At 51.7% G+C, this 69084-nt stretch overlaps 2 protein-coding genes across 5 annotated transcripts; both read left to right on the top strand.

Moving 5' to 3' along the window:
- Nucleotides 1-10638: 10638 nt before the first annotated feature.
- LOC102454623 (uncharacterized) lies at nucleotides 10639-18324 on the top strand. The gene has a single exon (XM_075918233.1). It carries the CDS (start codon nucleotides 15321-15323, stop codon nucleotides 18189-18191), a length of 2871 nt encoding a protein of 956 aa, XP_075774348.1. The 5' UTR covers nucleotides 10639-15320; the 3' UTR covers nucleotides 18192-18324.
- Nucleotides 18325-20691: 2367 nt separating this feature from the next.
- Nucleotides 20692-57795, top strand: LOC142825946 (uncharacterized). 4 transcript variants are annotated; one of them, XR_012900253.1, is made up of 9 exons: nucleotides 29704-29999; nucleotides 40430-40548; nucleotides 40856-41694; nucleotides 42006-42853; nucleotides 43144-44413; nucleotides 44704-48304; nucleotides 52818-52964; nucleotides 53865-56688; nucleotides 56875-57795. XR_012900253.1 is itself a non-coding variant. In XM_075918207.1 (8 exons), the coding sequence occupies exon 1, from the start codon at nucleotides 22946-22948 to the stop codon at nucleotides 23864-23866; it is 921 nt and encodes a 306-aa protein (XP_075774322.1). In that variant the 5' UTR covers nucleotides 20692-22945; the 3' UTR covers nucleotides 23867-29999; nucleotides 40430-40548; nucleotides 40856-41694; nucleotides 42006-42853; nucleotides 43144-44413; nucleotides 44704-48304; nucleotides 52818-52964; nucleotides 53865-57795. The 4 variants fall into 4 exon arrangements, 1 of the variants encoding a protein (XP_075774322.1); XR_012900254.1 differs by having other exon boundaries at nucleotides 29708-29999; nucleotides 43144-43646; nucleotides 44069-44413; nucleotides 53865-57795; XM_075918207.1 differs by having other exon boundaries at nucleotides 20692-29999; nucleotides 53865-57795.
- Nucleotides 57796-69084: the final 11289 nt, after the last annotated feature.

Here is a 69084-nt window from a genome sequence, read left to right as displayed (position 1 = left end):
CATGTGTGTCCTTTCCACACACCTGGGGTGGCCTAGCGCCTAAGCGTTCTCTGTCTCTCTTTCGGTCCCTGTAGACTTGGGGTAGATGAGAGGCTGGCCACCTGGTGGCAGAGACCGAAAGGAGCCACCTGCCCGAGACCCTGCCGGCAGATGGAAACCAGACAGCGATCTATGGAAGAAGAGCAAATGGCAATTGGCTCAAGGTAAGTATCGAAGGAGGGCCACACAGACGTTTGCGAGCGTGGCATGGGTCTCTGAGAAAAGGCCCTCTGGCTCGTGGTGAAAGAACTTGAAAACACGAGCTACAAAAGTCACAGTGTTATACATAAAAGAAGTACTTGGGATCTTTTTCAGAGGGATAAGGCAACATGCCACATTTATTGATCACACATAGAATAATCAATACTTATCATATGCATATGATATGTATATATAATGTCACTCATGCACTTACACACAAACGAGCACACTCTGTCTTGCTGTTCATAGAATCATAGAATCATAGGACTGGAAGGAACCTCAAGAGGTCATCGAGTCCAGCCCCCCACCCTCAAGGCAGGACCAAGCTCCGTCTACACCATCCCTGACAGATGTCTATCTAACCTGTTCTTCAATATCTCTAGAGAGGGAGATTCCACCACCTCCCTTGGCAATTTATTCCAATATTTGACCACCCTGACAGTTAGGAATTTTTTCCTAATGTCCAATCTAAACCTCCCTTGCTGCACTTTAAGCCCATTACTCCTTGTTCTGTCCTCAGAAACCAAGAGGAACAAATTTTCTCCTTCCTTCTTGTGACACCCTTTTAGATATTTGAAAACCGCTATCATGTCCCCCCTTATCTTCTTTTTTCCAAACTAAACAAGCCCAGTTCATGAAGCCTGGCTTCATAGGTCATGTTCTCTAGACCTTTAATCATTCTTGTCGCTCTTCTCTGTACCCTTTCCAATTTCTCCACATCTTTCTTGAAATGTGGCGCCCAGAACTGGACACAGTACTCCATCTGAGGCCTAACTAGTGCAGAGTAGAGCGGCAGAATGACTTCACGAGTTTTGCTTACAACACACCTGTTGATACAACCTAGAATCATATTTGCTTTTTTTGCAACAGCATCACACTGTTGACTCATATTCAACTTGTGGTCCACTATGACCCCTAGATCCCTTTCCGCCATGCTCCTTCCTAGACAGTCGCTTCCCATCTTGTATGTACGGAACTGATTGTTCCTTCCTAAGTGGAGCACTTTGTATTTCTCTTTATTAAACTTCATCCTGTTTACCTCTGACCATTTCTCTAACTTGCTAAGGTCATTTTGAATGATGTCCCTATCCTCCAAAGAAGTTGGAACCCCACCTAGTTTGGTATCATCTGCAAACTTAATAAGTGTACTCTCTATCCCAATATCTACATCATTGATGAAGATATTGAACAGTACGGGTCCCAAAACAGACCCTTGCGGAACTTCACTTGTTATTCCTTTCCAGCAGGATTTAGCACCGTTAACAACAACTCTCTGCTACGGTTATCCAGCCAATTATGCACCCACCTTATAATGGCACTATCTAAGTTATATTTGCCTAGTTTATCAATAAGAATATCATGCGAGACCGTATCAAATGCTTTACTAAAGTCTAGGTATATGACATCCACCGCTTCTCCCTTATCCACAAGGCTCGTTATCCTATCAAAGAAAGCTATCAGATTAGTTTGGCATGACTTGTTCTTCACAAACCCATGCTGGCTATTCCCTATCACTTTATTACCTTCCAAGTGTTTGCATATGATTTCCTTAATTACCTGCTCCATTATCTTCCCCGGGACAGACGTTAAACTGACCGGTCTGTAGTTTCCTGGGTTGTTCTTATTCCCCTTTTTATAGATGGGCACAATATTTGCCCTTTTCCAGTCTTCTGGAATCTCCCGTCTTCCATGATTTTTCAAAGATCATAGCTAAAGGCTCAGATACCTCCTCTATCAACTCCTTGAGTATCCTGGGATGCATTTCATCAGGACCTGGTAACTTGCTGACATCTAACTTTCCTAAGTGATTTTTAACTTGTTCTTTGTGTATCCTATCTTCTAAACTTACCCTCTCTCTGCTTGTATTCACTACGTTAGGCACACCTCCAGACTTCTCGGTGAAGACCGAAACAAAGAAGTCATTGAGCATCTCCGCCATTTCCAAGTTCCCTGTTACTGCTTCTCCCTCCTCACTGAGCAGTGGGCCTACCCTGTCCTTGGTCTTCCTCTTGCTTCTAATGTATTTAAAAAAGGTCTTCTTGTTTCCCTTTATGCCTGTAGCTAGTTTGATCTCATTTTGTGCCTTTGCCTTTCTAATCTTGCCCCTGCATTCCCGTGTTGCTTGCCTATATTCATCCTTTGTTATTTGTCCTAGTTTCCATTTTTTATATGACTCCTTTTTTATTTTGAGATTATGCAAGATCTCCTTGTTAAGCCAAGCTGGTCTTTTGCCGTATTTTCTATCTTTCCTATTTTCCTGTTGTTACCAGCTAGTTGCTCCCCTTAACTTCACTGGCCAGGTGAGTTAGATGGGGGAGGGGTGGAGCCGGGCTTCTGCCGATCCGGATCGATGCTCCAGTGGTGACAAGATGAAACCCGGGGTCCTCTGCAAGACAACTCACTTTTATAGCGGCTTCCCTCTTATGCAAATATATCCCAGATTCAAACTCTGGGTCTGTGTCCGTTGGTCCCTTTGTGGGGGTTGTCTGTTCAGAGAGGGTGTTTTCCAAAGAAGGTGCCTGCTTCTAATCCCCAAGGCCATCAATATGTCTGCTCGTCTTTCTTGAGCCCACTTGAAAGTAGGAATAAGGGATCTTCCGGAAAAGGGTTTATTTTCCGCAAGATCCTGTCTAGACTGGTGCTTTTCTCCGGCAAAACCCCGAGCCAGAAAAAAGCGGCAGCCATGTTCATGCAAATGCCGTGGGGGATATTTAAATCCTCCGCGGCATTTGCAATTCCGAAGTATCTCATTAGCATCCCTTTTATGGAAAAGGGTGCCAATGTAGACACAGCCCTTGGGTCTGGCTTCCACCCCCTCTTCAACTGGCGTAGCTGTCTGGACCTGCTTGGCTCCCAAGTCTTACTCATTCACACCTCATTCATTCAACTGGGCAATTGATTACAGAGTTGGGGAAAGTTCTTATTCTACTCCTAGCAAAAGACATTTTTACCTCTTTAACTATATACTCTGTATTAGAACCTGAATCCATATAACCTCATAACTTAGTTTTCTACAAGTTTTCTACAAAGGGTTCTAATACAAAGTTACAAGGTTATATGGAGAGGCACAATGTCAAGTCATATGAAGTAATATATTTAATACATAGATTTATCTACAACATAAACTGAACAACAATTTTTGTATTTTTAAAAATGTCATTAATCCCCCCCCCCCCCGCCCGCCCGCCGAATCTCCTGGCTGGCGATACTTAATGCGTCTAGGATCCTGGTTGGATGGGAGAGGCTTTGGGTAAACTGCCATTTGGTAAGCAAGGTGGAAATGGCAGTGGTGGCGCTGTGCCGGATGCTTCCTCAGAGTGTGCTACCTTCGCCGGTGAGTTTCTCCCCGGCAAGTCCCGGACAGAGCCCACCTCATGGCAGCCTGGGCCCCAGAGGAAGTGGCGTGGCAGAGGCAGCACGCAGGGTGGGGCCCGCCCAGTGATGCAGGAACCGACAGAGCCAGGTTTGTCGGTGGGTCATCATCGGCTCTTCCACTGCCTCCTTGTCGCCTGTGGGAGCAGGGGGCTGCCAGACCATAACTGGCGCATGTGGCCCTCCAGCATCTCCCTGTTTCCTGGCTGAAGAATTCAGTAGCACAAGCGGTGGAGATGGTCCCCTCCAGCCACATGTAGTGGCCACAGTACAGTGTGGAAATGAGGTCAGATCCCGAGGTCCTTGCTCAAGACAAGGATCCATTTACCTACGAGTGAAAATCCTGCAAGGGCCTCGTGGTCTCACCCACAGTCTTTAAGGAGAGAGCTGGAGAGGATTTAGCATGCTGCCACTGCAGTGCAACAGTGTGGGTTTGCTTTCCTAGGCCTTTGACTAATGAAAATAGGAAACACGTGCCCAGTGCCGGATACAGTGACTATACAGTGATTACTAATGTCATTTCCTTACTTAGCACTGAAATTGGATAGATTCTTGTACCACCATCAGGTAAAGTATGAGAACTCTGTTCAGTTGGGAGTCTGAAGGTGCATGGTCGCAAAAATCCTACTTAAAAAATCACCCCCTATTTATAATGAATAGAGCTAGAGCCACGTCACAAACACCCTAACCCTGCACAGCAAGTAGAGAGAGGGCAGTGGTCTCCAACCTTTTTACACCCAAGATTACTTTTTAAGTCTCAGAACAGGCCAAGATCTACTGCCCCGCCCCTTCCTTAAAGCCCCGCCCTCTCTATTCTCCTGTCAATCACTTGCTATCCCCAGCCCTTATACACTCTGTTAAACAGTTTATTTTTAAATTATGCAATATATAAAAGTAAAATCACGTTTATAGTTACGAAATAAATGGTCAGTTTTTAATGCATGCTGTTTAAATGTCAGATGAAGCATTTACAATTATACATTTTGTTCTCTGCTATTTTGTAAATCTAAAATCAAGTATTGATAATTATATATTCTTCTTCGAGTAGTGTCCCCGTGGGTGCGCCACTCTAGGTGAAGGATCGCCCTGAGCCGCAGATCGGAGCTTTGCAAAGCAGTTTCCCCCCTGTTGAGCCGCGCATGCTCAGAAGGCGTCTCGAGCCCTTCCCGCCTTCTGTAGTGCGCGGCTCAACCCCCTCCCTTTCAGTTCCTCTTCAACCGCCCTCGTCAGCGGACGGAGCGAGTAGGAGCTCCCTCTCAGTCTTTCAGACTGCATTTCTATTAGTTAGCTTACCACGGTTTTCCCCTCTTATATTCCAAATTAGTTTCTTTCCTTGTCTTCTTTTTAAAATAATAACAACAACAAAATTTTTCTTGTATAAAAAGAATGAAATTGACAATATCTCCCTTCGGGGACTGAAACTCGCCTCAGACCGGAGCCCCGGTGAACCGGGGCTCTCTCTCCTCGGCTTTTCAGCTGGAAAAACAAATAAACCACATAAAAAGAAAGAAAGGACTATAACAAACAAACAAAACTCCGAAAACATCAACAGTGCAAGAAAATAAGAATCTCCCGAACTATGTCAGCTTCCTCAGGCTTTAAAAAATGTGAGCAGTGCCGCGAGCCTATGCTGGCTTCTGACGGCCACACAAAATGTATTAGATGCTTGGGGGAAATTCACTCACCCCACAGCTGCATACATTGTGCTTCCCTCACGGCGAGAGCTAGAAAGGATAGAGAGCTCCGCCTGAGGATGATTCTTTTTGAAAAGGCTCTGCAGCCTACAGAGCAGGGGGAACCGCAACATGAAACCCCCCCGCCGTCAAAAAGTACAAAGCAGAGAGCCTCACCGTCGCGCTCTCTCCCGCCTTCTTCCTCCCCAAAGACACAGGGAAAGGGGCAAGGAAGTCTGAGGACCCCTGCTAGCAAAGCAGAGGGAAGATCCTCCCGTTCGGCACCGGGACCGGTGCGCGCTGCCTCCGAGCCGTCCCGAGAACGCGCTAAACACCCGGGGCGGAAAGAAAAGCCAGCGCCACTTCAAACAGCGGTGCCGCTGCAAGCCCCGGCACCGCTTCAAACCCCGGCACCGCAAAAAACCCCGGCTCAGCTTAAAGGGACGGTGCCGCTCAAACCGTCGGTACCGCACCAAAAGAAAACACATACACAGCCAGCACCGGCTGCAACTGTAAATCAGATCTCTACACCGGTGCCGGCAGCAGACAGTGAGAGGCGTCCTCAAGAGTCTGCTACAGAACACTCTAAGACAGCGTCTGACACTCACAGCAGGCAGCAGCATTCATGCCTGCCTCCCACTGACTGCTCACCTGGGAGATCCTTGACAGGGCATTCCCCTCCCAGATCTATGTCTCCAGTGTCCTTGCAAGACGCTCCCTTACAGGGTGATGACCGACATACGACATATTCTTCACGACACACGTCGCCAAGGGGGTCTCGCTCATACTATCATAGGGCTGGACCACAACAAACCCCATGGCATCCTTACTGGTCATACCCACCCCCACCCTACCCACCCCAATGGGGGCCCTGGGATCATTGGGACCTATACAGACGCCGGTCCTCAGCCCATTCCTCACCATCTCGAAGGAACCTGCCTCATCTACAGCCCCTACCTCTGGCAACACACGCAGAGGAGGAGGAGGAGGAACAAAATTTGGACAATGAATCCGATATCCAATCAATAAACATCACACACCTTGACGACCTGAGTGTCCAACAAGACGAGGCAGTTATACCATCAGATACAGTAACGATTGACGACCTCAAACAGTTTCAAGAATTATTTAAACGAGTAGCGACAAGTCAGCATGTCTCCCTCCAAGAAGTGCAAAGGAAACAACATCACTTGTTAAAGAACCTGCATCCTACATTGCACAGTAAGATTGCCCTGCCAATTGACGAGGCAATCAGGGAAACATCTGAGGATCTGTGGAAGACACCCGCATCCATACAGCCGACTAATAAAAAGATTGACAGAAAATATTTCGTTCCACCAAAAGACAATGATTTCCTGTTTACACATCCACAAGCCAACTCCTTAGTTGTTGAATCAGCACAGCAAAGAGCAAAGTTGCCACAATACAAAAATGGCAATATGGACAAGGACCATAAAAAGCTAGACTTCTTCGGCAAGAAGATATACTCCTCTTCTACACTACAACTAAGAATATCAAATTATTCTGCCCTCTTAGCGAATCATGACTTCGATAATTACTCGAAGGTGGGAGAACTGATACCACATCTCCCTGAATCCAAAAGATCTATCTTGAAAGCGATAGTCCATGAAGGCCATACGATCGCTCGCACCGCTCTCCAAACCGCAATGGACGTCGTTGACACCGTAGCCAGGACTACAGCTATGGCGGTAGTCATGCGCAGAACTTCCTGGCTACAGTCATCTGGAGTTCCCCGAGATCTTCAGCCCAAAGTAGAAGATTTACCATTCGATAAGCAAAAATTATTTGCAGCTTCTACAGATGAAATGCTACACAACAGTAAGAATTCGAAAACCACTCTTTGTACATTAGGCATGTACACACCACCTTTCAAACGCAGGCGATACACTCCATATAACACATACAATCGCTACAGGTATGGACAATACAACCGACCACAGAGACCGTATGAAGACACTAGGCCAAGACAACGACCTCAGAGGAGGCACCCTAATCAGGGCCCCCACCAACTGCTCAGTCCTCTAAGCAACAAATTTGAAGATGTGGTCGAAGGTCTGCAATACCTCCCTCACGATCTAGCAACAACGCAACAGGGCCATCTTTTTACCCACCGTTTACGGCCGTTCCTCCCACAATGGGAATCTATAACATCGGATCGATGGGTTCTAGACATAATTCGAGTCGGCTACACCATCCCATTTACCACTACCCCACATACCCTTCACCCTACCCCGTCCCTTTTCAGGGACCCCTCTCACGAAACTCTACTAAGACAAGAGATAGATCGACTCCTCTTAATCGGAGCCATAGAAAGAATACCAGTAGAGTTTCACGGGAAAGGTTTTTACTCAAACTATTTTCTGATAGAGAAAAAACGGGGGGCTGGAGGCCCATATTAGACCTCCGCAAACTGAACAAGTTTCTCAGGAAACAACGTTTCAAAATGGTCACACTTACAACAATCATTCCTGCGCTAGATCAAGGGGACTGGTTCGCAGCCCTCGACCTGCAAGATGCGTACTTCCATGTAACTATCCATCCTGCCCACAGACGCTATCTACGCTTTACGCTCGGCCCAGATCATTTTCAGTACAATGTTCTCCCCTTTGGCCTCTCGTCAGCTCCGAGAGTATTTTCAAAGGTACTAGCAGTCGTCGCTGCGTACCTCAGAAGACAAAAGGTCATTATATTCCCCTACCTAGACGACTGCCTTTTAAAGGGCTCGACACAGGAGGAAGCCGCCTCCATGATAGATATGACCACATCCCTCCTCAATCGCCTAGGTCTTCTAGTCAACAAAAGCAAATCAACGCTTCACCCAGTTCAAGATATAGAATTCATCGGGGCACGCCTGGATTCAATCACAGCTCGAGCATACCTACCTCGACAACGTTTCAGAACTATACAAGAAATTATAAGGGCGATGTTTACAACACCTACCACTACAGTACTTACTTGTCTCCGACTAATGGGACACATGGCTTCCACCACCTATGTAGTCCGCCACGCTCGTCTGCATTTTCGATGCTTCCAACTCTGGATAGCAACTGTGTACATACCTTCACAACACTCCCTCAACAAGACAGTGACTATTCCACCAAACGTTCTTGCATCCTTACAATGGTGGACGGTACCGAACAACCTCCTGGCAGGCGTTCCATTCCAATAAATCGAACCCACTATACAGATTACCACGGATGCTTCCCTCCTTGGCTGGAGAGCACATATGAACGATCAGGGGGTTCAGGGAAGGTGGTCCCCATCCGAGGCACGACTACACATCAACCTCCTCGAACTGCGGGCAGTAAGGAATGCCTGTGCACACTTCGCCCCCAACATTGCCAATCAGACAGTCCGTATCCTAACGGACAACATCTGCACAATGTTCTACATAAACAGGCAGGGCGGAGCCCGCTCCCACTCCCTCTGCGCAGAAGCTATCCGCCTGTGGAACTCCTGCATTCGCAACCATGTCACCCTCATAGCATCCTACCTGCCTGGGGTGAACAACACCAGAGCAGATTCACTCAGTCGCAACTTCACCTCAGATCACGAGTGGGAGTTACACACGGAGGTCTCAAACTCAATCTTCCACCGATGGGGATGGCCATCTATAGACCTTTTTGCGTCTACCCAGAACGCCAAATGCCCCCAGTTCTGCTCACGCGCAGGACTTGGCAGACATTCCCTGGGGGATGCCTTTCTAATCAAATGGATGGCCCCCCTACACTATGCCTTCCCCCCCATACCACTCATCCCAAGAATCCTACGCAAGATCTGCAGAGACGGAGCCCTAGTCATTCTGATAGCCCCGTCATGGCCCCGACAAACCTGGTACCTGCACAAGCTAGCAGTTCTCCCTCCTTATCGACTACCAAACCGTGTAGACCTGATATCTCAGAGCAATGGCACAATACTACACCCACAGCTCCATACCCTACACCTTCAGGCTTGGCTGCTCTCTGGTTCTCGGAGATAGAGAATCACTGTTCCCAGCAAGTGAAGGACATCCTCCTCCACAGTAGGAAACAGTCCACTCGAAAAACTTACCTGCAAAAATGGACACGATTCTCTCACTGGTGCCAGCGAACCAAAGTAGAGCCCCGTGTCGCCCCACTGAATACGATCCTGGACTACATTCTAGACCTTAAAGTATCAGGACTGTCAATATCTTCCTTAAGAGTCCATCTTTCCGCAATAGCAGCGTTCCATACCTTGATTGACGGCTTCTCCATCTTTGCCCATCCGATCACTAAAAGATTCCTTAAAGGGCTCCACAACATATACCCGCCCTACAAGGCCCCACCTCCTTTGTGGGACCTAAATCTTGTTCTCCACCACCTCACCAGACCTCCTTTCGAGCCTCTGGCTACAGTGCCACTCCCCTTTCTCTTTATGAAAGTCTGCTTCTTATTAGCTATTATGTCTGTCAGACGGGTGAGTGAACTCGGGGCACTAATGTCAGAACCCCCCTACACTGTTTTTACGAAGGACAGGGTCATACTTAGACCTCACCCAACATTCCTGCCAAAGGTCTGTACGGAATTCCATGTCAACGAGCCAATTGTACTACCTACCTTTTTCCCAAAACCGCATGCCTCACAGAAGGACGCCACCCTGCATACTCTGGACATTTGAAGGGCTCTCGCCTTCTTCCTGGAGAGAACAAAACCATTTCGTAAATCCGAAAGGCTTTTTATATCCATCGCTGAGCGTTCCAAAGGAACACCTCTATCATCACAACGAATCTCAAGATGGATTTCGTCATGCATAATCAAGTGCCACACCCTGGGCAATAAGCCATTACAGGGCCCAGCACGAGCACATTCCACTCGAGCCACGGCTGCATCCACAGCCTTTTTGAACAATGTCCCCTTAAGGGATATTTACCGAGCAGCAACGTGGTCTTCAGACCATACCTTTGCCAGACATTATGCTATCCTACCACAACTTAAACGTGACTCAGCAGTTGCTACGGCGGTGCTCTCTACCACCGCTAAACGTTGACTCCGGCTCCCTCCAGCCATATATTGAATACTGCTTTGTAGTCACCTAGAGTGGAGCACCCACGGGGACACTACTCGAAGAAGAAAAGGGAGTTACTCACCTCGTGCAGTAACGAGTGTTCTTTGAGATGTGTGTCCCCGTGGGTGCTCCACGACCCTCCCTTCCCTCTGCACGGAGTCTAAATTACTCGGGCGGAGACGAGGAACTGAAAGGGAGGGGGTTGAGCCGCGCGCTACAGAAGGCGGGAAGGGCTCGAGACGCCTTCTGAGCATGCACGGCTCAACAGGGGGGAAACTGCTTTGCAAAGCTCCGATCTGCGGCTCAGGGCGATCCTTCACCTAGAGTGGAGCACCCACGGGGACACACATCTCGAAGAACACTTGTTACTGCATAAGGTGAGTAACTCCCTTTTTTGTCTTTCAATAACAAAGTCTCAGTGTGACACCCGTGACTGAACAGTATGTGCCAGTGTCTTGAAGTCTGGGTTTTAGTCTGAGATTGCTAGTCGTATACAGTCCATCAGATGGGCATCTGTGATCCTGTGCTCAGCCTGGGAAGCTTGCTCCAGCACAGCTGGAGCTAGACGCAGCCTCCCTGGTCTGAGTGCAGGGCAGCCGGGCTGGAGGGAAGAGAAGTGGCTGCCCGGCCAGCTGGCCATGGTGCTCAGCCAGGGTGCACCAAGCTCCACGTGGGCAGGCTCAGAGGAGAAGCCGCCAATTAACTGGAGCGCGGGGCAGCCGCTTTCAGCTGAAAGCCACAGTCAGCTTGCTGGGGTGCTTCAGCCCTCCAGGCCTCCCAGCTCCCACCATTCCTCGCAGCTACTCACCTGTGTTGTTGCTCGGTGAGTAGCTGCTCCACAAATGAGGAAATCTAATGTAAATGTACTGCGCAGGCGCGCAGTTCAGAGAGGGCTCAAGAGCTACTCTTAGAGCCCCTGAGATCTCCAATCTCCAGGACCGGATGACATTCATCCAAGGGTTCTAAAAGAACTCAAATGGGAAATTGCTATTTGTGACGTAGTGGGGGTACCTGGCTGGTTTCTATGCTGCTGGCTCTGGGGTAACCCCCACTGGCTGCCGTGGGTACCACGACCCAGCAAAACAGGATGAGTCACTATGCAAACCAGTGGCCAGCCCCCCCCATGGAGAGGAACAAAGGAAGGTGGAATGCTGCCCTGGCTGGGGGGCAGGGCTGGAAGAGGGTTAGTGAGTTCCTGGCTGGAAGGCAAGGGGAGAAGGAACTGGGGAGGGGGCTGGGATTCCCCCATCTCAAGGGGAGCACTGAGGCCTCTTAGCCCCCAGTTCCTGTAACCAGATTACATCTGTGCTGCGCTGTGCTGGAGGAGCAATAAAACACCCTCAATTCCACTGGCTGGTGCAGTCTGTTTGTGCCATTTCGGGGTGCAGGAGATGGGGAACTCCCAACGCGCCGTCACACTATTAAACTATTATCTGTGGTTTGTAACCTATCTTTTAAATCGGCTTCCGTACCTAATGACTGGAAGGTAGCCAACGTGACACCAGTATTTAAAAAGGGCTCTCGAGGCGATCCTGGCAATTACAGAGCGGTAAGTCTAACTTCAGTAGTGGGCAAATTAGTTGAAACAATAGTAAAGAATAAAATTGTGAGGCATGTAGAAGAACATAATTTGTTGGACAAAAGTCAGCATGGTTTCTGTAAAGGGAAATCATGTCTTATTAATCTATTAGAGTTCTCTGAAGGGGTTAACAAACATGCAGACAAGGGGGATCCAGTAGTAGTTCTTCGAGTAGTGTCCCCGTGGGTGCTCCACTGTAGGTGAAGGGTCGCCCTGAGCCTCAGATCGGAGCTTTGTATAGCAGTTTCCCCTGTTGAGCTACGCATGCCCAGGAGGCATCTCGAGCCCTTCCCGCCTTCTGAGGTTCCTCACAAGGTTCCTCACCAAAGGCTCTTGTGTAAATTCCATGGCCATGGGAGAAGAGGGAAGGTCCTTTCTTGGATTGAGAACTGGTTAAAAGGCAGGAAACAAAGGGTAGGAAGAAATGGTAAATTTTCAGAATGGCGAGGGGTAACTAGTGGTGTCCCCCAAGGGTCAGTCCTGGGACCAATCCTTTTCAACTTATTCATAAATGATCTGGAGAAAGGGGTAAGCAGTGAGGTAGTAAAGTTTGCAGATGATACCAAACTGTTTAGGATAGTCAAGAGAGAAGCAGACTGTGAGAGACTCCAAAAAGATCTCACCAAACTGAGTGATTGGGCAACAAAATGGCAAATGAAATTTAATGTGGATAAGTGTAAAGTAATGCACATTGGGGAAAAATAACCCCAACTATACGTACAGTATGACAGGGGCTACTTTGGCTATGACAAATCAGGAAAGAGATCTTGGAGTTATTGTGGACAGTTCTCTGAAAACTTCCACACGGTGTACAGCGGTGGTCAAAAAGGCAAATAGGATGCTAGGAATTATTAGGAAAGGGATAGAAAATAAGACCCAGAATATCTTACTGCCCTTGTATAAAACTATGGTACGCCCACATCTTGAATACTGTGTACAGATGTGGTCTCCTTACCTCAAAAAAGATATTTTGGCCTTGGAAAGGGTTCAGAAAAGGGCAACTAAAATGATTAGGGGTTTGGAACGGGTCCCATATGAAGAGAGGTTAAAGCGACTGGGACTTTTCAGTTTAGAGGAGACTGAGGGGGGATATGATAGAGGTCTATAAAATCATGAGTGGTGTGGAGAGGGCTGATAAAGAAAAGTTATTTATTAGTTTCCATAATAGAAGAGCTAGAGGACACCAAATGATATTAACAGGTAGCAGGTTTAAAACTAATAAAAGAAAGTTCTTCATGTAGCGCGTAGTCAACCTGTGGAACTCCTTGCCAGAGAGGCTGTGAAGGCTAGGACTATAATGGAGTTTAAAGAGAAGCTAGATAATTTCATGGCGATCAGGTCTATAAAAGGCTATTTATTAGTCAGGGGATAGAAATGGTGTCCCAGGCCTATGTTCATCAGAGGCTGGAGAAGGATGGCAGGAGACAAATCGCTTGATCATTGTCTTCGGTCCACCCTCTCTGAGGCACCTGGTGCTGGCCACTGTCGGCAGACAGGATACTGGGCTAGATGGACCTTTGGTCTGACCCAGTATGGCCGTTCTTATGTTGATGGTATCATGAGTCCATGAAAGCTCATGATCCTATCTACATGTTTTGTTAGTCTATAAAGTGCTACCAGACCATTTGTTGTTGTTTTTTTTCTTTTATTTCCAGATGCTATGAACTAGCATCCCGTGGCTACCTGTCACCTCTTCAGTCATTTCAGCATTTTACTGTTTAAGACGGTATTATCTAGGGTTATTTTTAGTTACTACTTATGCTTAAGGCTTTTTACGCCTTGTGTCTTTATTTGGCTCGAGTACTGTCTTACAGGCTCATTGCATTATTGCCTTAATTTATATCTAAGCATCACCTAGCAAATACTTAGTCCTGCAGGCACCAGTGCTAAGGGGGACTGTACTTACAGTACTAACTGTAGTCTCTAATCCAGTGTTCTTCTTCGAGTGGCCCCGTGGGTGCTCCACTCTGGGTGTCGGGTCCCGTCCCGGCGCCGCGGCTCGGAGACTTTTCGTAGCCGTGTCCCGCCGGCTCACGCATGCGTGGTTCAGCAGGGTAGCGTTCGCGCCTTTGATCAGCCGCGCGCGAGCCGGCAACCGTCAGTTCCTCTCAACCGCCTCAGGTCGCGGTCGGAGCTCCCTGATTTCTCTTCACTGATGGTTTCTTTAGATAGTTATCCACTGTAAATAGTTAGAGTCAGTTAAAGTTAGTGTTAGTCGTGTTCCTTTTCTTGTTCTCTCTGTAAAAAAAAAAAAAAAAAAAAAAAGGAAGAAGAAACTTCTCTCTCAAGACTTCGGGGAAAGCCGCCTCAGTGCTGGTGAAATTGACTAACTGGGGGATTACACAGGCATCCCTTACTTTTGGTGGCAATGCCTGGCTCAACTGGGTTCAAAAAATGTTTAAAGTGCCGTGAAGCCATGCCAACGGCTGACGGCCATGACACTTGTATCAGGTGCCTGGGGGAAACTCATGTCCCTGACAAGTGCACTCATTGTAGAAAATTAACTTCAAGAGCCCGGAGGGAGCGGGAGATGAAAGTCAGGATGTTAATGTTTGACAAGGCTCTGCAGCCTGATCCGATCCCTCCTGCAGCCACAAAAGCCTCGGGGCATAAGAGGAGAGCGGCTTCTCCGGGGTCGGCTCTCTCCAAGTCAACAAAGCTATCCCCGACACGTTCTCTCCCTGCGGCAGCCACAGCGTCGGCAGGAGCTTCCAAGGAGACCCCCCGGAGAGCTGGTAACCCTGCTGGGGCTGATAGGGGAGAACCCCCGCTGCCCAGAGGGGGATCGGCTTCAGCGCCGACATCGGGAGCGGCAGCGCAGCTGGCCGACAGGTCTGCACCGGCTTCAGCAGCGCGCTCCCTGAAACTGACAAACACGCCGGGACCGCAACTGACCAGCCTCTCCGCACCGGCTTCAGCGGCACCTGATCCATCGGGCCGCTGCTACAGGTATAGCCATGAGGCGATCATCTTGGCTTTCATCGGCAGGGGCTCCAAAGGAGTTGCAAAATAAGGTCGAGGATCTGCCGTTTGACAAACTAAAACTCTTTGCGGCAAATACTGATGAGGTTCTCCATTCGGGGAAAGATTCCCGTACAACTCTACGTATGCTTGGGATGTACACTCCCTCCTTCAAACGCAGACGTTATTTCCCTTATCAACGGAGATATGATTTCAATTTTGCTAGACAGCAGACACGCCCCTTCGATAACCAGCGCCCTAAACAGCGCCCTCAACGCAAGCGGCCACAGCAGAATCGTCCAGTTAATCAGTCATCGACTAAGCAGCAAATTTGACTTCATTGTCGAGGACGCAAGCCAACTACCTTTAATCAACACGGAAAATCATCATCTTTTTCACCATCGCCTACGTTCTTTCTATCACCGGTGGTCCGCAATCACCACGGACAGATGGGTACTAGAAGTAGTTCAGTCCGGCCTCTCCATCCCTTTTCTCTCTATTCCCCCTACCACTCCCCCTCCCCCGTCCCTTTTCAGGGACCCCTCTCACGAGAAACTGTTGAAGCAGGAAGTTCAACGCTTGCTCGCCATCGGAGCAATAGAGGGCGTCCCCAAACAGTTCTGGGGAAGGGGGTTTTACTCCCGATATTTTCTCATCCCAAAGAAGTCGGGAGGTTGGAGACCCATTCTAGACCTTCGAAAGCTGAACCGGTACCTTCGAAGGCTCCGTTTCAAGATGGTAACCTTATCAACCATCATTCCGTCGTTGAACAAAAAGGATTGGTTTGCAGTCCTCGATTTGCAGGACGCCTACTTCCACGTAGAGATTCACGTGGCGCACAGACTTTTTCTTCGTTTCCAGTTAGGGAGCGAGCATTATCAGTACAGGGTCCTGCCATTTGGTCTAGCATGTGCTCCGAGAGTTTTCACCAAGACATTAGCGGTGGTCGCGGCCCATTTACGCAGGCTGGGGGTGACAATATTTCCTTACTTAGACGATTGTCTCCTCAGGGGTGCAACGTATATGGAAACATGTCACATGGTCCGGACAGTATCCAACGAATTTGCAGCTCTGGGCCTCCTCATAAACTCAAAGAAGTCATCGTTAGTTCCCTCCCAGAGCCTGATGTTCATAGGTGTGCGACTCGATTCAACTGTAGCGCGAGCATACTTACCACTAGAACGTTTTACGGCAATCAAAGAGCTGGTACACACCGTGGTGCATGCTCCAACAATTCCCACACGTGTTTGTCTGCAGCTGTTGGGACACATGGCCGCCGCAACCATTGTAGTGCGCAACGCAAGGTTACGTTTTCGTTGCCTCCAGCATTGGTTAGCCACGGTTTACATTCCGTCAAAGCACTCTGTCCACAGGCCAGTAGTGGTGCCACGGTATGTCCGGGATTCCCTCCAGTGGTGGATCAACCCGACCAATCTTCTCACGGGCGTGCCATTTCATCGACCACAACCCTCAACACAAATTACTACAGATGCCTCCCTTACAGGTTGGGGAGCTCACATGGGCAACCTTACGGTTCAGGGACGTTGGTCGACACAAGAGATGCTACTGCATATCAATGTGCTCGAATTAAGAGCGGTACGGCATGCTTGCAAATATTTCCAAGCCCACATTCAGAATACAACGACCAGGATTTTAACGGACAATATGGCGACTATGTTTTATATCAACAAACAAGGGGGTGCCCGATCCCGTTCTCTTTGCGCAGAGAGCACTCGTCTATGGAATTGGTGTATCGCCAACAACACCGTTCTCACAGCATCCTACCTTCCAGGCATCGACAATTTAATAGCAGACTCTCTCAGCAGACGTTTTCCTCACGACCACGAATGGGAGGTACGTACGGACGTACTGACTCGTATCTTCGATCGATGGGGATTCCCAACAATAGATTTGTTCGCGACAGAACTCAATTCGAAATGTCCCGCTTATTGCTCGAGAGCCGGAATAGGACGCCACTCTCTGGGAGATGCCTTTCTCCTCCACTGGGGCACATCGCTACTATACGCCTTTCCCCCGGTAGTGTTAATTCCCAGGGTTCTGGAAAAGGTCAACATGGACGAAGCCCGGGTGATACTCCTAGCACCATCATGGGCTCGTCAGCCCTGGTTCTCAATGCTCCACCAGATGTCAGTGAGAGCGCCATATGCTCTGCCTCCTCTTCCGAATCTGTTGACCCAGGACAACGGAGCCCTCAGGCACCCGAGACCCGAAGTTCTACACCTCACCGCATGGATGCTTGCTGGTTCACCGACTTCGAACAATCATGTTCTCGGCGAGTCAAGGAGGTGTTGATGCACAGTCGAAAGGAGTCCACACGAACCGCTTACGCGGCTAAGTGGTCGAAGTTCCAAGCATGGTGTACAGACAACAGTGTGGACTCTCGTTTTGCAACCCTACCCTGTATATTAGAATACCTCCTGCAGTTACATGACAAGGGCCTGGCTCTTGCATCTCTCCGAGTGCACTTGGCAGCAATTAATGCCTTCCACCACAGGGATGGCGATTTTTCCTTGTTCGCGCACCCTACTACAAAAAGATTTCTGAAGGGGCTCTCGAACCTTCACCCCCCGCGAAGGCCTCCTCCTCCCTTATGGAATTTGGATTTAGTCCTTCAAACTCTGACTCGTCCCCCTTTCGAGCCCCTAGCTACAGTGTCATTGCACCTACTTACTATCAAACTAGTATTCCTCCTAGCCATTACGTCGGCTCGCAGGGTGAGTGAGATAGCAGCTTTTATGGCCTCACCGCCCTATACAGTTTTTTCGAAGGAATCGGTGACACTGAGAGCCCATCCGGCGTTTATTCCAAAGGTTTCCTCTGACTTCCACATAAACGAGCCGGTGGTTTTACCATGTTTCTTCCCGAAACCCCACTCCTCGTCACAAGCGGCACAGCTGCATACGCTGGATGTGAGGAGATCCTTAGCGTTTTACATTGACAGAACACGGGATTTTAGGAAGACAGACCGTTTACTACTATCATTAGCACGTCAGTCAAAAGGGCAACCACTAACTTCTCAGCGTATCTCGAAACTAATAGTTTCATGTATATCCATGTGCCATTCATTACGGGGGAAGCCTCTCCCTTCTCTTCCAAAAGCTCATTCAACTAGGACAGTTGCTACTACTACAGCCTTCCTCAGTGGAGTGTCCTTTCGTGACATTTGCAGAGCGGCAACATGGTCGTCTAATGTGACTTTTATGAAGCACTACGCTATAGTCGATCAGTTTGCTTCAGATGTTTCTGTGGCTACGGCAGTTCTACACCGTGCTGGTAGTCTTGATTCCGGAGCGCCCTGATTCTGTTCCGTATACTGCTCCGGAGTCACCTAGAGTGGAGCACCCACGGGGCCACTCGAAGAAGAAAAAGAAGTTACTCACCCTGTGAAGTAACGATTGTTCTTCGAGATGTGCCCCGTGGGTGCTCCACGACCCGCCCGTCCTCCCCGCTCCAGAGTTTTTTTCTCTCTTAATTTGTCTTTCAGATGAGCGGGTGAGAGGAACTGACGGTTGCCGGCTCGCGCGCGGCTGATCAAAGGCGCGAACGCTACCCTGCTGAACCACGCATGCGCGAGCCGGCGGGACACGGCTACGAAAAGTCTCCGAGCCGCGGCGCCGGGACGGGACCCGACACCCAGAGTGGAGCACCCACGGGGCACATCTCGAAGAACAATCGTTACTTCACAGGGTGAGTAACTTCTTTTTTCTCAAACTGGGTCGCAACCCCCCGGGGGGGGGCGGGTTGTAGCTGGATTGGGTTTTTCACTTGTGACCCCTCTCCCCCGGGCTGTGAAGAGTGGCAGGGTGGCGGAAGGCAGCTGCCAGCAAGCCACACAGCGTGGCCGGGGCCATGGGACTCCAGGAGCGTGGCTCAGCTGCAGGAGGAGGCAAGGCAGCGGGAGAGTGACCAACCAACCAAAGGGATGCGGAGCAGAAAAGAGGCACAGAGGTGAAAGAGATGGGGGAAAGGAGCCTGCAGGGGGGAGGGTGTTAAGGACTGCACATGCCATGAAGGCAAGGAGTCTGGTGAGAAGGGGGGGAGGAAGCGACCCAGGGCAGTGAGGGTGGGTGGTCACACAAATTCGTTTAGCATTTTAGGGGGTGGTGGTATCACAAATTTTGAGAACCCCTGCTGTAATCCATGTTCCAGCAATCACTTACATGAGTTTAATGTCACATTTTTATGTATGTTTTATTTCAAAATTAAAAGATTTGTATATTTCTAGGGTAAATCTAAATGCCTGGTGTTCTGTTCATATTCTTTTGCGCAGGTGTTGCAGTTTATTCATATTTAAGAGCTTATGTTTTAATTTAGTGCTCACTATTTTAGAGTTAAAACAAAATACAGGACTATGTAGCACTTTAAAGGCTAACAAGATGGTTTATTAGATGATGAGCTTTCTTGGGCCAGGCCCACTTCCTCAGATCAAATAGTGGAAGAAAATAGTCACAACCTGTCACATTACCGAATTGGAGGGAAGCAGCCAGATCACTGCTGCACCCCTAGGTGGGGGTGTTGGCCCCAGAAATTGGTATAAAAGGGAGCCATGTGGGGTATTGAATGGGAGCTTATCGTTTGTTGATCTTATGTATGCTATTTATGTGAGTATATAATGTCTATGTGTGTAGGTAGGAATCTGTAATCTGTGTGGAAGCTGAATATTTCTCTGAATGTGGTTAAGCATTGCTATGGACAGGCTGAGTAGCGAAGCCCTGTGGAACAATGGCTCTCAATGGGCTATGGACACACCCAAAGAATGGGGGCTGTCACCTGAGAGCAGCCAGCAGGGAACATAGAGTATGTCTACACTACCCTCCTAGTTCGCACTAGGAGGGTAATGTAGGCATACCACACTTGCAAATGAAGCCCGGGATTTGAATTTCCCGGGCTTCATTTGCATAAGCGGGGAGCCGCCATTTTTAAAACCCCGCTGGTTCGAACCCCGTGCAGCGCGGCTACACGGGGCTCGAACTAGGTAGTTCGGAATAGGAAGCCTAGTCCGAACTACCTAGTTCGAGCCCCGTGTAGCCGCGCTGCACGGGGTTCGACCCAGCGGGGTTTTAAAATTGGCGGCTCCCCGCTTATGCAAATGAAGCCCGGGAAATTCAAATCCCGGGCTTCATTTGCAAGTGCGGTATGCCTACATTACCCTCCTAGTGCGAACTAGGAGGGTAGTGTAGACATACCCATAGAGATTGGCCTCTGACCAGGTGACTTGCTGCATACAAGAAGAGGCCAGGAAGGAGGTATAAAGAGGCCATGTGGTCGATGCCATTTTGTTCTCAGCTCAGCACTTCATCCCAGAGGCAGCATTGCAGGGATCGAAGAGCCCGGAAGACCTGTGAACCCATCCTGATCTTAGGATGTGCAATAAGAACTTTTAAACCAGCAGCTGCAACATCTCTGCTAGAGCCTGCATCGAGGACTGGGAGATTCGGTGCATGTAACGTACTGTACTTTAATAACCTTACTCTCATGCTTTTCTTTCTTGTGTTAATAAACCTTTAGATATAGATTCTAAAGCCGTGGTCCCCAACACGGTGCCTGCGGGCGCCATGGCGCCCGCGGGGTCATTCGTGTGCGCCCGCCACGTGCTTGGGGCTGGCCTGGCTCCGGGCGAGTGGCGCTTGGGGCGGGGGTGCCGGCCCCGGCCCCGGCCCCGGCCGCTTGGAGGGGGGGGCGCCGGCCCCGGGCGTGCGGAGCTTGGGGGGGGGGCGCCGACCCCGGCCCCTGGCGCGTGGAGGAGGGGGGGCGCCGGCCCCTGGCGCAGCTATGGGGGGGGCGCACGGCTATGGGGGGGGCCCGGCCCCATCCCCGTCCCCGCCCCCTGGCGCCCAGCGGGCAAATGGCCACGCCCCCTGGCGCCCGGCCACCACCACAGGTTGGGGACCACTGTTCTAAAGGATTGGCCCAGCGTGATTTGTGGGTAAGGTCCAGAGGGTAAATTGACCAGGGATCTGTGGCTGGTTTCTTGGAACCGGACAGAACTTGTTCGGGGTAGGTGGGATTGGGTGCTAGGACCCCCCCCACCACCTGTGTATGAGGCCCGGGGCCATCTGGGGCACGGATATTGCTGGGGTGTCGGAGGGGTTTTGCTCATGAGGCTTCAGGCAGGCTGCTGAAGTGCTCTGTGGGACTGGTTTGTGGCCTGTTTGGAGAGGTCACCAGTCTGGGGGCTGTAAGGAGCCCCGGATTTGAGCAATTCGCCCTGAGCGGACGCCCTCAGCTGTGCCCAGACATGGCCCGGTCCATCACACAACCATATATACCAAAGGATACAATTAAAAAAAATGAACACATATGAAAAGGACAAATCAAATTTCAGAACAGAAGGGGGATGTGGGGTGGGTGTGAAGGTAAATGTCTGTGAGCTAATGGTATTAGAGGTGATAATTGGGGAAGCTATCTTTGTAATGGGTAAGATAGCTAGAGACTTTGTTGAGACCCCCACGTAGAGTGTCGAATTTTAGCATGAATGACAGTTCAGAAGATTCCCTTTCAAGTGCAGATTTAAAAGGCTTCTGAAGCACGACCAGGAACAGGTAACAGGAGAGTTTGGAGAGGGAGTTCTCCAGGTAAAAGAGGAGTAAAAACGGGACCTTTGTGGTAAGTGGCTGTCTGGAGTGTGTGTTTGTGTGTGGGGGAGTTATTTGCAGTGTGCTGAGCTTGTCTTTGTCTGGTTGGTTGGTTGGTTTGTTTGAAGGAGCTTCTAAAAGGTTTGAAATCTACAAGCCTCTGTTAATTGGCTGAGCCTCAGTCAGGGGGAGGGGCTACCAGAGCTACATAAACCTGTGACTCAGCAACCAGGAACAGGTAACAGGAGAGTTTGGAGAGGGAGTTCTCCAGGTAAAAGAGGAGTACAAACTGGACCCTTGTGGTAAGTGGCTGACTGGAGTATGTGTTTGTGTGTGGGGGAGTTATTTGCAGTGTGCTGAGCTTGTGTTTGTCTGGTTGGTTGGTTGGTTTGTTTGTTTGAAGGAGCTTCTAAAAGGTTTGAAATCTAGAAGCCTCTGTTAATTGGCTGAGCCTCAGTCAGGGGGAGGGGCTACCAGAGCTATATAAGCCTGTGACTCAGCGACCAGGAACAGGTAACAGGAGAGTTTGGAGAGGGAGTTCTCCAGGTAAAAGAGGAGTACAAACAGGACCCTTGTGGTAAGTGGCTGTCTGGAGTGTGTGTTTGTGTGTGGGGGAGTTATTTGCAGTGTGCTGAGCTTGTGTTTGTCTGGTTGGTTTGTTTATTTGTTTGAAGGAGCTTCTAAAAGGTTTGAAATCTAGAAGCCTCTGTTAATTGGCTGAGCCTCAGTCAGGGGGAGGGGCTACCAGAGCTATATAAGCCTGTGACTCAGCGACCAGGAACAGGTAACAGGAGAGTTTGGAGAGGGAGTTCTCCAGGTAAAAGAGGAGTACAAACTGGACCCTTGTGGTAAGTGGCTGTCTGGAGTGTGTGTTTGTGTGTGGGGGAGTTATTTGCAGTGTGCTGAGCTTGTGTTTGTCTGGTTGGTTTGTTTATTTGTTTGAAGGAGCTTCTAAAAGGTTTGAAATCTAGAAGCCTTTGTTAATTGGCTGAGCCTCAGTCAGGGGGAGGGGCTACCAGAGCTATATAAGCCTGTGACTCAGCGACCAGGAACAGGTAACAGGAGAGTTTGGAGAGGGAGTTCTCCAGGTAAAAGAGGAGTACAAATGGGACCCTTGTGGTAAGTGGCTGTCTGGAGTGTGTGTTTGCGTGTGGGGGAGTTATTTGCAGTGTGCTGAGCTTGTGTTTGTCTGGTTGGTTTGTTTATTTGTTTGAAGGAGCTTCTAAAAGGTTTGAAATCTAGAAGCCTCTGTTAATTGGCTGAGCCTCAGTCAGGGGGAGGGGCTACCAGAGCTATATAAGCCTGTGACTCAGCGACCAGGGAGAGCGCGACCAGGAACAGATAACAGGAGAGTTTGGAGAGGGAGTTTAGAGGGCACTAGTGACTTGTGTCCTTCTTTAAAACCTAACTTAGAATAATCTATACTCCAGAAGTTTAAAAAGAATCCCAGTTTGTACTTAAACTTATTCATTACAAACATGGAGACAGAAGCCCAGCAGCAGAATGGGGGCTATCCTGTTTATTGCGTCGAGTGTAACATGTATGATTACCTGCCCTGTGGGCGGGTGGCGTATGTGTGCACCCGTTGCAAGGAGCTCCAGACCCTCAGAGACCAAGTTCGGGCTTTGGAGGACAGGGTGGCTGAACTGGAGGAGCTAAGGGAGTTAGAGAACTATGTTGATGAGACTTTCTGGGACACTGTAGTACTGTCCCACCTCCAGTCTGAGAGCCCCAGTGTTCTTAAGGAGGATGAAAGTCTCAAGGGAACAGAGCATTTAACGGGAGCAGAGGGAAACCATCCCGTAGTTGGGACCCTCCTCCCAGAGGATGTTGCGGTATCCTCTTGCACTGAGGATACCTCTGATGGGGAGGGAATGCCAGCTAGGAAGAGGCAGGTGTTAGTAGTGGGTGATTCGATCCTTAGAAACATAGATAGTTGGGTTTGTGATGACCGGGAGAACCGTATGGTCACTTGCCTGCCTGGTGCGAAGGTTGCGGATCTCTCGAGGCATCTAGATAGACTTATGTGTAGTGCTGGGGAGGAGCCAGTGGTCGTGGTACATGTAGGTACCAATGACGTAGGGAAGAGTAGGAGAGATGTCCTGGAGGCCAAATTTAGGCTGCTAGGAAAGAGACTGAAATCCAGGACCTCTATGGTGGCGTTCTCGGAAATGCTTCCAGTTCCACGCGCAGGGCCAGGTAGGCAGGCAGAGCTTCAGAGTCTCAATGCATGGATGAGACGATGGTGTAGGGAAGAGAGGTTTAGATTTATTAGGAACTGGGGCCACTTTTGGGAGAGGGGGAGCCTATACAGGAAGGATGGGCTCCACCTAAACCAGGGTGGAACCAGACTGCTGGCACTAAACATTAATAAGGCCGTAGAGCAGTTTTTAAACTAAGAGATGGGGGAAAGCCGATTGGTGCGGAGATGCACGTAAATTGGAGAGAGACTTCTCTTAGAGGAGAATCCATTGATAGAGATTCTCTAAGCTGTAGTCGGAAAGAGAGGAGGGGAGAGGGCAAACCATTGGCCAGAGCTGACAAACAACCGCATACAAAGGAATCCAATGCATCAGGGAAGGGCAGACAAATAACCAGTGGCAAATTTTTAAAGTGCTTGTACACAAATGCTAGGAGTCTGACTAATAAGATGGGTGAACTAGAGTACCTCGTATTAAATGAGGAGATAGACATAATAGGCATCACTGAAACCTGGTGGAATGAGGAAAATCTGTGGGACACAATCATACCGGGATATAAAATATATAGAAAGGATAGAGCAGGCCGGATGGGTGGCGGAGTGGCACTGTATGTGAAAGATAATGTAGAATCAAATGAAATAAAAATATTAAGTGAATCAACATGTTCCATAGAATCGCTATGGATAGTAATTCCATGCTCCAATAATAAGAAATTAGCAGTAGGGATATATTACCGACCACCTGACCAGGACAGCGATACTGACATAGAAATGCTGAGGGAGATTAGAGAGGCTACCAAAATAGAGAACTCTATAATAATGGGGGATTTTAATTACCCCCATATTGACTGGATACATGTCACCTCAGGAAGAGAAGTGGAGATAAAATTTCTCAATGGCTTAAATGACTGCTTCTTGGAGCAGCTAGTGCAGGAACCCACAAGGGGAAAGGCAATTCTCGATTTAGTCCTGAGTGGAGTGCAGGATCAGGTCCAGGATATAACCGTTATAGGACCTCTTGGGAATAGTGACCATAATATAATAACATTCAACATTCCTGTGGTGGGAAGAACACCTCAGCAGTCCAGTACCCTGGCATTTAATTTCAAAAAGGGGAATTACGCAAAAATGAGGGTAACCCATGCTCGAGGGTAACCCATGCTCCTTTAACAAAGAAGCCAGCCGGCATTTCTCAATCTCGACAGCCCTCGGCACCGCAGCCGCAGCCGGCACCGGGGCTTCTTAAAGAGCCAGCTACAGCGGCACCAGTCTTATCGGTGCCGGGTGCTGAAATGCCTGCAATCACTGCCCCTCACAGGGAGCTCTCTTTAGCACCGGCAGGGGAACAGCATACTCCTGCCCAGATGCTTCCTTCAGAGACTTTAACCCTTCAGTCTCCAGGCTCTGCACAGCCTCTAGCAGCAGAAAAATCAAATACCGCTGCGAATCTCCCTGCGTACCTCGCCAGGGTCGTATCGGGAACCATCTCCTCCCCCTTGTGCTTCTACGCACCATGCAAGAGATCACGGGGATTATTATCACCGCAGTCTCTCATCTCGTCACCATTATTACAGAGAGCGTAGCTGTTCACACCAGAGATGTTCTAGATCTCCTCCTCCTGCAAGACGCTCACGCTCACCAACTCGTTCACCACGAAGCACCTATTATGTCAGGTACGGCAGTGCTAGATCTTCTAGACGTTCGTCGCCTGCAGGGTCTGACCAGCATTATACGCATCGTCATAGACCGGACTATGTTGATCATCTCATCACAGTCACTCTCCATCTCATCGCAGGTCTCCATGTTCCTGTCGGTCAATTAGCCCACACTCTGTGCTTTCAGAGATTCCCAAACATTCTCCACTACAATGTACGATACCTTCTCATTCTCCGATGCACCAATCACAAATGTCAGACCTAGAGGAAGGGCAACTCTCGGAAGCTGACCCGGACATGTCGCCTAATACCTGTTCACCATTGCCTTCTAGGGATGAACCGCTGTCTCTGGGCGAGACGTCACCTCCGGACGATCTTAAAGAATTCCAAGACCTGTTTAAACATGCCGCACAATCCCAGGAGGTGCAACTTACTGAGTCCCAGGTTAAGCAGCATAAGTTATTTAAGAATTTACACCCTAAACAACAAAGAAAGATTGCCCTCCCAATAGATGACGCTACCTTGGAGGTAGCACAGGACATCTGGCAGACGCCAACATCAATACCGCCCACAAATAAGAAAATGGATAAAAAGTATTTTGTCTCGTCCAAAGGTTTGGAATTTCTTTTCAATCACCCGCAGCCGAATTCCCTGATAGTGGATGCAGTTCGCCATAAGAGCAAGATGTCCCAATTTAAGAATTCCCTACCGGATAGGGATACAAAGAAATTGGATTATTTTGGTCGAAAAGTTTACTCCTCCTCAACCTTGCTACTGCGGGTTGCCTATTATGCTGCTCTTTTGTCAAACCATAACTTTGACAATTACTCCAAGCTCCCGGAACTTATGCAACATCTCCCTGACAATAAGAGGTCTCTCCTTAAAGCCGTTGTCCAGGAAGGGTTCACTGCATGTAGAACATCGCTTCAGATTGCCGCAGACATTGCCAACACAGCCGCTCGAGTGATGGCAACAGGTATCGCGATGAGAAGAGCTTCCTGGTTATTGTCAGCGGGAGCCCCTAAGGAGTTGCAGTCCAAAGTGGAAGATTTACCCTTTGACTGTCAAAAGCTGTTTGCTTCTACTACCGATGAGGTTCTCCATTCTGGCAAGGACTCTCGTACTACCCTTTGATCTCTAGAGATGTACACGCCACCTTTCAAACGCAGGCGATACTACCCCTTCCAGAGGAGATATGATTACTTCTCCTATAAGCAGCAACAGCGACGTGGATCCGACCAGCCTAGATTTAGACAGCGCCCTCAATGCAAACGTCAGCAGCAGAATCGCTCTTCAGCTCGGCCTTCCCAGAAGCAGCAGGTTTGACTCCTGTGCGGGGGACTCGAACACATCTCCACCGGTCAACACACTAAAGCCTGCCACCACCTTATTCCACCAACACCTGAGGCCATTTCTTTGTCAATGGGCCACCATTACCTCAGACTGATGGGTCCTAGAGGTTATATCATCAGACCTAACAATCCCGTTTGCTTCAATTCCCCCTACTACTCTTCCCACCCCATCCCTTCTCAGGGACCCATCTCACGGGGCCGCTCTTCGAGAAGAAGTTTTTCACCTGCTCGAGATCGGAGCCATAGAGAGAGTACCTGATGAATTCCGGGGGAAAGGGTTTTACTCCAGGTATTTCCTAGTCCCCAAAAAATCCGGGGGGTGGAGACTCATCCTCAATCTGAGGGCTCTAAATCATTTCATCCGAAAGCAGTGCTTCAAAATGACCATGCTGGCCAAGATCATGCCAGCACTAAACAAAGGAGACTGGTTCGCAGTCCTAGATTTGCAAGACGCATATTTCCATGTGACCATACACATAGCACACAGGCGTTTTCTGAGATTCGTAGTGGGCGACGACCATTTTCAATACAGGGTACTGCCTTTCGGCCTCATTTCAGCCCCAAGGGTGTTCTCCAAATCACTAGCGGTAGTGGCTGCCCATCTACGAAGGATAGGAGTCTCTATCTTCCCCTACCTCGACGACTGCCTCATCAAGGGACGCACTCAGTCAGAGGCACTTCACATGGTAGTTGCAACTCGGGATTTGTTCGATTCCCTCAGCCTTATTGTGAACATTCAAAAATCATGTCCACAACCAACACAAATTCTAAACTTCATAGGAGCGCGTCTCGACTCCCAGTTAGAGAGAGTTCATCTGCCAGTCGAGCATTTTCAACTAATACAAGACCTGATAAAAACAGTCTTGCAAGCTCCAACGCTCCCAGTACGTGTATACCTCCAGCTTCTGGGTCATATGGCTTCAACAACAATCATAGTGCGCCACACAAGGCTACACCTCAGGTGTCTGTAGCATTGGCTGAGCACGGTGTACAAGCCTACAAGGCACAGCATCCGCAAGACTGTGGTACTTCCAGCACATGTCAAGGACTCTCTATTATGGTGGACCAATCACAACAACATGCTGTCAGGAGTCCCCTTCCACGCATTGCAACCATCAGTGGAGATAACCACAGACGCTTCTCTCATCGGCTGGGGTGGCTGGGGTGCCCACATGGGCGCAAAAACAGTTCAGGGTCGTTGGTTCACAACGGAGATGATGCTCCATATCAATCTTCTCGAGCTACGAGCCATGTTTCATGCCTGCAAACACTTCAAGTTATACATAAGAGGCACTGTCACCAGAATTCTCACAGACAATGTAGTGGCGATGTACTATGTGAACAGACAGGGAGGTGCCCGATCCCGTTCACTTTGTGCAGAAGTGATCCGCCTCTGGAAATGGTGCATTCAAAACAACATTTCTATAGTCGCGTCATACTTACCAGGTGTGAACAATACCACGGCGGATGCGCTGAGCAGGCATTTCCCTCAAGACCATGAGTGGGTTATCCTCTTACCTCTCTTCCATCGGTGGGGCTTTCTGGTGATAGATCTCTTCGCTACATGTGCCAACGCGAAATGCAGAGCTTACTGTTCCAGAGCAGGAGTGGGTGCTCACTCTCTGGGAGATGCATTTCTCCTTCATTGAGGCACATCACTCTTGTATGCATTCCCCCCTGTTGTACTTATTCCCAGAGTACTCGAGAAGATCGTGATGGACAGGGCATGAGTGATACTCATAGCCCCAGACAGCCATGGTACTCAACTCTTCTGCAGCTCTCTGTACGAGCACCGCGCCGATTACCTTACTTACTGGACTTGCTGACACAACAGAAAGGCTCCCTTCTTCACTCAAAGCTGGATACTCTGCACCTCACTGCATGGATGGTACATGGTTCAGCGAGTCCGAGAATCTTTGTTCGGACCAGGTGAAGTGTGTTCTCTGGCACAGCAGGAGGGATTCCACCAGGAAAACTTACCTGTCCAAGTGGTCTAGATTCGTGTGATGGTGCGCTCCTAAGCTTCTAGACCCTCTGGTTTCACCAATGCATGTCTTACTGGACTATGTCCTCCAGCTACAGTCAACTGGACTCTCCATTTCATCACTTAAAGTCCATGTAGCGGCGATAGCTGCTTTTCACTACCCCGTTGAAGGCAAGTCAGTGTTTTCTCATCCCATGATGACTAGATTTCTCAAAGGATTGGCTAACCTCAACCCACCACGTAGGCCTCTGCCACCTGCATGGAGTCTTGACCTGGTGCTTGATGTCCTAACTAGACCACCGTTTGAACCGTTGGCCACGGTACCGGTGTCGATGCTTACAATGAAGGTACTCTTTCTTCTTGCCATAACATCGGCACGTAGGGTGAGTGAATTATCCGCACTAATGTCAACACCTCCCTATACAGTCTTCAACGCGGAATCAGTGATACTGAGGTCTCATCCAGCCTTTCTATCTAAAGTCTGCACAGATTTTCATATAAATGAACCAATCGTTCTGCCATGTTTCTATCCAAAACCTCATACCTCTCAGCGTGATGCTCTCCTGCATACGCTCGATGTGCGTAGAGCCTTAGCATTCTATATAGACAGAACCCGTACTCTATGTAAGACGGATCGCCTCTTCATTTCGACATCAGGGCCTTCTACGGGCAAGCCCTTATCCGCCCAGCGCATTTCTAAATTGGTTGTCTCTTGTATCACGACTTGCTATACTATCTGTAAGAAGCCGCTCACATCGCAGCCTAGGGCACACTCAACACGAGCAGTTGCTACGTCTGCAGCTTTCGTGAAAGGAGTCCCTCTGCGGGACATCTGCCGGGCGGTGACTTGGTCTTCTACTTCCACCTTTTCAAGGCATTATGCGATTGTTCAGCACTTCGCCTCTGACTCAGCGGTAGCCTTGGCAGTGCTGCCTGCCGCTCAGAATCCCGATTCCGAAGCCCACGTCTAACTGAGATTACTGCTTCGGAGTCACCAGACGTGGAGCACCCACGGGGACTACCCGAAGAAGAAGAGGAAGTTACTCACTTTGTGCAGTAACGATCGTTCTTCGAGGTGTGTCCCCGTGGGTGCTCCACGACCCGCCCTCCTCCCTGCTTCGGAATCTTGTCTTTCTGTCTTTCAGATAGGCGGTGAGATGAACTGGTGGGCACCGGACCGTGCGCGGCAGGTGAAAGGCGCAAAACCGGCTTGCACGTGCGTGGTCCGGCCATACACACACAACTCTGTCAAGCTCCAATTTGCGGCTCCGGGACCAGCCTGACACCAGACGTGGAGCACCCACGGGGGGACACCTCGAAGAACGATCGTTACTGCACAAAGTGAGTAACTTCCTCTTCTTGATCTTATAACTCACTTGGTTAGGTCCAATATTCAGCAGAGTGAATATGTGGACAAAGCTGGCAACGGGGTTTGTTGCAAGGGAAGGTACCAGGGTTGGTATTAGTGTAGTATGTCCTGTGGTTGTTGGTAAGAATCATTTTGAGGTTAGGTGGTTGTGTATAGGAGACTATGGGTCTGTCTCCCAGAGCCTCTTGGAGTTTAGTATCCTGTTCCAGTATAGGCTGAAGTTTATTGATAATGTGTTGGACAGGTTTAAGTTCCGGGCTGTAGGTGATGACAAGTGGTGTTCTATTGTTGGTTTTCTTGGGTCTGTCTTGAAGTAGATGGTTTCTAGGTATTCGTCTGGCTCTTTCAATTTGCTTTTTTATTTCTCCGAGGGGGTAGTTGAGATTTATAAATGCTTGGAAGAGATCCTGAAGTTTCTGGTCTCCGTCAGTGGGATTAGAGCAGATGTGGTTGTATCGAAGGGCTTGGCTATAGATGATGGATCGTATGGTGTGTGCTGGATGGGAGCTGGAAGCATATAGGTAACTGTATGAGTCAGTGGGTTTTCTGTAAAGGGTGGTGTCTAATTTTCCATTGTTGATTTGTACTGTGGTGTCGAGGAAATGGATCTCTCGTGTAGAATGGTCCAGGCTGAGGTTGATGGTGGGGTGTAGGTTGTTGAAATCTCTGTGGAATGTCTCCAGTGTTTCTTGGCCATGCGTCCAGACCATAAAGATGTCCTTGATGTAGCGTAAGTAGAGAAGGGTAAAAGGGGACGGGAGCTGAGGAAACATTCTAGGTCAGCCATAAAGATATTAGCATACTGTGGGGCCATGCGTGTACCCATGGCTGTGCCGCTGATCTGGAGGTATAAGTTGTTCTCAAACTGGAAATAATTGTGGGTGAGAACAAAGTTATGTAGGTCTGCTATCAGGCTGGCAGTGGTGTCCTCTGGGATAGTGTTTCTAATTGCTTGTAATCCATCTTCATGTGGGATGTTGGTGTATAGAGCTTCTACATCCATGGTGGCAAGGATGGTGTTATTGGGGAGGTTATCGATGTTTTGTAGTTTCCTTAGGAAGTCGGTAGTGTCTTGGAGATAGCTGGGAGTGTTGGTTGCGTAGGGTTTGAGGAGAGAGTCTACATAGCTGGATAGACCAGTAGTGAGCGTGCCAATACCAGAGATGATGGGACGTCCGGGGTGTCCAGGTTTATGGATGTGCTGCACATTCCATGGAGCCCAAGCGGCAGCAGCTTCTGTCCACGGGGGGGAGGGGGGGGGGAGCTGACTGCACGGAGTAGGGGGGAGCAGAGTTGGGGGGTTGGGAGGGAGCAGACTGCAGGGGGGTTTGGTGGGGGGAGCAGAGTGGGGAGTTGGGGTGGAGTAGACTGCAGGGAGTAGGGGGGAGCAGAGTGGGGAGTTGGGGGAGCAGACTGGGGGGGTTGGCAAGTCCTGACGCCACAGGACAAGCCAGCTGGGCAGTTTGGTGGGGGGGGGGGGGGTCTCTGAGACGGGCGGAATCGGGGGGAGCAGGGAAAGTAGCCGCGGTGGCTTGTGGGAAACGTTCCGTGCCCCAATCTGCAGCTCCCATGGGCTGTTTGATTGGGCGGGCGCAGCGGAAGTGACATCACTGTCCAGCCACTGATCCAGGGGTTGGTCTTGCGCGTGTGTCATTCCCAGCTTGAGCGATGCATCCTGGGAGTTGTAGTTCCCAGTTGTAGTTCCCAGAGTGCGGCCTCCTGGGGCGTGTCTCAGTCTGCCCTGCCCCTATCATAGCCCTGCCCATCATAGCCCCGCCCAGCTTCAACTTATTGGTCAATCCTGTCGATTACATGCATTCTCCCCTCTCACCTGCTGTCTCTGTCAGAGGCAGCAAGGAGGGAGGAGGCGTGAGCTGATACCTGTGGGCAGCCAGCTTTTAAGTCAGCTTGTCACAAGAGGGCGCAGTTGTACAGGTGATCAGCACCCCACAAGCATTGGATTGGCCTGTTCCCCCACCTCTCTGCTGCTGCCTCTGATACAGAGGAAGCAGTATGGTGGGAGGAGGCAGGCGGGAGCTGATATGCATGAGCACTGTGTGTGGTGGCTTCATGGACCCACCTGTCAATCCCCTTGCTGCCTCTTCTAGAGGCAAGAGGGGGAGGCAGGAGCTGGTGCTGGCTTCGCAAAGTTGCCTGCCTGCCTGCCCACGCCGCTGCCTGTATCAGAGGTGGGGGGGGGGGGGGAGGGTAAGGGAAAGTGCTCACATTCCATGGAGCCCAAGTGGCAGCAGCTCCTGTCCACGGAGGGGTGGGGGCCGAGCTCCCTGCGGGCAGATGCTGATCTGGCAAGCAGCCTGTGTCTGCCAGCATTTTGAATGCCTGGTGGACAGGAGCTGCTGCCGTCCTGCCCTGTTGCCTTTGTATCAGAGGCAGCCATGTGGGGCTACAGGCAGCTGGTTTGCATAGGAAGCTGGTTTTGAAACTAGCTGCCCTTGTGGACCAACCCCCGCCTGCCACCCCACGGTGAGGCAGCAGCACAGAGTGTGCCAGGGGGCTCCCTGGAATGGAGCCGGAGCGCACTGGCTGCTGCCCCTGCCCTCGGGGACTGTGTAATAGTTGTGTAACTGCTAACAGTCGAGGATTAAATTACCCCAGTGGTCCCCAACCATTTGAGGTTGCTGGGCGCCAGGGGGCGTGGCCGTTCGCCTGCCGGGTACAAGAGGGCAGGGCCCCCCCTAGCACCCGGGGGGGGCCCTTCCCATAGCCGCATGCCCGGGAGTGGGCCCCCTCCCATAGCCGCGCGCCTGGGGCGGGGCCCCCCCTCAAGCACCGCACGCCCGGGGCCGGCGCACCCTGCGAGCGCTGCACGCCTGGGGCCAGCGCTGCCCCCATGCGCCACGTGCTCAGAGCGTGGCCAGCCAATCCGCGGCACTCCCGGGGCTGGTTCTCACCGTGCGCCATGCGACCGGGGCCGACTCCGGCACCACGCATGCGCCATGTGCCCGGGGCCAGGCCAGCCCTGAGCACTTGGCAGGCGCACACAAATGCCCCCGTGTTGGGGACCACTGAATTACCCGATAGCTAACATCCCTAAAAAAAGAGAAGTCCTGAGGCACCTTATGATTTATTGGAACATAAGCTTTCATGGGCACCGACCCACTTCGTCAGAGGCATGTAGTGGAAACCCCAGAGAAATCTGCCATTTTGAAGTACTCCTTCCATCACCCCCCCCCCTTTGCTGAATCCATTTCATAGAGGCAGCAAGGTGGGGGGGATTGACTAGTCGACATTACTATCCGATAAGCAAATGCTTATCAGATACAGCCGGTCCCCGAATTGCAAACGGTCGACTTATGACCGTTCGCAGTTATGAGTGAAGCTGTCATAAACGGCGGACCCCCGCGTTACGAACACGATCTGTGCTTACGAGCAGCGCGGTCGCGTGTAACTCTATGGGGTCTGACTTACGCATGAACCGAGTTACGACCAATTGCTTGGTCCGTAACCGGTTCGTAAGTCGGGAAGAGGCTGTAGTTGACTAGTCTTCAACATCCTTAGCATGGAGATCGACTGGAAAACATTGCCGGGCAGAATGTCGGTTCAGTGACTCCAACAGTAGCGTGTGGATACAGATGCAAACCTGCCCCTTGCTCTAGGGGCCAAGCAAGCAGGGCCATGCACACGCCTGTAGTGCTGGGGACTCCAGACCCAGGCCTGGCCTTAGGAGGGGCCATGGAAGCGTGTTCCTGCATGTGAGCATTTGGCGCGGTGTGTGGCTTTTGCATGGGCATGTGTGCGTGACGTGTTCCAGTCAGATGGATACTCGGGTCCCTCTCCTGGAGAGCAACACCCCTCCCCTCCCCAGCTGGAACCTGCAATGGCCCAGACAGTCTGAGAGGGCCAGAGGGAAGAGCCAGGCGGGACAGGGACTCGGGCTCAGGGCCCCACCCGTGACTGCAGCGGGAGCTGGCAGACACTGAGACGGACACGCGCCCTCTCAAGGGGGCCTCTTGTTTTGACAGTTCACACATGGGAACCCCACTCCGGCTCCCATGATGCACTGAGGCGGGCAGGGGCGATTGTAACTCCCGTGGCGCGTTCTGGCATGAGGCAGGAGCTGTGCATCTCGCATCCCTCGCGGGGCAACAAACAGCAGTCACGTGGGCGCTGTGAGCTCTCACAATGTAGCATCATGCCAACATGTGTGGCACGGTGGACACCCGTCCCACGGACTGGAAGTGACATTTGCTCGGTCCACAGCCTGACAGCAACCGACTGGGAACCGTGACCGGAAGGTGCCCAGGTATGAGCGCTCAGCTGGTGCCAGGTCAGAGAGTGGTAGGCAGGAGACACTGGGCTAGGCGGGACGGGTTCAGATGCAGGGTGCCTGTCTGGGACAGAGACTGGGGTTGGAAGTTTCCTGCGGCGGTGCAGCCAGCATACCCCACCAGCTCCCGTGGTACGTGGGGCAGAGGAGGGACAGCAGAGTGGAGGCTGGAACCGCTCCGACAAGGCACCACTCTGCTTACGGTTGCCAGGTGTCCGGTTTTGAACTGGACAGTCCAGGATTTCAGCTTTTTTTCGGGAAACAAATTGAGAAAATATAAATGTCCTCGTCGCTTTTGCAGATTCAAACTAACACGGCTACCCCTCTTATAAATGTCCGGTATTTTCTAAATCAGATGTAATGTAGATTGTGATGTCATGTCAGGTATATCTGGTATTTTTGTTGAAACCATCTGGCAACCCTAGCTCTGGTCCTTGCTTGGGCGGGGTGGCGCCCTGCCCCTATAGCAGGTCCTGATGTCACAGGGAGCGGGTTCCCCAGGAAATCCCACCCTAAGTGGGCGGAGGAGAAGTGAGGCAGGGCAGTGGCTTCCAGACTGCACCACCTGGCCCCAAGGGAGTGGCGGCGGGAGGTGGCAGCGAGGTCAGAGCGTGACGCTGCCCAGCCCAGATCTCAGCCCTTGGGCACCCGAGTGTGCACCCTGCCCAGCCGGGCCGCTCCCTTGTAGCTCCGCCCCCAGCGCTGAGCCCCGCCCAGCCTGGCCGCTCCCCTGTAGCTCCGCCCCCAGCGCTGAGCCCGCTATCTCGTGCCCGGCTTGGTGCGAAGCTGCCTTTTCCTGCTATGAACAGCAGCGCACTGCTAGTGACATCATAGTCCTGCTGCGGGGCATGCAAATGATAGAATGTGCCCCACATTCCATTGGCTCCCGTCAGGCTGGAGCACTGAATGGTCCGGCGAGTGACACGTGGGTTTGTGTCGCACACAAACGGGTCCCAGGCTCCGTCATTAATGGCAGGGGCGGGGCCACTGACTGGCAGGAACTCAGCTGGGACACAGAAGTGAGCAGCAGGAAACTCCTCGGGGTTTCTGGAAAACCCTCACGCAGCCCCTCTGTGCTTGTAAATGCGACGCATTAGAGACCCCCCCCCCCCAACCCGCCTCACGCTGCTCCTCTGCAGTTTATAAGGCAACAGCAGCATTAGCCTGTCCCCCTGCCTGTCCCCATACAAGCCAGCTGGGAAATTTGGTGGTGGGGAGCAGACTGCAGGGGGTGGGGAGGAGTTTGGTGGGGGGGGAGCAGACTGCAGGGGGCGGGGAGGAGTTTGGTGGTGGGGGAGCAGACTGCAGGGGGCGGGGAGGAGTTTGGTGATGGGGGGAGCAGACTGCAGGGGGCGGGGAGGAGTTTGGTGTGGAAGGGAGCAGACTGCAGGGGGCAGGGGGATAGCAGACTGCAGGGGGCGGGGAGGAGTTTGGTGGTAGGGGAGCAGACTGCACGGGGCGGGGAGGAGTTTGGTGATTGGGGGAGCAGACTGCAGGGGGCGGGGAGGAGTTTGGTGGTGTGGGGAGCAGACTGCAGGGGGCGGGGAGGAGTTTGGTGTGGAAGGGAGCAGACTGCATGGGGCGGGGGGATAGCAGACTGCATGGGGCGGGGAGGAGTTTGGTGGTGGGGATAGCAGACTGCATGGGGCGGGGAGGAGTTTGGTGGGGGGGGGATCAGACTGCATGGGGCGGGGAGGAGTTTGGTGGTGGGGGGAGCAGACTGCAGGGGGCAGGGAGGAGTTTGGTGTGGAAGGGAGCAGACTGCAGGGGGCGGAGAGGAGTTTGGTGATGGGGGGAGCAGACTGCATGGGGCGGGGAGGAGTTTGGTGGTGGGGGGAGCAGACTGCAGGGGGCAGGGAGGAGTTTGGTGTGGAAGGGAGCAGACTGCATGGGGCGGGGAGGAGTTTGGTGGTGGGGGGGAATCAGACTGCATGGGGCGGGGAGGAGTTTGGTGTGGAAGGGAGCAGACTGCATAGGGCGGGGAGGAGTTTGGTGGGGGGGAGCAGACTGCATGGGGCGGGGAGGAGTTTGGTGTGGAAGGGAGCAGACTGCACGGGGCGGGGAGGAGTTTGGTGGTGGGGGGAGCAGACTGCAGGGGGCAGGGAGGAGTTTGGTGTGGAAGGGAGCAGACTGCACAGGGCGGGGAGGAGTTTGGTGGTGGGGGGAGCAGACTGCATGGGGCGGGGAGGAGTTTGGTGGTGGGGGGAGCAGACTGCACGGGGCGGAGAGGAGTTTGGTGTGGAAGGGAGCAGACTGCATGGGGCGGAGAGGAGTTTGGTGGTGGGGGGAGCAGACTGCACGGGCGGGGAGGAGTTTGGTGGGGGGGGGATCAGACTGCACGGGGCGGGGAGGAGTTTGGTAGGGGGGAGGGGTTGCCGCGCGGTCTCCTCTCCCGAGGGGGGCGGAGCATCAGCGGCGGACGCTGCCGTCTGTGAGGCAGGAGCCCCGCCCAGCTATGGGGCGGGGCGGGGCGGGATGAGGGGGAGTAGGGAAAGTAGCCGCAGTGGCTTGTGGGAAACTGAGTGCTCTAGGCCGCAACTCCCATCGGCCATTGCAGGGCCAGGGCAGGCCCGGCGCTGTTCGGTTGGGCGGGTGCAGCGGAAGTGACATCACAATGCGGCCATTGACCAGGGAGCGGCGGGGTTGGTCTCGCGCGCGTGTCACTCCCAGCGTTAGCGATGCATCCTGGCAGTTGTCGTTCTCATAGTGCGGCTTCCCGGGGCGTGTCTCAGTCCGCCCCGCCCCGCCCCTATTATAGCCCCGCCCCCCGGCATAGCCCCGCCCAGCGTCTTCCAGCTTCTCCGCGCCCCCAAGTGCATCATAGGCCGCCCGCGCAGCGCTACGCAGGCCCTGCTCACGTCTGCCCGCGCCCTCTGCACGGCCCCCCCCCGCCCGACCTGCACCCCCTTCCCCCACCCCCCAGTCCATTCTACACCCCCTGCCCAATCTGCAACCCTCTTCCCCCACCCCCCAGTCCATTCTACACCCCCTGCCCAATCTGCAACCCTCTTCCCCCACCCCCCAGTCCATTCTACACCCCCTGCCCGACCTGCACCCCCTTCCCCCACCCCCCAGTCCATTCTACACCCCCTGCCCGACCTGCACCCCCTTCCCCCATCCCCAGTCCATTCTACACCCCCTGCCCGACCTGCACCCCTTCCCCCACCCCCAGTCCATTCTACACCCCCTGCCCGACCTGCACCCCTTCCCCCACCCCCAGTCCATTCTACACCCTCTGCCCAATCTGCAACCCTCTTCCTCCATCCCCCAGTCCATTCTACACCCCCTGCCCGACCTGCACCCCTTCTCTCACCCGCCAGTCCATTCTACACCCTCTGCCCAATCTGCAACCCTCTTCCTCCATCCCCCAGTCCATTCTACACCCCCTGCCCGACCTGCACCCCTTCCCCCACCCCCAGTCCATTCTACACCCCCTGCCCGACCTGCACTCCCTTCCCCCACCCCCCCAGTCCATTCTACACCCCCTGCCCAATCTGCAACCCTCTTCCTCCATCCCCCAGTCCATTCTACACCCCCTGCCCAATCTGCAACCCTCTTCCCCCATCCCCCAGTCCATTCTATACCCCCTGCCCAACCTGCACCCCCTTCCCCCACCCCCCAGTCCATTCTACACCCCCTGCCCAATCTGCAACCCTCTTCCTCCATCCACCAGTCCATTCTACACCCCCTGCCCAACCTGCACCCCTTCCCCCACCCCCAGTCCATTCTACACCCCCTGCCCAATCTGCAACCCTCTTCCTCCATCCCCCAGTCCATTCTACACCCCCTGCCCAATCTGCACCCCAATCTGCACCCCTGCCCAATCTGCACCCCCTTTCCCCACCCCCAGTCCATTCTACACCCCCAGCCCAATCTGCACCCTCTTCTCCCACCCCCAGTCCATTCTACACCCCCTGCCCAATCTGCACCCCTTTCCCCACTCCCAGTCCATTCAACATCTCTTGCCGAACCTGCAATCCTCTTCCCCCATCCCCCAGTCCATTCTACACCCCTGCCCAACCTGCAACCCTCTTCCCCCATGCCCCAGTCCATACAACACCCCCTCCTCAACCTGCACCCCCTTCCCTGACCACCAAGTGTATTCAATCCCTCTCCTCCCACCCAAACTGCCTCTCATGTGTTTCTCTCTTGTTGCTCTCTCGTATTGGCCAATACGTTGTCTGTCTGTCTGTTTCTGTCTGTGTCTTTGTCCTTGCTCTGCTTCTGCTGTGTCCTTGTACAGGACACTTACAGGCATTCTAGGTGAGCATCTCTACGGGTTAAGGGCCCAGGAGCTAATGGGAATTATGCAGGTACGCCAGTCGCGCAAGGGGGAGCGGTGGTGCGTCATGGCAGACTGACTCAGTGTTGTTGTAATGGACCCGATACAGAGGGACGGGGCGGGGGGAGGGGGGTAGGTCTAAAGCAGTGGTCAACAAACCTTTTTACACCCAAGATCACTTTTTAAATGACAGACCAAGCCAAGATTTACCGCCCCGCCCCTTCCTTGAATCCCCGCTCTCTCTATTCTCCTCCTCTCCATCACTTGCTGTCCCCAATCCTTCTACTGCTGCTTTTCTTTAAAAAAAACAATCCTTCTGTAGATTGAGGTTTTTCCAACATTTTGCCTGTCTAGACTGGACCAAATGTCAGAAAAAAACCCCTTCTTTTGGAAGCCACCTTATTCCTTGTGGAAAGAGGAATATAGGGGTGACCGAAAGAGCCTGATTGCTCTTCCACTAAACAAGCGGATGCGGAAGAGTTTTTCTGGGATATCTCCAGAATCGTGAAAAACTCCTAGGCTACGTCTAGACTACATCCCTTTTTCGGAAAAGGGATGTAAATTAGAAGTATCGCAGTTGCTAATGAAGTGGGGATTTAAATCTCCCCCGCTTCATTAGCATAAAAATGGCTGCCACTTTTTTTCCGCATGGAGCTCCCTGAGCACTGGCTCGGGGAGGGGGTTCCAGGCTGGGCAGTGTCGGGATACTAAGCAAGTCACAGGCTTGTGGATGTGAGAGTGCAGGAATTTGGGTTGGGGTATGTGAGGGGCTCAGGGCAGGGGGTTCCAGTGTTTGATAGGCTCAGATCTAGGGTCTGAGGAAGGGGGAGTGCAGGAGTGGTTGTGGCCAGATGGGGGCTTGGCCCCAATTTGGGGTTTGTTGGCCAAGCTTCATTTTTAAATAAAATGCTGTGTTAAACACAAAAAGTTTCTACATTGTCTTTATTTATAAGAATGGCAGGGAACCTGCCTTGAGACAGGGGTCACTGACCCATAGAAAAGTCCTTTGGGAGCAGGGGACACAGTACTGGGGAGGGGTGCTAGTGCGTTCTGGGGCAGGGAACAGGGTGCCAGTGGGGGCAGGGAAGAGGGGGCAGAGTGCCAGGACAGGTTTCTGCAGCAGGGGACAGGGTGCTGGGGGGGGACAGGTTTCTATAGTGGGGAAGGCAGGGGGACAGGTTTCTGCAGTAGGAGACAGGGTGCCAGAGGGAACTGGTTTCTGCAGGGGGGGCAGGCTGCCGGGGGACAGGTTTCTGCAGAGGGGGGGACGGTTTATACAGTGGGATGGGGGGGCAAAGGAGAGGGAACGGGTCCAGGAGGGAGGGGGAAAGATTTGGGGCAGAGGAGAGGGAACAAGGTTGGGGGCAGGGAGTTCCCTACACCAGCCAATCTGGGCTGGAGGGAAGGGAAGTGGCTGCCCGGAGAGCTGGCCATGGCACTCAGCCAGAGTGCACCAAGCTCCACGTGGGCAGGCGCAGAAGAGAAGCTGCAGATCAGCTGGACTGCGGGGCAGCCTCTTTCTGCTGAAAGCCACAGACAGCTGGCTGGGGTGTTTCAGCCCTCCAGACCTCCCAGGTCCCACCATTCCTCGCAGCTACTCACCTGTGTTGTTGCTCGGTGAGTAGCTGCTCCTCGAATGAGGAAAGCTAATGTATGTACTGCGCAGGCGTGCAGTTCAGAGAGGGCTCAAGAGATACTCTTAGAGCCACTGAGAACTAGCGGTAGCTTGCTATCTACTGGTTGGTGACCATGGGCCTAAAGGATAGAATTCCCACAGCCACAGACCTTAGTGAGTGAGAGCTCACGCTGGGCTTTTTCTGCCGCCCTTGCAGAGGAATCAGTGAGGGATAGTGGGCGGAGAAGAAACCGTCCGAGATGGACTTGAGCTGCCTGGACGTGATTCTCGGGACACGTGAAGGGTCTTCAGCATTGGGCCTTCCCATGGCTCTGTGTGAGTAAGAGATGCGTGCTTTGAAATCTTCAAGCGTCCTGGCCGTAGGTTTCTTCTGAGGCAGAGAGCTTCCTGCTGGGTCACGGAGCCTGGTGGCTTGGGGACTGGTGAAGGGTCAGTAGGCGGTTCAACAGAGCATGGATAGAGATTCAAGGCCTCCTTTCTCTCCGCGTTCCTGTAGTGGCAGCGGGAGGGGGTGGCCGATGGTGGGAGGCTGCGGTGCGATGGTGGGAGAAGCGATGCCGCGTCCTTGCGGACTGAAACGCTAAGTTGTTTGGTTGGTTTTCCCCTCTGCTGTGTTCGGTAGCGAGCGATAAGAAGTCAACCGTCCCGGTGTCCTCCCGTCTGGGGATGGAACGGAAACGAGAACAGCGAGCTCGGGAGCTTGGTCGAAGCGAGGCGCGAACCGTCCGTCTGGGAGCGGAGCAGCCGTCGCTGACACGGAGATAAGTGTCGGGTCTGGAAATCTCTCGGCTTACGGCCCACTCGGCTCTAGGAAGGGAAGTCACGTTTGCTTAGATAGCGAGTCCGAGCGGAGGTGCTTCCTTGGTTGTGGGAGAAACAGGGCTCCCGTTTGTCAGGGGTGCTATTTTCTCTGGGACACGGTGTCCTCCTCAGAGGATGCTTGGCTCGAGGAGGAAGACGCAAGGTGGTAAAGCTTCTGGCTGCCTCTCATGTGTTTCTCTCTTGTTGCTCTCTCGTATTGGCCAATACGTTGTCTGTCTGTCTGTTTCTGTCTGTGTCTTTGTCCTTGCTCTGCTTCTGCCGTGTCCTTGTACGGCACACGTGCAGGCATTCCAGGTGAGCATCTCCACGGGTTAAGGGCTCAGGAGCCAACGGGAATTCTGCAGGTACGCCAGTCGCGCAAGGGAGAGCGGTGGTGCGTCATGGCTGACTGACTCAGTGTTCTTGTAGAGGGCCCCATAGAGAGGGAAGAGCGGGGGAAAGGGCTAAAGGATAGAATACCCACAGCCACAGACCTTAGTGAGTGAGAGTTCACGCGGGGCTTTTTCTGCCGCCCTTGCAGAGGAATCAGTGCGGGGCCATGGGCGGAGAAGAAACCGTCGGAGATGGACTTGAGCTGCCTGGACGTGATTCTCGGGACACGTGAAATTTCCTCAGCGTTGGGCCTTCCCATGGCTCTGTGTGAGTAAGAGATGCGTGCTTTGAAATCTTCAAGCGTCCTGGCCGTAGGTTTCTTCTGAGGCAGAGAGCTTCCTGCTGGGTCACGGAGCCTGGTGGCTTGGGGACTGGTGAAGGGGCAGTAGGCGGTTCAACAGAGCGTGGATAGAGATTCAAGGCCTCCTTTCTCTCCGCGGTCCTGTAGTGGCAGCGGGAGGGGGTGGCCGATGGTGGGAGGCTGCGGTGCGATGGTGGGAGGAGAAGCGATGCCACGTCCTTGCGGACTGAAACGCTAAGTTGTTTGGTTGGTTTTCCCCCTCTGCTGTGTTCGGTAGCGAGCGATAAGAAGTCAACCCTCCCGGTGTCCTCCCGTCTGGGGATGGAACGGAAACGAGAACAGCGAGCTCGGGAGCTTGGTCGAAACGAGGCGCGAACCGTCCGTCTGGGAGCGGAGCAGCCGTCGCTGACACGGAGATAAGTGTCGGGTCTGGAAATCTCTCGGCTTACGGCCCACTCGGCTCTAGGAAGGGAAGTCACGTTTGCTTAGATAGCGAGTCCGAGCGGAGGTTCCCGAGGTGCTTCCTTGGTTGTGGGAGAAACAGGGCTCCCGTTTGTCAGGGGTGCTATTTTCTCTGGGACACGGTGTCCTCCTCAGAGGACGCTTGGCTCGAGGAGGAAGACGCAAGGTGGTAAAGCTTCTGGCTGCCTCTCATGTGTTTCTCTCTTGTTGCTCTCTCGTATTGGCCAATACGTTGTCTGTCTGTCTGTTTCTGTCTGTGTCTTTGTCCTTGCTCTGCTTCTGCCGTGTCCTTGTACGGCACACGTGCAGGCATTCCAGGTGAGCATCTCCACGGGTTAAGGGCTCAGGAGCCAACGGGAATTCTGCAGGTACGCCAGTCGCGCAAGGGAGAGCGGTGGTGCGTCATGGCTGACTGACTCAGTGTTCTTGTAGAGGGCCCGACAGAGAGGGAAGAGCGGGGGAAAGGGCTAAAGGATAGAATACCCACAGCCACAGACCTTAGTGAGTGAGAGTTCACGCGGGGCTTTTTCTGCCGCCCTTGCAGAGGAATCAGTGCGGGGCCATGGGCCGAGAAGAAACCGTCCGAGATGGACTTGAGCTGCCTGGACGTGATTCTCGGGACACATGAAATTTCCTCAGCGTTGGGCCTTCCCATGGCTCTGTGTGAGTAAGAGATGCGTGCTTTGAAATCTTCAAGCGTCCTGGCCGTAGGTTTCTTCTGAGGCAGAGAGCTTCCTGCTGGGTCACGGAGCCTGGTGGCTTGGGGACTGGTGAAGGGGCAGTAGGCGGTTCAACAGAGCGTGGATAGAGATTCAAGGCCTCCTTTCTCTCCGCGGTCCTGTAGTGGCAGTGGGAGGGGGTGGCCGATGGTGGGCGGAGAAGCGATGCCGCGTCCTTGCGGACTGAAACGCTAAGTTATTTGGTTGGTTTTCCCCCTCTGCTGTGTTCGGTAGCGAGCGATAAGAAGTCAACCCTCCCGGTGTCCTCCCGTCTGGGGATGGAACGGAAACGAGAACAGCGAGCTCGGGAGCTTGGTTGAAGCGAGGCGCGAACCTTCCGTCTGGGAGCGGAGCAGCCGTCGCTGACACGGAGATAAGTGTCGGGTCTGGAAATCTCTCGGCTTACGGCCCATTCGGCTCTAGGAAGGGAAGTCACGTTTGCTTAGATAGCGAGTCCGAGCGGAGGTTCCCGAGGTGCTTCCTTGGTTGTGGGAGAAACAGGGCTCCCGTTTGTCAGGGGTGCTATTTTCTCTGGGACACGGTGTCCTCCTCAGAGGACGCTTGGCTCGAGGAGGAAGACGCAAGGTGGTAAAGCTTCTGGCTGCCTCTCATGTGTTTCTCTCTTGTTGCTCTCTCGTATTGGCCAATACGTTGTCTGTCTGTCTGTTTCTGTCTGTGTCTTTGTCCTTGCTCTGCTTCTGCCGTGTCCTTGTACGGCACACGTGCAGGCATTCCAGGTGTCGAAGCAAACGCCTCACTCAGTTTACGCGGCTAAACAGACAGTTTTATTGGCCAATAAAAGCAAAGTGAGCCAAACGTGGTCTCAGCAAAGCTGGGTCCAGTAAGGCTACCTAATACAATCAATCCTAGTATCTTTATACCCTTAACCAAACAGTCTGACGTCAGGGCATCCAATTACAGAAATAATCAATTAGACTAGGAAAAACAAAGCCTTATCAACATGATGGCGGACAGGTTCGAGGGAGTACCTCTCCTCTCTGAACCAGCCCAATTAACACATTCCAATAGCACATCTGTCTTGGCCTAGCGCATGGGGTGATAGAAAGTTCACTCTGGCCTACGTGCAAAGACAAAAAGCTGAAATGGTTTCTGTTATACAAGATGGCTTCTAGCTAAACATAAACTAACTTCATCACAGGTGAGCATCTCCACGGGTTAAGGGCTCAGGAGCCAATGGGAATTCTGCAGGTACGCCAGTCGCGCAAGGGAGAGCGGTGGTGCGTCATGGCTGACTGACTCAGTGTTCTTGTAGAGGGCCCGATAGAGAGGGAAGAGCGGGGGAAAGGGCTAAAGGATAGAATACCCACAGCCACAGACCTTAGTGAGTGAGAGCTCACACGGGAGGTTTTCTGCCGCCCTTGCAGAGGAATCAGTGCGGGGCCATGGGCGGAGAAGAAACCGTCCGAGATGGACTTGAACTGCCTGGACGTGATTCTCGGGACACGTGAAGTTTCCTCAGCGTTGGGCCTTCCCATGGCTCTGTGTGAGTAAGAGATGCGTGCTTTGAAATCTTCAAGCGTCCTGGCAGTAGGTTTCTTCTGAGGCAGAGAGCTTCCTGCTGGGTCACGGAGCCTGGTGGCTTGCGGACTGGTGAAGGGGCAGTTGGCGGTTCAACAGAGCGTGGATAGAGATTCAAGGCCTCCTTTCTCTCCATGTTCCTGTAGTGGCAGCGGGAGGGGGTGGGCGATGGTGGGAGGAGAAGCGATGCCGCGTCCTTGCGGACTGAAACGCTAAGTTATTTGGTTGGTTTTCCCCCTCTGCTGTGTTCGGTAGCGAGCGATAAGAAGTCAACCGTCCCGGTGTCCTCCCGTCTGGGGATGGAACGGAAACGAGAACAGCGAGCTCGGGAGCTTGGTCGAAGCGAGGCGAGAACCGTCCGTCTGGGAGCGGAGCAGCCGTCGCTGACACGGAGATAAGTGTCGGGTCTGGAAATCTCTCGGCTTACGGCCCACTCGGCTCTAGGAAGGGAAGTCACGTTTGCTTAGATAGCGAGTCCGAGCGGAGGTTCCCGAGGTGCTTCCTTGGTTGTGGGAGAAACAGGGCTCCCGTTTGTCAGGGGTGCTAGTTTCTCTGGAACACGGTGTCCTTCTCAGCGGACGCTTGGCTCGAGGGGGAAGACGCAAGGTGGTAAGGCTTCTGGCTGCCTCTCGTGTTTCTCTCTTGTTGCTCTCTCGTATTGGCCAATACGTTGTCTGTCTGTCTGTGTCTTTGTCCTTGCTCTGCTTCTGCCGTGTCCTTGTACGGCACACGTGCAGGCATTCCAGGTGAGCATCTCCACGGGTTAAGGGCTCAGGAGCCAACGGGAATTCTGCAGGTACGCCAGTCGCGCAAGGGAGAGCGGTGGTGCGTCATGCCTGACTGACTCAGTGTTCTTGTAGAGGGCCCGATACAGAGGGCAGAGGGGGGGAAAGGGCTAAAGGATATTCCACCCTCAGCTACAGACCTTAGTGAATGAGAGCACACGCGGGGGGGTTTCTGCCACCCTTGCAGAGGAATCAGTGCAGGCTGTCCTGGGGTTCCCTTTAAGCATGCGTCTCTGGGAAGGGCATGCAGCAGCACCTGGAAATAAAGGCTGCCCCCATGACCTGCCGGGAGCACTTCCGGGTGCGCTTTTTTTTTTTTTTTTTTGGAAAGAGCATCCGGTAGTCTGGACAGCCTTTACAGCCTCCTGCGGCAAGGAGTTCCACAGGTTGACTATGTGCTGTGAGAAGAACAACTTTTGCTTATTAGTTTTAAGCCTGCTGTCCATTCATTTCATTTGGTGTACTCTAGTCCTTCTATTATGAGAACTAATGAATAACTTTTCTTTATTCACCCTCTCCACACCACTCATGATTTTATAGACCTCTATCATATCCCCCTCAGTCTCCTCTTTTCTAAGCTGAAAAGTCCCAGTCTCTTTAGCCTCTCTTCATATGGGACCTGTTCCAAACCCCTGATCATTGTAGTTGCCCTTTTCTGAACCCTTTCCAAGGCCAAAATAGCTTTTTTGAGGTGAGGAGATCACATCTGTACACAGTACTGAAGATATGGTGTACCATAGTTTTATACTTCCCCTCCTCCTCCTCTCCTGGCTTCCCCCTTCCAGCTCCCTCTTCCCAGGTTTCCACCTCCCCTCTCCCACCATCTCTCTTCCCCTCTCCCACCACCTTTTCCCAGTCTCCCCAGAGGTTAATCCCCACCCCTCAGTTTTCAAAAATAGAAAGTCTCTTTATTTAACAACCCACGTGTCATTTATTTTTTACATCAGGAAGGGGGACTAGGGAGGGGTAAGTGGAAGGAGGTGAGGGAGGAATGGGGCACGAGCCCCCGATGGGGAGGACTGGGGTGGCTCTGCGGGCTCCTCAGGGTGGAAGCTCTCCTGCAGGGCCGCCTGGATCCCCCCAATTGATCCCCTTGGATGGCAGGCTGCGGCAAGTGCAGCCGGGCTGATGGCCGAGTGCTGTGATGTGCCAAGTGTGGGCACTCAGGGCACTCCAAGACAGGACTGCTTTGCTGTCCCTCATCGAGGTAAACAAGCAAGCGGGGAACCCTGAGAACTGTCTGTCCGGGGTGGGGGTCGGGTTCCTTTAAGCACAGCCCTCGGCTAGCCGGAGGCAGCAGCTCCACACTCTAAGTCCTAACCTGATGCCCTGCAGGCACTTGTTCCAGCCAGCCTTAACTTCGGTTCAGGGTCCACTCAATGTGGACATGCTATTTTGATTTAGCAAAATGCTAATTCGAATTAGCTTTTAGGTCTAGATGCACTAATTCGAATTAATTAGCTTAGTTAGAATTAACTAATTCTAAGTTAGTTCCAATTAGTGCTGTAGTGTAGCCATACCCTAAGGGTGTGTCTACACTGTGCCGTTTTTCTGGCATAAGGGACGTTATTCTGGCAGAACAACAGTAGCATCCACACAGCAATTGCGTTATTTCAAAAGAAAATTGAAACAATGGAGGGCTTATTCCTCATGGAATGAGGTTTACCAGTGTCGGAAAAACGCCTCTTCTGAAAAAGCTTTTTCAGCAGCATGTGAGCGAGTGGGCGCTCCACTGCTGCTATGTCAAAATAGCGCCTCATTCTAAAGTTAGTCCTTTCCAGTGCATCCTGGGGCGCTAAATCGAGATAGAGCGTCCACACTACCGGGAAGCCTCAAAATTAGTCTGCGATAAGCTCCCCTAATGTGGATGTGCTATTTCCAAAATCAGCTTTTCCAGAAGATATCTTCCAGAATAGCTTTTTCTGAAGGAAACTTGCAGTGTAGACATACCCTTAGGGTATGTTTACACTGCAGTCTTATTTCGAAAAGCACTTAGCTATTTCAAACTAAAGCGTCCACACTGATTGGATGCAGAATTGCATTTAAGGCCACGCAGAACCACTTCAGGCAGGGCATCGGGTCAGCAATTACTGCTGGGAGCTGCTGCTTGAGGCTATCTGAGACCCTTTCGCCTGTGCAGGGCAGGCTGGTGGGCCCAAGTCCCACCCACCCTGGGAGCGGCCAAACAGCCAACATAGATACCCCAGGGATGGAGCTGGCTCCCACATTAGAAAGGCAGGAGAAGGGACCCACTGAAGGCAGGGAGACAGAGTGGGATCTCCAGTGAACTCAGGGATAGGGCAGGGATTTCCCTGGGGAGTACAGGATGGTGGGCTTGATCCCACCCCCCTCTGTCGACACCATCAGTGGCTGGGCAGACAACACCATCTGCCCCAGGGATGGGCCTAGGTCCTGTGCTAGAAAAGCAGGGAAGCAGGATAAGGGAACCTCTGAAGGTAGCAAAGTGACACCCTCCCCCCCCCCCCCCCTCCCCCCGCCGTACAGCCATTTCTCGGGTGCGTCTCCTTTCCCTGGAGGGACAGCAAAGCCTTTGCTCTGACTGCTCCGGTTGCCCTTGCGGATACCTCAGCTTGCCAGTCGTGGAGCTAGAGGTGCCTCTGGGCACTTGACGGCCCTTAGCTATCGTGCTGCAGTTTCTGCAGGCTGCCCTCCTGGCCCCGCAGGAACACAACCACCAGCTGATTGTCTGGGAGCGCAGCTCTTCCAGCTGCACCACGCTGTGCACCGCCGCTTCTTGCACTGGAGACTAGATCTGACGGGTGGGACCAGCTCGACATGGAGCTCTGGGATGACCAACAGCGGCTCCAGAATTTCTGCACGAGGAAGGAGATCTTCCTGGAGCTGTGTTCCTGGCTCTCCCCTGCCCTCACACGACGGGACACGCATGCGACCCACATTCCCCTCTGGAGAAGCGGGTCACCATTGCCGTGTGGAAGGTCACCACGCCGGACAGCTACCGATGTGTCGGGAACCAGTTTGGTGTGGAAAAGTCGACCGTCAGGGCCCACGTCACGCAGGCGTGGCGCTCTCCAGCTAAGGTCCCGGAAGGGGTGTGTGAAGTGCTGGAATGGGGAACCCTAGGGAAAGAGTGGTTGGGGGTGGTGGAGAAGCCCCTTTCCCAGGCAATTTTTCAGTCCCACCCTCACACAGCCCTGCCACAGATAGGCTACGTAGGGGGTGGCTCCTGGTATGTGTGGGCAGGGAAGGGGTGGGCTGAGGGACCTGCACAGGGCTCAGGCACCCCAGTGATTCTCTGTTTGTTGGTCTCCTGCTACAGGTGGTGCGGTGTGATGGTGTGTTGGGGAGCCCCTGACCCTGCACCCCCATCAACAGCCAGATGTGTGTCTCAGCCAGCCAGTAGAGTAAAAGGGTTTATTTCTTCTCAGAGACACAGCATAGCATAGGAGAGATGTTAACATAGGAGCGAGGGCAGACAGCCTTAGTCCTCTCGAGGGGAAGGGGCTTCACTCCCTTTCTCAGTCTGGGCTGGGCTAGGTGGAGTGAGGATGTTTTAGACCAACTCAACTCCCAGGCCCTACCCCCCAGCCTGATGGCCGACCCCACCTCTCTTCTTTTGTCTCGCCCTGGGAACAGCCTTGTTATGTGCTCAGGCTGAGACTTAGGTGTCTGGGGCCAATATGCTCATTGGGAATCACACATAGCAACACAGCTAGGAGGGAACACCGGGTTACAAAGTAGACAGCACCCGCACTATGTCACATGCGGGCCATCAACACCATCCAGCTGCTCAGGGTCATCCACCTCAGCAACACGGAACCGTGCGGCGGTGATATTATTGATGGCACCCACATCGGTGCCCGAGCCCCGATGTCTGTGTATATAAACTAGGAGGTTACTTCTCCATGGTCCCACAGGCCCTCTCAACCACCGTGGGCAGTTTACCGACATTTTCTTAGGCTGGTCGAGGAAGGCACATGACGCTCACATCTTCTGCGACTCCAGAGTCTTCCAGAAGCTGGAGGCAGGCAGTTTATTCCCTGACCTCATCATCAGGGTGGGGGATGTGTACATGCAACTGTGCATTGTGGGGGATGTGACCTACACTCTGTTGCCCTGGCTCACGAAGCTTTACACCAGACACCTTGACCCTAGCAAGGAATGCTTCAATGCCCGGCTTCGCTGGGCCTGCCCTGTAGTGGAGGGTGTCTCAAGGTGAGGTTAATATAAATAAATATATGGAGCTATACCTATCTCATAGAGCTGGAAGGGACCTTGATAGGTCATTGAGTCCAGTCCCCTGCCCTCATGGCAGGACCAAGTACCATCCCTGACAGATTTGCCCCAGATCCCTAAATGGCCTCCTCAAGGGTTGAGCTCAGAACCCTGGGTTTAACAGGGTAATGCTCAAACCACTGAGCTATTCCTCCCCCCATAGGTTGAGATGTCTTGTCACCCGGCTGGATGTTGGGGAGTGGAACATTCCCCCAAGTAGTGGCCAGTGTTCTGTGCTCCACAATATTTGTGATCTGAAGAGGGAGGAAGCAAAGGCAGGCCCGGTCAGCAGGCCCTTTGAACAGCTGCACACAGCTGCCATCCAGCAGGCTCTTCAGGTGGGGGTGCACATCTGGGAGGCCCTGAGGGAAAGTTTCTCACAAGGACCCCAGTGACACGCTCCCCAGACCTCCCCACTAGGGGCCTGTGCCTTGCCCCTCTTTGCCTTCCCTCTCTTAATCCTCTCCCCCTCCCCCATCGCAGATACAATAAAACTGACATTGTTTTTTGGAAACAATAAAGTGGGTGTGTTTTTTATTTGGGGTCAAAGTAACTGGGGAGGGGCTGGGGAAAGAACCTGAGAGAGGAAAGCGGGTGGAGGGAGAACCTTTGAGACTCTCTTTACCCCTCCTTCACCCTCAGAGTTCTACAGAGTACTTGAAATAAGCCATTTTGAAATAGCATTGAGATAAGATACACAATTTGTATCGCTCAAATTGTGTATCTTATCTTATTTCATCATTTGGTGCTGTCTACATGATGCCAAATTTCAAAATAAAGTGCTCTAAGAAAAGGTCCCTTTTGCCTCGTAGAATGATATTTACAGGGACCTTGGCATAATGAATCCAAAAAAACCAAGTTTGCTGTGAAGACGAGGGATTGATATTTTGGGATTCTTGAGTATATGGAAATAGCATTGCAGCGTAGCTGTAATGTTTGGCTATGTTCACACTGGGAAATTATTTCAAATAAGGTATTTTGGGGGTTAAAGTATTTGAAAATATTTTTCAAAATACAGTAAAACTCCATTAGTCCGGCATCCAATGCTCCGGGACTCCTGATGGTCCGGCACCATCGGGAACCCGGAAGTGCTGGGGCAACCGGACAGGCTTCCCCCATTCAGCTGCTGCTGAAACTGACCAGCAGCTGAATCGGGGAAGCCTGGAGCAGAGCATCTGGGGCGCTGCCACGTTGGTCTCGTAGCGCTGCCCCTCGGCGCTGCGGGACCAACCCGGCAGCACCCCAGCTGCTCTTGGGGACGCCTGGGGCAGAGCAGCTGGAGCGGTGCCGGGTTGGTCCCCAGCTGCTCTGCCCCAGGGGTCCCCGATTCAGCCGCTGCTGAAACAGATCAGCGGCTGATTCCAGGAAGCCAGGGGCAGAGCAGCTGGGGTGCTGACTCGGGGACCCCAGGGGCGGCGCCACGGGACCACCCCAGCTGCTCTGCCCCAGGCGTCGGGATTCAGCTGCTGAAAGTTTTCCGTTAAAGGCATTTTCAGCACAGAACGTCTAGATTGGCACGGACGCTTTTCTGCAAAAGCACTTTGTGTAAAAGCATTCTTGCCAATCTAGACGCGCTTTTCTGCAAAAAAGCCCCGATCGCCATTTTTGTGATCGGGGCTCTTTTGTGGAAAACAAATCTGAGCTGTGTACACTGGCCCTTTTGCGCAAAAGGGAGCAGAATAGTATTTCCGCAAGAAACACTGATGTCTTACAGTAGGAAGTCAGTGCTTTTGTGGAAATTCAAGTGGCCAGTGTAGACGGCTGGCAAGTTTTTCCGGAAAAGCGGCTGATTTTTCCAGAAAAACTGGCCCGTCTAGACACAGCTCTGGGGAATAGTTATTTCAAAATAACAGGCCAATTCACTCTCACTCAATTTCTCCTGTGTCTGTTGCTAGTTGTCCTCCACGTACACTCAGTTTCCTCAGACTGGGCCTCGGGTTTGGGCAAGAGTAAGGGGTCTGGCTCTGGGAGAGTTTTTTGAGGTGTGTGGGTTGGGGCAGGGTTTTGCGGTGTGGGAAGGGGTGAGGGGTTTTGTGTTTACCTCCACTGAGTCACGAAAGGGACTCATACACCCTTCTGGCAGTGGCTTGTAGGTGGAGGGGCTAGGGAGTTTTCACGAACTGGTGCTTGCATGCACCGTTTGTGCAGTTTGTGCCGGTTGCAGACTAACGGGAGGGGTGGAGTTGGCACGGAGGGTGTGGGCGGCGTGTGGTGAGACCGACGTAGAGGGGCGTATGGACTGTGCCAGTCGCTTCTGTGTGATGTGCATAGTGAAGGTGGGCAGGAAGCCTGCATTAGTCCTTCTGGTAACAGTGGCGGTGTCTCAGGCCCATGGGACATTTGAAATGGAATGGCTGCTAGGTAATTGCTACCTTTGTCCTTTACCAGTGGTGCCGGTGTGTGTGTGTGTGGAGGGCGGGGTTGCCTTTAGAACTGAGCACTCTCCTAGCAGCTGCCGCTCCATACTTGGCCACCCACTTTCTAATGTGTGTCAGGATTGAGGTCTGAGACCTTTGTGTATGAAAATTAAGTATTGGGGAGGCAGTGGGGTCTAGAAGAGATGGGGGGAGGGAGCCTGAAAGGAAGCGGTGGCCAGTGCCGAACCTCACATCATCAAAGTTCTCACAGGTTGCCATTTGCCCATCATATTGGCTCTGGGGGGGCACGGTGGGTTTCTTGTTTGTATCAGGTGGCCTGGCACTACAACAGGGAACTACCCCCCCCCCCACTTCATCTTGAGAATGAGGCAGTGTGTATCCTCTCTGGCACCAGCCAAGTAATGTTTCCTACACTCTGCATATACTCCGGTTCAAACATCCCCTTCACTACATCTAAAGTAGCTATTTCAGCACCCAGTAGCTACGTACGCCCTGAGAAGAACCCCCCCCTTTCTGGGGGCAAGGTTTTCCTTTTAGGAACCTGAAATAGGATGACTGTAGCCTCACCTGGTCACAGAGTTTGAGTCTGTGGAGAATAGTATTTGTTAGGCGAACAGATGATAAATGCTTCAGCATGAGCAGCTCTTGCCGCTGCTAATGTAGAAATGAAGTAAAGGGAGTCTGCGGCCTATGAGTCTGCATTTATACCTTCCTTTGGCCTCAAGGCATGCTGGGATATTGAGGGGCGGAGCTTATGGTAGCATTTAAGCTGGGCATCTAGGCCCAGGGAGTCATTCAGCTTTGGGTTGCTCTGAGGAGGTGTAGCTAGGCACTCCTACGATCATGGTGAGTGTTGATATCGGGTAGCGCTGGGCTGTATTTTTGGTTAAAGTACCATTCTTCTGTTCTCATTTTTGTAATGCGATTTAATTGCATTTTATGTTATTTGTAGTGTATTTAATTCATGTGGGAAGATGATACGGGGAATTGTTTCCGATCGCCATTCTGCAAAACACACATCATTAAGCGGACAGGGGACTGCAGACAGGGGAGTTGAAGAGGGAGAGCAAAGCGACCCCACCGCCGAAGAGGCTACCCGGTGAGAGTACAAGCTGTGGTGTGTGTGTGTGCGCCTGACTGTTTGAAGTGTGAATTGAGAGTCTGATTCCAGGTGAGTGCTAGCAGTTTCAGTTTCAGCTTCTGTGGCAGTTGGGACTGAGAGCCTGCCATTGTTCCCTTGATTGCTTCTGATTAGCCTCAGGCTCAGCCTTCCCCTGTGTGACTCAGAAGGGGGCAGGCCTGATCTAGGCAAGCAGGCTTTAAAAAGCCAGAGCAGTGCGACCAGGGGAGCGAAGCAGACAGGGGAGTTGAAGAGGGAGTTGAGCAGAGGGAGTGACTGATGGTGATGAAGACCCGAAGCGCTTGTGCCAATACTTCTCCTGTCTCCTCCACCTGTGCCTGTATCCAGACAGAGAACCTGAGCATGGATGCCTCTACCCAAGTCCTGGTGTGGTGTTGCAGTATTTGTGGCTTGCAATTCCCACTGAGCGATCTCCAGGCTGGGGGAGACAACCGTTGTGAAAGGTGCCTGCTGGTGGAATCTCTCAGGCAGCAGGTGGGAGAGCTACAGGCTGAGGAGCATTCGAGGCTATGAGGAATTCCTGGAAAGTATTCCTGTGGAGTCCACCGAGGTCACTGTTATAGGATGTGGGACTGTTGACCAGCCACTTATGGAGGAGGCGGTGGTGCAGGGTGAGCACTGGCAGCTGGTTACTTCCGGCAGCAGGCAGTGTTCCACCCCTGCTCCTAACCCTCCCGCTGTGTTGTTACATAACCGTTACACTTTACTTTCTGCAGGAGACGAGTCACCCCCCCACAGTGGAGGAGTGCATGTCACTGGGGAAATTCACATACATAACATAGCACATGTGTTTTGGAAGCAAAGGTTTATGTTTGTTATATGTGCCTTAACCGTGAGAATTGTTTTTCATTTCCATAGGAAGCGTTCCGCGTCGGCGCGCTCTGAAGCTTTCTCTGCGAACGAAGAAGAGGTTGGCTCGTCTTTGCCGGTTTGGAAGACTCGCTTTCAGATTCTCAAGTTAAGTACGCTTCTCGATCGGGGGTTGGATTTTGTGGGGCGCGCTCTGCGTTTTGCTTGGGCAATGCGGTTCACCGGGTGCGTGTCACTTGGGGAAATTCACCTGTGGTACGTTGAAATGTACATGCACGCTTTGGAAGCTGAGGTAGTTTGCGTTTGTAGGGCGCGCCTTAACCGTGAGAATTGTTTTTCATTTCCATAGGAAGCGTTCCGCGTCGGCGCGCTCTGAAGCTTTCTCTGCGAACGAAGAAGAGGTTGGCTCGTCTTTGCCGGTTTGGAAGACTCGCTTTCAGATTCTCAAGTTAAGTACGCTTCTCGATCGGGGGTTGGATTTTGTGGGGCGCGCGCTCTGCGTTTTGCTCGGGCAATGCGGTTCACCGGGTGCGTGTCACTTGGGGAAATTCACCTGTGGTACGTTGAAATGTACATGCACGCTTTGGAAGCTGAGGTAGTTTGCGTTTGTAGGGCGCGCCTTAACCGTGAGAATTGTTTTTCATTTCCATAGGAAGCGTTCCGCGTCGGCGCGCTCTGAAGCTTTCTCTGCGAACGAAGAAGAGGTTGGCTCGTCTCTGCCGGTTTGGAAGACTCGCTTTCAGATTCTCAAGTTAAGTACGCTTCTCGATCGGGGGTTGGATTTTGTGGGGCGCGCGCGCTCTGCGTTTTGCTCGGGCAATGCGGTTCACCGGGTGCGTGTCACTTGGGGAAATTCACCTGTGGTACGTTGAAATGTACATGCACGCTTTGGAAGCTGAGGTAGTTTGCGTTTGTAGGGCGCGCCTTAACCGTGAGAATTGTTTTTCATTTCCATAGGAAGCGTTCCGCGTCGGCGCGCTCTGAAGCTTTCTCTGCGAACGAAGAAGAGGTTGGCTCGTCTCTGCCGGTTTGGAAGACTCGCTTTCAGATTCTCAAGTTAAGTACGCTTCTCGATCGGGGGTTGGATTTTGTGGGGCGCGCGCGCTCTGCGTTTTGCTCGGGCAATGCGGTTCACCGGGTGCGTGTCACTTGGGGAAATTCACCTGTGGTACGTTGAAATGTACATGCACGCTTTGGAAGCTGAGGTAGTTTGCGTTTGTAGGGCGCGCCTTAACCGTGAGAATTGTTTTTCATTTCCATAGGAAGCGTTCCGCGTCGGCGCGCTCTGAAGCTTTCTCTGCGAACGAAGAAGAGGTTGGCTCGTCTCTGCCGGTTTGGAAGACTCGCTTTCAGATTCTCAAGTTAAGTACGCTTCTCGATCGGGGGCTGGATTTTGTGGGGCGCGCGCGCTCTGCGTTTTGCTCGGGCAATGCGGTTCACCGGGTGCGTGTCACTTGGGGAAATTCACCTGTGGTACGTTGAAATGTACATGCACGCTTTGGAAGCTGAGGTAGTTTGCGTTTGTAGGGCGCGCCTTAACCGTGAGAATTGTTTTTCATTTCCATAGGAAGCGTTCCGCGTCGGCGCGCTCTGAAGCTTTCTCTGCGAACGAAGAAGAGGTTGGCTCGTCTCTGCCGGTTTGGAAGACTCGCTTTCAGATTCTCAAGTTAAGTACGCTTCTCGATCGGGGGTTGGATTTTGTGGGGCGCGCGCGCTCTGCGTTTTGCTCGGGCAATGCGGTTCACCGGGTGCGTGTCACTTGGGGAAATTCACCTGTGGTACGTTGAAATGTACATGCACGCTTTGGAAGCTGAGGTAGTTTGCGTTTGTAGGGCGCGCCTTAACCGTGAGAATTGTTTTTCATTTCCATAGGAAGCGTTCCGCGTCGGCGCGCTCTGAAGCTTTCTCTGCGAACGAAGAAGAGGTTGGCTCGTCTCTGCCGGTTTGGAAGACTCGCTTTCAGATTCTCAAGTTAAGTACGCTTCTCGATCGGGGGCTGGATTTTGTGGGGCGCGCGCGCTCTGCGTTTTGCTCGGGCAATGCGGTTCACCGGGTGCGTGTCACTTGGGGAAATTCACCTGTGGTACGTTGAAATGTACATGCACGCTTTGGAAGCTGAGGTAGTTTGCGTTTGTAGGGCGCGCCTTAACCGTGAGAATTGTTTTTCATTTCCATAGGAAGCGTTCCCCGTCGGCGCGCTCTGAAGCTTTCTCTGCGAACGAAGAAGAGGTTGGCTCGTCTCTGCCGGTTTGGAAGACTCGCTTTCAGATTCTCAAGTTAAGTACGCTTCTCGATCGGGGGCTGGATTTTGTGGGGCGCGCGCGCTCTGCGTTTTGCTCGGGCAATGCGGTTCACCGGGTGCGTGTCACTTGGGGAAATTCACCTGTGGTACGTTGAAATGTACATGCACGCTTTGGAAGCTGAGGTAGTTTGCGTTTGTAGGGCGCGCCTTAACCGTGAGAATTGTTTTTCATTTCCATAGGAAGCGTTCCGCGTCGGCGCGCTCTGAAGCTTTCTCTGCGAACGAAGAAGAGGTTGGCTCGTCTTTGCCGGTTTGGAAGACTCGCTTTCAGATTCTCAAGTTAAGTACGCTTCTCGATCGGGGGTTTTGTTTTGTTTTGTTGTATTTCACTGGGTGCATGTCACTGGGGAAGTTTTACCTGTGCTAGATTATATAGAGGCCTTTTGCAAGCTGAGGTGGTTTGTGTTTTGTTGTATAGGCCTTAACCCTAAGAATTGTTTTTCATTTCCATAGGAAGTGTTCTCCACCGGTACCATCTGAAGGTTTCTCTCTCATCGGAGAAGAGTTTGGTGCATCTTTGCCGGTTTGGAAGATGTAGAGTTTGCATAGGATTTGCTTTTGGATTTACAAGTTAAGTACGGTTCCGATCAGGGGTTGCGCGTGCTGTGTATTTTGCTTGGGAAACGTATTTCACCGGGTGCATGTCACTGGGGAAATTCACTTGCACTACACTGTATATGTGTGTTTTTGGAAGCGGAAGCGGCTCGAGTTTGTCGTACAGGCATTAACCATGAGAATTGTTTTGTCTTTCTCTAGGAAGTCTTCCTCTTTGGTGGGATCTGAACATTTCTACGTGTCCGGAGAAGAATTTGGCGTGCCTTTGTTTGGAAGATGTAGAGTTTGTGTATTTCTCGCTTTGTGATTTGCAGCGTCCTCTTGTCTTGATGGCTAGTACCAAAGTTCTGAGTTGTCATTGTTAATATTTTCACAATCCCAATAGGTAGATATGTCAAGTTCATTTACCAAAAAGTCAAAATAAATGAAATTTGTAGTAATTTTGTGCGTTCTAGCCATCAAAGTAACAAGAGGGCACTGTAATGTGCTGTATGTGTTTTTGTATTGTTGTGCAATATCATTTGATGTATTGTTGTGCTATATCATTTGATGTATTGTCGTGCATTTGATGTATTGTCGTGCTATATCATTTGATGTATTGTAAGTGCTGTATTTGTAAGAGTGTAATGTGTAGTTTGGGTTTTGGTGAGATGACTCATTTTGTCATCCAAGTCATAAAGTACATCATCACTGCAGTGATGATAAACCCTGATGCAGTGCAGTCAAACAGCCGCAAGGCTGACTTTTTTTTTTAAACCGTCAGCCTTCCGGCTGTTTCGCTGCACTGCATCAGGGTTGGGACTGTCCCGGACAGTCTTTGACTTAACTTTTTTCACGAGACGGTGCTAAGGAGGAACCATGCCGGCCATTTGCCAGGTGACACGCGGATCGCAAAGGCTAGAGATGCAGGCCAAGATATTGTAGAGGAGAGGTTTTGATATGAGAAGGTATTGCTTGCAGTGTATGTTCACCATGTCATGTAAGACTCTGAAAATGGAACATTATTATTGTGCATGTCATAGGACTTGTGCAGTATTGGTCACAGTCCAAAATGTGTAAGCGGTTGCTGTTGCTGTAAAAGGAAGCCATTTTGTTGCCAAATAAACTTGATGTGAAATCCTGTTCCTGTTGTGGTGTCTTTCTCTGTAGCCTGGAAAGACCTGAGCCTGGGCTTTTAGGGTTAGGGCTTTTAGGGCTTTTAGGGTTAGGGCTTTTAGGGTTAGGGCTTTTAGGGTTAGGGCTTTTAGGGTTAGGGCTTTTAGGGTTAGGGCTTTTAGGGTTAGGGTTAGGGCTTTTAGGGTTAGGGCTTTTAGGGTTAGGGCTTTTAGGGTTAGGGTTAGGGCTTTTAGGGTTAGGGCTTTTAGGGTTAGGGCTTTTAGGGTTAGGGCTTTTAGGGTTAGGGCTTGGGTTAGGGTTAGGGTTAGGGTTAGGGTTAGGGTTAGGGTTAGGGTTAGGGTTAGGGTTAGGGTTAGGGTTAGGGTTAGGGTTAGGGTTAGGGTTAGGGTTAGGGTTAGGGTTAGGGTTAGGGTTAGGGTTAGGGTTAGGGTTAGGGTTAGGGTTAGGGTTAGGGTTAGGGTTAGGGTTAGGGTTAGGGTTAGGGTTAGGGTTAGGGTTAGGGTTAGGGTTAGGGTTAGGGTTAGGGTTAGGGTTAGGGTTAGGGTTAGGGTTAGGGTTAGGGTTAGGGTTAGGGTTAGGGTTAGGGTTAGGGTTAGGGTTAGGGTTAGGGTTAGGGTTAGGGTTAGGGTTAGGGTTAGGGTTAGGGTTAGGGTTAGGGTTAGGGTTAGGGTTAGGGTTAGGGTTAGGGTTAGGGTTAGGGTTAGGGTTAGGGTTAGGGTTAGGGTTAGGGTTAGGGTTAGGGTTAGGGTTAGGGTTAGGGTTAGGGTTAGGGTTAGGGTTAGGGTTAGGGTTAGGGTTAGGGTTAGGGTTAGGGTTAGGGTTAGGGTTAGGGTTAGGGTTAGGGTTAGGGTTAGGGTTAGGGTTAGGGTTAGGGTTAGGGTTAGGGTTAGGGTTAGGGTTAGGGTTAGGGTTAGGGTTAGGGTTAGGGTTAGGGTTAGGGTTAGGGTTAGGGTTAGGGTTAGGGTTAGGGTTAGGGTTAGGGTTAGGGTTAGGGTTAGGGTTAGGGTTAGGGTTAGGGTTAGGGTTAGGGTTAGGGTTAGGGTTAGGGTTAGGGTTAGGGTTAGGGTTAGGGTTAGGGTTAGGGTTAGGGTTAGGGTTAGGGTTAGGGTTAGGGTTAGGGTTAGGGTTAGGGTTAGGGTTAGGGTTAGGGTTAGGGTTAGGGTTAGGGTTAGGGTTAGGGTTAGGGTTAGGGTTAGGGTTAGGGTTAGGGTTAGGGTTAGGGTTAGGGTTAGGGTTAGGGTTAGGGTTAGGGTTAGGGTTAGGGTTAGGGTTAGGGTTAGGGTTAGGGTTAGGGTTAGGGTTAGGGTTAGGGTTAGGGTTAGGGTTAGGGTTAGGGTTAGGGTTAGGGTTAGGGTTAGGGTTAGGGTTAGGGTTAGGGTTAGGGTTAGGGTTAGGGTTAGGGTTAGGGTTAGGGTTAGGGTTAGGGTTAGGGTTAGGGTTAGGGTTAGGGTTAGGGTTAGGGTTAGGGTTAGGGTTAGGGTTAGGGTTAGGGTTAGGGTTAGGGTTAGGGTTAGGGTTAGGGTTAGGGTTAGGGTTAGGGTTAGGGTTAGGGTTAGGGTTAGGGTTAGGGTTAGGGTTAGGGTTAGGGTTAGGGTTAGGGTTAGGGTTAGGGTTAGGGTTAGGGTTAGGGTTAGGGTTAGGGTTAGGGTTAGGGTTAGGGTTAGGGTTAGGGTTAGGGTTAGGGTTAGGGTTAGGGTTAGGGTTAGGGTTAGGGTTAGGGTTAGGGTTAGGGTTAGGGTTAGGGTTAGGGTTAGGGTTAGGGTTAGGGTTAGGGTTAGGGTTAGGGTTAGGGTTAGGGTTAGGGTTAGGGTTAGGGTTAGGGTTAGGGTTAGGGTTAGGGTTAGGGTTAGGGTTAGGGTTAGGGTTAGGGTTAGGGTTAGGGTTAGGGTTAGGGTTAGGGTTAGGGTTAGGGTTAGGGTTAGGGTTAGGGTTAGGGTTAGGGTTAGGGTTAGGGTTAGGGTTAGGGTTAGGGTTAGGGTTAGGGTTAGGGTTAGGGTTAGGGTTAGGGTTAGGGTTAGGGTTAGGGTTAGGGTTAGGGTTAGGGTTAGGGTTAGGGTTAGGGTTAGGGTTAGGGTTAGGGTTAGGGTTAGGGTTAGGGTTAGGGTTAGGGTTAGGGTTAGGGTTAGGGTTAGGGTTAGGGTTAGGGTTAGGGTTAGGGTTAGGGTTAGGGTTAGGGTTAGGGTTAGGGTTAGGGTTAGGGTTAGGGTTAGGGTTAGGGTTAGGGTTAGGGTTAGGGTTAGGGTTAGGGTTAGGGTTAGGGTTAGGGTTAGGGTTAGGGTTAGGGTTAGGGTTAGGGTTAGGGTTAGGGTTAGGGTTAGGGTTAGGGTTAGGGTTAGGGTTAGGGTTAGGGTTAGGGTTAGGGTTAGGGTTAGGGTTAGGGTTAGGGTTAGGGTTAGGGTTAGGGTTAGGGTTAGGGTTAGGGTTAGGGTTAGGGTTAGGGTTAGGGTTAGGGTTAGGGTTAGGGTTAGGGTTAGGGTTAGGGTTAGGGTTAGGGTTAGGGTTAGGGTTAGGGTTAGGGTTAGGGTTAGGGTTAGGGTTAGGGTTAGGGTTAGGGTTAGGGTTAGGGTTAGGGTTAGGGTTAGGGTTAGGGTTAGGGTTAGGGTTAGGGTTAGGGTTAGGGTTAGGGTTAGGGTTAGGGTTAGGGTTAGGGTTAGGGTTAGGGTTAGGGTTAGGGTTAGGGTTAGGGTTAGGGTTAGGGTTAGGGTTAGGGTTAGGGTTAGGGTTAGGGTTAGGGTTAGGGTTAGGGTTAGGGTTAGGGTTAGGGTTAGGGTTAGGGTTAGGGTTAGGGTTAGGGTTAGGGTTAGGGTTAGGGTTAGGGTTAGGGTTAGGGTTAGGGTTAGGGTTAGGGTTAGGGTTAGGGTTAGGGTTAGGGTTAGGGTTAGGGTTAGGGTTAGGGTTAGGGTTAGGGTTAGGGTTAGGGTTAGGGTTAGGGTTAGGGTTAGGGTTAGGGTTAGGGTTAGGGTTAGGGTTAGGGTTAGGGTTAGGGTTAGGGTTAGGGTTAGGGTTAGGGTTAGGGTTAGGGTTAGGGTTAGGGTTAGGGTTAGGGTTAGGGTTAGGGTTAGGGTTAGGGTTAGGGTTAGGGTTAGGGTTAGGGTTAGGGTTAGGGTTAGGGTTAGGGTTAGGGTTAGGGTTAGGGTTAGGGTTAGGGTTAGGGTTAGGGTTAGGGTTAGGGTTAGGGTTAGGGTTAGGGTTAGGGTTAGGGTTAGGGTTAGGGTTAGGGTTAGGGTTAGGGTTAGGGTTAGGGTTAGGGTTAGGGTTAGGGTTAGGGTTAGGGTTAGGGTTAGGGTTAGGGTTAGGGTTAGGGTTAGGGTTAGGGTTAGGGTTAGGGTTAGGGTTAGGGTTAGGGTTAGGGTTAGGGTTAGGGTTAGGGTTAGGGTTAGGGTTAGGGTTAGGGTTAGGGTTAGGGTTAGGGTTAGGGTTAGGGTTAGGGTTAGGGTTAGGGTTAGGGTTAGGGTTAGGGTTAGGGTTAGGGTTAGGGTTAGGGTTAGGGTTAGGGTTAGGGTTAGGGTTAGGGTTAGGGTTAGGGTTAGGGTTAGGGTTAGGGTTAGGGTTAGGGTTAGGGTTAGGGTTAGGGTTAGGGTTAGGGTTAGGGTTAGGGTTAGGGTTAGGGTTAGGGTTAGGGTTAGGGTTAGGGTTAGGGTTAGGGTTAGGGTTAGGGTTAGGGTTAGGGTTAGGGTTAGGGTTAGGGTTAGGGTTAGGGTTAGGGTTAGGGTTAGGGTTAGGGTTAGGGTTAGGGTTAGGGTTAGGGTTAGGGTTAGGGTTAGGGTTAGGGTTAGGGTTAGGGTTAGGGTTAGGGTTAGGGTTAGGGTTAGGGTTAGGGTTAGGGTTAGGGTTAGGGTTAGGGTTAGGGTTAGGGTTAGGGTTAGGGTTAGGGTTAGGGTTAGGGTTAGGGTTAGGGTTAGGGTTAGGGTTAGGGTTAGGGTTAGGGTTAGGGTTAGGGTTAGGGTTAGGGTTAGGGTTAGGGTTAGGGTTAGGGTTAGGGTTAGGGTTAGGGTTAGGGTTAGGGTTAGGGTTAGGGTTAGGGTTAGGGTTAGGGTTAGGGTTAGGGTTAGGGTTAGGGTTAGGGTTAGGGTTAGGGTTAGGGTTAGGGTTAGGGTTAGGGTTAGGGTTAGGGTTAGGGTTAGGGTTAGGGTTAGGGTTAGGGTTAGGGTTAGGGTTAGGGTTAGGGTTAGGGTTAGGGTTAGGGTTAGGGTTAGGGTTAGGGTTAGGGTTAGGGTTAGGGTTAGGGTTAGGGTTAGGGTTAGGGTTAGGGTTAGGGTTAGGGTTAGGGTTAGGGTTAGGGTTAGGGTTAGGGTTAGGGTTAGGGTTAGGGTTAGGGTTAGGGTTAGGGTTAGGGTTAGGGTTAGGGTTAGGGTTAGGGTTAGGGTTAGGGTTAGGGTTAGGGTTAGGGTTAGGGTTAGGGTTAGGGTTAGGGTTAGGGTTAGGGTTAGGGTTAGGGTTAGGGTTAGGGTTAGGGTTAGGGTTAGGGTTAGGGTTAGGGTTAGGGTTAGGGTTAGGGTTAGGGTTAGGGTTAGGGTTAGGGTTAGGGTTAGGGTTAGGGTTAGGGTTAGGGTTAGGGTTAGGGTTAGGGTTAGGGTTAGGGTTAGGGTTAGGGTTAGGGTTAGGGTTAGGGTTAGGGTTAGGGTTAGGGTTAGGGTTAGGGTTAGGGTTAGGGTTAGGGTTAGGGTTAGGGTTAGGGTTAGGGTTAGGGTTAGGGTTAGGGTTAGGGTTAGGGTTAGGGTTAGGGTTAGGGTTAGGGTTAGGGTTAGGGTTAGGGTTAGGGTTAGGGTTAGGGTTAGGGTTAGGGTTAGGGTTAGGGTTAGGGTTAGGGTTAGGGTTAGGGTTAGGGTTAGGGTTAGGGTTAGGGTTAGGGTTAGGGTTAGGGTTAGGGTTAGGGTTAGGGTTAGGGTTAGGGTTAGGGTTAGGGTTAGGGTTAGGGTTAGGGTTAGGGTTAGGGTTAGGGTTAGGGTTAGGGTTAGGGTTAGGGTTAGGGTTAGGGTTAGGGTTAGGGTTAGGGTTAGGGTTAGGGTTAGGGTTAGGGTTAGGGTTAGGGTTAGGGTTAGGGTTAGGGTTAGGGTTAGGGTTAGGGTTAGGGTTAGGGTTAGGGTTAGGGTTAGGGTTAGGGTTAGGGTTAGGGTTAGGGTTAGGGTTAGGGTTAGGGTTAGGGTTAGGGTTAGGGTTAGGGTTAGGGTTAGGGTTAGGGTTAGGGTTAGGGTTAGGGTTAGGGTTAGGGTTAGGGTTAGGGTTAGGGTTAGGGTTAGGGTTAGGGTTAGGGTTAGGGTTAGGGTTAGGGTTAGGGTTAGGGTTAGGGTTAGGGTTAGGGTTAGGGTTAGGGTTAGGGTTAGGGTTAGGGTTAGGGTTAGGGTTAGGGTTAGGGTTAGGGTTAGGGTTAGGGTTAGGGTTAGGGTTAGGGTTAGGGTTAGGGTTAGGGTTAGGGTTAGGGTTAGGGTTAGGGTTAGGGTTAGGGTTAGGGTTAGGGTTAGGGTTAGGGTTAGGGTTAGGGTTAGGGTTAGGGTTAGGGTTAGGGTTAGGGTTAGGGTTAGGGTTAGGGTTAGGGTTAGGGTTAGGGTTAGGGTTAGGGTTAGGGTTAGGGTTAGGGTTAGGGTTAGGGTTAGGGTTAGGGTTAGGGTTAGGGTTAGGGTTAGGGTTAGGGTTAGGGTTAGGGTTAGGGTTAGGGTTAGGGTTAGGGTTAGGGTTAGGGTTAGGGTTAGGGTTAGGGTTAGGGTTAGGGTTAGGGTTAGGGTTAGGGTTAGGGTTAGGGTTAGGGTTAGGGTTAGGGTTAGGGTTAGGGTTAGGGTTAGGGTTAGGGTTAGGGTTAGGGTTAGGGTTAGGGTTAGGGTTAGGGTTAGGGTTAGGGTTAGGGTTAGGGTTAGGGTTAGGGTTAGGGTTAGGGTTAGGGTTAGGGTTAGGGTTAGGGTTAGGGTTAGGGTTAGGGTTAGGGTTAGGGTTAGGGTTAGGGTTAGGGTTAGGGTTAGGGTTAGGGTTAGGGTTAGGGTTAGGGTTAGGGTTAGGGTTAGGGTTAGGGTTAGGGTTAGGGTTAGGGTTAGGGTTAGGGTTAGGGTTAGGGTTAGGGTTAGGGTTAGGGTTAGGGTTAGGGTTAGGGTTAGGGTTAGGGTTAGGGTTAGGGTTAGGGTTAGGGTTAGGGTTAGGGTTAGGGTTAGGGTTAGGGTTAGGGTTAGGGTTAGGGTTAGGGTTAGGGTTAGGGTTAGGGTTAGGGTTAGGGTTAGGGTTAGGGTTAGGGTTAGGGTTAGGGTTAGGGTTAGGGTTAGGGTTAGGGTTAGGGTTAGGGTTAGGGTTAGGGTTAGGGTTAGGGTTAGGGTTAGGGTTAGGGTTAGGGTTAGGGTTAGGGTTAGGGTTAGGGTTAGGGTTAGGGTTAGGGTTAGGGTTAGGGTTAGGGTTAGGGTTAGGGTTAGGGTTAGGGTTAGGGTTAGGGTTAGGGTTAGGGTTAGGGTTAGGGTTAGGGTTAGGGTTAGGGTTAGGGTTAGGGTTAGGGTTAGGGTTAGGGTTAGGGTTAGGGTTAGGGTTAGGGTTAGGGTTAGGGTTAGGGTTAGGGTTAGGGTTAGGGTTAGGGTTAGGGTTAGGGTTAGGGTTAGGGTTAGGGTTAGGGTTAGGGTTAGGGTTAGGGTTAGGGTTAGGGTTAGGGTTAGGGTTAGGGTTAGGGTTAGGGTTAGGGTTAGGGTTAGGGTTAGGGTTAGGGTTAGGGTTAGGGTTAGGGTTAGGGTTAGGGTTAGGGTTAGGGTTAGGGTTAGGGTTAGGGTTAGGGTTAGGGTTAGGGTTAGGGTTAGGGTTAGGGTTAGGGTTAGGGTTAGGGTTAGGGTTAGGGTTAGGGTTAGGGTTAGGGTTAGGGTTAGGGTTAGGGTTAGGGTTAGGGTTAGGGTTAGGGTTAGGGTTAGGGTTAGGGTTAGGGTTAGGGTTAGGGTTAGGGTTAGGGTTAGGGTTAGGGTTAGGGTTAGGGTTAGGGTTAGGGTTAGGGTTAGGGTTAGGGTTAGGGTTAGGGTTAGGGTTAGGGTTAGGGTTAGGGTTAGGGTTAGGGTTAGGGTTAGGGTTAGGGTTAGGGTTAGGGTTAGGGTTAGGGTTAGGGTTAGGGTTAGGGTTAGGGTTAGGGTTAGGGTTAGGGTTAGGGTTAGGGTTAGGGTTAGGGTTAGGGTTAGGGTTAGGGTTAGGGTTAGGGTTAGGGTTAGGGTTAGGGTTAGGGTTAGGGTTAGGGTTAGGGTTAGGGTTAGGGTTAGGGTTAGGGTTAGGGTTAGGGTTAGGGTTAGGGTTAGGGTTAGGGTTAGGGTTAGGGTTAGGGTTAGGGTTAGGGTTAGGGTTAGGGTTAGGGTTAGGGTTAGGGTTAGGGTTAGGGTTAGGGTTAGGGTTAGGGTTAGGGTTAGGGTTAGGGTTAGGGTTAGGGTTAGGGTTAGGGTTAGGGTTAGGGTTAGGGTTAGGGTTAGGGTTAGGGTTAGGGTTAGGGTTAGGGTTAGGGTTAGGGTTAGGGTTAGGGTTAGGGTTAGGGTTAGGGTTAGGGTTAGGGTTAGGGTTAGGGTTAGGGTTAGGGTTAGGGTTAGGGTTAGGGTTAGGGTTAGGGTTAGGGTTAGGGTTAGGGTTAGGGTTAGGGTTAGGGTTAGGGTTAGGGTTAGGGTTAGGGTTAGGGTTAGGGTTAGGGTTAGGGTTAGGGTTAGGGTTAGGGTTAGGGTTAGGGTTAGGGTTAGGGTTAGGGTTAGGGTTAGGGTTAGGGTTAGGGTTAGGGTTAGGGTTAGGGTTAGGGTTAGGGTTAGGGTTAGGGTTAGGGTTAGGGTTAGGGTTAGGGTTAGGGTTAGGGTTAGGGTTAGGGTTAGGGTTAGGGTTAGGGTTAGGGTTAGGGTTAGGGTTAGGGTTAGGGTTAGGGTTAGGGTTAGGGTTAGGGTTAGGGTTAGGGTTAGGGTTAGGGTTAGGGTTAGGGTTAGGGTTAGGGTTAGGGTTAGGGTTAGGGTTAGGGTTAGGGTTAGGGTTAGGGTTAGGGTTAGGGTTAGGGTTAGGGTTAGGGTTAGGGTTAGGGTTAGGGTTAGGGTTAGGGTTAGGGTTAGGGTTAGGGTTAGGGTTAGGGTTAGGGTTAGGGTTAGGGTTAGGGTTAGGGTTAGGGTTAGGGTTAGGGTTAGGGTTAGGGTTAGGGTTAGGGTTAGGGTTAGGGTTAGGGTTAGGGTTAGGGTTAGGGTTAGGGTTAGGGTTAGGGTTAGGGTTAGGGTTAGGGTTAGGGTTAGGGTTAGGGTTAGGGTTAGGGTTAGGGTTAGGGTTAGGGTTAGGGTTAGGGTTAGGGTTAGGGTTAGGGTTAGGGTTAGGGTTAGGGTTAGGGTTAGGGTTAGGGTTAGGGTTAGGGTTAGGGTTAGGGTTAGGGTTAGGGTTAGGGTTAGGGTTAGGGTTAGGGTTAGGGTTAGGGTTAGGGTTAGGGTTAGGGTTAGGGTTAGGGTTAGGGTTAGGGTTAGGGTTAGGGTTAGGGTTAGGGTTAGGGTTAGGGTTAGGGTTAGGGTTAGGGTTAGGGTTAGGGTTAGGGTTAGGGTTAGGGTTAGGGTTAGGGTTAGGGTTAGGGTTAGGGTTAGGGTTAGGGTTAGGGTTAGGGTTAGGGTTAGGGTTAGGGTTAGGGTTAGGGTTAGGGTTAGGGTTAGGGTTAGGGTTAGGGTTAGGGTTAGGGTTAGGGTTAGGGTTAGGGTTAGGGTTAGGGTTAGGGTTAGGGTTAGGGTTAGGGTTAGGGTTAGGGTTAGGGTTAGGGTTAGGGTTAGGGTTAGGGTTAGGGTTAGGGTTAGGGTTAGGGTTAGGGTTAGGGTTAGGGTTAGGGTTAGGGTTAGGGTTAGGGTTAGGGTTAGGGTTAGGGTTAGGGTTAGGGTTAGGGTTAGGGTTAGGGTTAGGGTTAGGGTTAGGGTTAGGGTTAGGGTTAGGGTTAGGGTTAGGGTTAGGGTTAGGGTTAGGGTTAGGGTTAGGGTTAGGGTTAGGGTTAGGGTTAGGGTTAGGGTTAGGGTTAGGGTTAGGGTTAGGGTTAGGGTTAGGGTTAGGGTTAGGGTTAGGGTTAGGGTTAGGGTTAGGGTTAGGGTTAGGGTTAGGGTTAGGGTTAGGGTTAGGGTTAGGGTTAGGGTTAGGGTTAGGGTTAGGGTTAGGGTTAGGGTTAGGGTTAGGGTTAGGGTTAGGGTTAGGGTTAGGGTTAGGGTTAGGGTTAGGGTTAGGGTTAGGGTTAGGGTTAGGGTTAGGGTTAGGGTTAGGGTTAGGGTTAGGGTTAGGGTTAGGGTTAGGGTTAGGGTTAGGGTTAGGGTTAGGGTTAGGGTTAGGGTTAGGGTTAGGGTTAGGGTTAGGGTTAGGGTTAGGGTTAGGGTTAGGGTTAGGGTTAGGGTTAGGGTTAGGGTTAGGGTTAGGGTTAGGGTTAGGGTTAGGGTTAGGGTTAGGGTTAGGGTTAGGGTTAGGGTTAGGGTTAGGGTTAGGGTTAGGGTTAGGGTTAGGGTTAGGGTTAGGGTTAGGGTTAGGGTTAGGGTTAGGGTTAGGGTTAGGGTTAGGGTTAGGGTTAGGGTTAGGGTTAGGGTTAGGGTTAGGGTTAGGGTTAGGGTTAGGGTTAGGGTTAGGGTTAGGGTTAGGGTTAGGGTTAGGGTTAGGGTTAGGGTTAGGGTTAGGGTTAGGGTTAGGGTTAGGGTTAGGGTTAGGGTTAGGGTTAGGGTTAGGGTTAGGGTTAGGGTTAGGGTTAGGGTTAGGGTTAGGGTTAGGGTTAGGGTTAGGGTTAGGGTTAGGGTTAGGGTTAGGGTTAGGGTTAGGGTTAGGGTTAGGGTTAGGGTTAGGGTTAGGGTTAGGGTTAGGGTTAGGGTTAGGGTTAGGGTTAGGGTTAGGGTTAGGGTTAGGGTTAGGGTTAGGGTTAGGGTTAGGGTTAGGGTTAGGGTTAGGGTTAGGGTTAGGGTTAGGGTTAGGGTTAGGGTTAGGGTTAGGGTTAGGGTTAGGGTTAGGGTTAGGGTTAGGGTTAGGGTTAGGGTTAGGGTTAGGGTTAGGGTTAGGGTTAGGGTTAGGGTTAGGGTTAGGGTTAGGGTTAGGGTTAGGGTTAGGGTTAGGGTTAGGGTTAGGGTTAGGGTTAGGGTTAGGGTTAGGGTTAGGGTTAGGGTTAGGGTTAGGGTTAGGGTTAGGGTTAGGGTTAGGGTTAGGGTTAGGGTTAGGGTTAGGGTTAGGGTTAGGGTTAGGGTTAGGGTTAGGGTTAGGGTTAGGGTTAGGGTTAGGGTTAGGGTTAGGGTTAGGGTTAGGGTTAGGGTTAGGGTTAGGGTTAGGGTTAGGGTTAGGGTTAGGGTTAGGGTTAGGGTTAGGGTTAGGGTTAGGGTTAGGGTTAGGGTTAGGGTTAGGGTTAGGGTTAGGGTTAGGGTTAGGGTTAGGGTTAGGGTTAGGGTTAGGGTTAGGGTTAGGGTTAGGGTTAGGGTTAGGGTTAGGGTTAGGGTTAGGGTTAGGGTTAGGGTTAGGGTTAGGGTTAGGGTTAGGGTTAGGGTTAGGGTTAGGGTTAGGGTTAGGGTTAGGGTTAGGGTTAGGGTTAGGGTTAGGGTTAGGGTTAGGGTTAGGGTTAGGGTTAGGGTTAGGGTTAGGGTTAGGGTTAGGGTTAGGGTTAGGGTTAGGGTTAGGGTTAGGGTTAGGGTTAGGGTTAGGGTTAGGGTTAGGGTTAGGGTTAGGGTTAGGGTTAGGGTTAGGGTTAGGGTTAGGGTTAGGGTTAGGGTTAGGGTTAGGGTTAGGGTTAGGGTTAGGGTTAGGGTTAGGGTTAGGGTTAGGGTTAGGGTTAGGGTTAGGGTTAGGGTTAGGGTTAGGGTTAGGGTTAGGGTTAGGGTTAGGGTTAGGGTTAGGGTTAGGGTTAGGGTTAGGGTTAGGGTTAGGGTTAGGGTTAGGGTTAGGGTTAGGGTTAGGGTTAGGGTTAGGGTTAGGGTTAGGGTTAGGGTTAGGGTTAGGGTTAGGGTTAGGGTTAGGGTTAGGGTTAGGGTTAGGGTTAGGGTTAGGGTTAGGGTTAGGGTTAGGGTTAGGGTTAGGGTTAGGGTTAGGGTTAGGGTTAGGGTTAGGGTTAGGGTTAGGGTTAGGGTTAGGGTTAGGGTTAGGGTTAGGGTTAGGGTTAGGGTTAGGGTTAGGGTTAGGGTTAGGGTTAGGGTTAGGGTTAGGGTTAGGGTTAGGGTTAGGGTTAGGGTTAGGGTTAGGGTTAGGGTTAGGGTTAGGGTTAGGGTTAGGGTTAGGGTTAGGGTTAGGGTTAGGGTTAGGGTTAGGGTTAGGGTTAGGGTTAGGGTTAGGGTTAGGGTTAGGGTTAGGGTTAGGGTTAGGGTTAGGGTTAGGGTTAGGGTTAGGGTTAGGGTTAGGGTTAGGGTTAGG

The sequence above is a fragment of the Pelodiscus sinensis genome, unplaced genomic scaffold, assembly GCF_049634645.1.
Source record: "Pelodiscus sinensis isolate JC-2024 unplaced genomic scaffold, ASM4963464v1 ctg64, whole genome shotgun sequence".
NCBI lineage: Eukaryota > Metazoa > Chordata > Testudines > Trionychidae > Pelodiscus > Pelodiscus sinensis.
This window is presented reverse-complemented; position numbering and strand designations above follow the sequence as displayed.

Excerpts from the sequence above, each read along its gene's own strand:
- LOC102454623 (XM_075918233.1), top strand. The coding sequence starts at position 15,321 with ATGGGTACTAGAAGTAGTTCAGTCCGGCCTCTCCATCCCTTTTCTCTC.
- LOC142825946 (XM_075918207.1), top strand. The coding sequence starts at position 22,946 with ATGGAGACAGAAGCCCAGCAGCAGAATGGGGGCTATCCTGTTTATTGC.